Below are 72,089 nucleotides of genomic sequence, written 5' to 3' on the forward strand. Positions count from 1 at the left end.
TATATTATACCCCATCCCCTGCCTTCACTTTTAGAAAAGTTAAACATTTTTAGTTCGGGATTTTGATCCTCATATCTTCTCACTATTCTGGTTCTTGTACTCTAGACCTGCTCTGGTTTGTCAATGAACATCCTAAAATGTTCTGCCAAGAGCTGAACACAATAGGTAGGTCTACCCAGAACAGTACTTTTGTGACCACCTGTGAGAGTCACATAGTAAGTGTTTAATAAATGCACAGTGGCTGGCACATGCTTAATAAATGTTTGTTGACTGGCCATCTCTTTTCTTGTTCCTCACTTCACTTGAATGAAATGGGGTCCTCCTTTGGTAAGCTCTCATTGCACCAAGCAGGGATGTAAGTCAGGTAGCCAAAGAAGAGAGAAGATAGTGAAGGCCAATATAAAAATAATTATGAATCAAAGTGAATGCCTACATATTCCAGCTAATCATTTACAAAAGGATTTTAACCAGTTACAAGGATTTCATGAGAATAGGCTGGCCACTTGAAACCTTATTCCAATCGTTACAAGGAAAAGCAGTAGGAGAGAGGGATCTCAGGGTGCACAATTTACAGAACAAACTGAAAACAATTTCCTAGTCTTGTCTTGGACTAGACATTTCTCCCAAGCTACTGAAGATGAAATTCTTTCCTTTTAAAACTTTTCTTCTTCATGTAACCTCAGTACAAAGGCTGTGAGGAACAGATGTTCTATTGGTGAACTTAAGACTGGCAATTCACACAGGGTCTTGTGACGTGGCATAAATGAAGGCAGATATCTTGGCTTCCCATTCTGTCACATGGCTGGAAAATGGACTGTGTGGAAGTAAACAAAGACTCCGTGACACCATGTCTGGCTCAGGAGGGGTGTGTGTGTGTGTGTGTGTGTGTGTGTGTGTGTGTGTGTGTGTGAAGTTCTCTAGGGTGGGCCAACATTTTGGCGTTTATTGTCATCTCGTTGAGTCCTTTATTAATGACCTTGGGAGTGAGTAAACAGCTTGATAATGAAATTTGCAGATGATCCTAAATAGAGAGATGGGACAGACACCAACAAAATCAGAAGAATAACATAAAGGAGTTAGGGATGCAGGAAGAGAAGATGAAAGGCAGATATGAAGGGCGAATCATCTTGGAAAAATGCAAACTAATCCATCTGGGAAGAAGCAATCTGAAAACCAGATACCCATTGGGCTGCTCAATCCTGGATAGCAGTACCAGTTATGGCTTCTCTTTTGATTTTAATTTATGTTTGGATATGTCTCTTCTGTGAGTTCTAGTATAGAGCAAAGAACCAGGATTATGGAGGGGGAGAGAAAGATGTTGGTCCTTCTAGGGTGGTCCCATCATGGGTGTGTTTTGACTCTACTTAGAACACTCCTTTCCCAGCTTCCCTTTCCCCCAACCTGAATACAAGCACACAAATACCTCTACCTGCCCAAAGTTGCTTTAGGATGGCTGGAGAGACAGCCTGATGAAGAGGGTGGCGCACTGGATTTATAATCAGGAAAACCCAAGTTCAAATCCTACTTCAGATACCAGTTGTATGATCTATCCTAAGCAAATTAGTTAACCTACTCTATGCCTCAGTTTCCTTATCTGAAAAATGAAGTCGTTGGATTCAGATTCTAAGGTTCCTTCAAGCTCTAAACCTATGAATTTATGAGAATACAATTATAAGTGTTACTACAAGTGGCAAAAGCAATTGTCTAGTGTGATGCAGGTAACACTAATAAGAAACCACCTCAAAACCAAGATACCCGGAATTCATTTGGTCTTGTCTTTTAAACTAATGGGCTCTTGATGTGTCAAAGAATGCACATTCTATATTGTGTACAGGGGTCACAGGGAAGAAGGAGAGTTCTATAAATGACTAAAGCATGCACTGTTTATATGCTGTGAAATAACAAATTCTGTAAAAATTTGATATTTGTTATTTTATCCTATAAGCCTTATCATGGAAATACTTCCTTTTATGTCTCTTGTTAAATCTCTATAATTATGACCTGACAATGATCAGAGAGTCTAACATTTTCCAAAATGCTCTGGAAGATGACGTTTTTATAAGCTTGGAAAGTGTTCTATTTTGGAAATTGCTGTTTGAGACCCCATTGAAACATTCTTGATGTTATAATACCATTAACTTGCAACATTCTGAAGAAAAACAGACTTCTTTGGCTCCTATTATTCTGGAATAAAAAGCAAAAGGACACGTGCTGTAGTTTTCCTAAAAGTTCATCATTTTGTTCTGAGCTGCCTCTCCAATTAGAAAACCTAAGTCAGAAAGCAAGCTTTAAGTGTTCAGCGAATGAATGAGTTAACAAATGAAAAAAAAAAGTAAAAGCGCCTGCTATGTACCAAGCATGGGGAAAACAAATACAAAAGTGAAACAGTCCTTTACCTCAAGGTGCTTCTATTCTAAGGAAAGACAGTTCTAAAACATTTATGAAGTGGTTTATAAAGTAGCAAGTTTGGCTACTGGAAAGTCCCTTTTACTTTGGAATGGATTATTCATCTCTACCCATTTTTTTTTTGGCAAGGCAATTGGGGTTAAGTGACTTGCCCAGGGGGTCACACAGCTAGTAAGTGTCAAGTGTCTAAAGCCGGATTTGAACTCAGGTACTCCTGAATCCAGGGCCAGTGCTCTATTCACTGTGCCACCTAGCTGCCCCTCTACCCATTTCTAAACAAGAAAAAAAAATCACCTAAAATAACTTGGAATAAAGAGTTTAACCTTTTAAAATGCGGAAATATTGTCTTCCTCATTGGAATCTTCCAAATTGTCTTCTACCTAGCATGAATGAACATTTCTTGGGCTGTGGAAATCTATTGAGCAATTAGTCTTCCAACTTTCTTCTCACTGACCTTTGTCGGGTTACCAAAGAACCTGAGGTGCTGAAAGTGGGGGCAAATCTGTGAAGGTATTACAAATTCCAACACTGAAAGGTTAAAAAGACCACCCCAATCTAAGTGTGGTAACCTTCAAATCCCTTCCTAAATCCTTTCAGTGCTTATCACAGTACCTGACACAAAATGGGTGCTTAATAAATGCTTATTGACTTGACTTGAAGTTACTTGCTAACATCGACAGAGTGGAGAAAAAAAGATTTTGGTAGAAAAAATAAAAGCCAAAGGAGTAAACATTCTGGGTTAGTGAGTCTGAGTATGGAGGTAGTGTGGTCATTCAAGGACCCATAGAGAAGACCTACTCTCACATGTGAGGCTTCCCATGTAGGAGCTTTATTTTTTATGGCAAGTAATCAATTAATGAACCAATTGAGACTTGCTGGGGAGATTTATTGTGTACTACGAGGAAAGGGTGATGTCTAAAGAAATATATTAAGTGTTCCTAGACCTCCCAGAGCTTAAATCTCCTTTGGGAAGACAAAATTAACACACATGAAAGGATTAGAGTGTGCTATGTGCTGGGATCAACTGCTAATGGTTTAGATGATGAAATCTATGAGTCCATAATAATAGCAATACTTATTTAATCAATAGTTTTAAGACTTACAAAGCACTTTCCTCCCAACTTTTTAAGGTAAATGTTCAATTTATTTTTTCAGTTCTTCATTTCTTTTTTCCCTCATAGCAAGCTCAGTAGAGGAGATGTATTGGGGGAGGTGATAGCATATTCCCTTCTAACCCATTTGATTCAAATGCTACAATGTTCTCTTATCAAGAGATTTTCCTGTTCTCAAAGGACCATGGATTTAGTGCTTCAAGGGGACCTGAGAAGCGGTTGCGCCTCACCTCCCACCTCACTTCTTTCCTTTTACTATGGCCTAGAGATATTAAGTGACTTGTCCGTATTCACAAGGTTAGTAAGTATGTGAAGCAGGATTCAAACTCCATTCTTTTCTCACTTCTAGGGCAGTACTGTACCCATTATACCACCTCATTACCCCTTCTCCTTGTCTGTTGAAGGTCATAGGGTAAAAATTCTAATTAACTTCGGATACTAAAAATTAATCACTTTCAAAGGCTCCCAGCATCCCTAAAAACTTTTAGCTTGCTGTAGTATTATTAACATATTTTTGAATGGATTGTACTATAGTTTAGTTGGCATAAGGAACTCCTGATGAAAAAAATCCCTCTACTAATATAGATTGGAATCTATTCTTCAGATTTTAGACAGTTGCTTTGGATGCCAAGAGGCTAAGTGATTTTCCTAAAGTCAAACAGCTGGATTATTTAGTCAGGTTAATTAACAAAATAAATGGTTAGATGAATTGAGGTGTTATTTTCATAGTTACTATTTGTTATTTCTTGGTCATTTGTCCATTAGTTCCTTAAATCTCCAAAGGCCTTGGCAGATAGGAGCCAAATTCCAGAAATGATCACAGGGTCAAGTTTAATGTGTGGTTCAGTTAGCTATTTGGAAAGAGAATAGGAGGCAGGGTTCCATAATGGATAAGGAACTGTGTTCGGATCCTGTCACTGACATCTCTGTGTAACTGTGGACAAGCTAATTAACCTTTCTGAACCGTATTTTCCTAATCTATAAAACAGGAATGATAACATCACCTACCTCACATGATTTCTGTAAGAGTTTAACAAGCCAGGGTATGTAAAGTACTTTGCAAATATTAAATTGCTATATAAAGGGTACCATTTGACAGATAGGCAGGGGAGAGAATGTAGATAGCATAGTAGATGGAATATAGGACTGGGTTCAAATTCCAACTTTGACATTTACTAGCTATGTGACAATAGCCTACTTCCTTAATCTCCCTGATAATTTCTTCCTTCATCTGGAAATAAGGATGATAACGATAGTACTTACCCCAGTTGTGAGCCTCCAATGAAATGACCTGTGTAAAGGACTACATAAATGTTGCTTAGCTTTATTTTAAACTTATTTTATTAACACTTTTAATTTTTTGCCACCTTTGTTCTTTACAGTATCCATTCCCCTCTCCTACCCAGTGAGCTATCCCTTGTAACAAAACAGAAAGAAAAAAGTTAAAAAAATAATCAATATATCATTATGACAGAGAGTATACATAATATTCTACATCTATAGTCTTTCATCTCTGCAAAGTTGAGAAGAAGTAGCATTTTTTCAACTTTTCCCCAAAGCTAAACTTGGTCTTTATAGTTGTATAGTGTTCAGTTATCTTTTTTTATTCTTTTTATTTATATTATGGTAATCATTATTATGCACATTGTTTTCCTGGTTCTATTTGACTCATCAGTTCATGTAAGACTTCCAGATTTATATGAATTTATTGGAATTATCAGAATTATTCATATATAGCATAGTAATAATATATTACATTCATGCACCACAATTTCTCTGGCTATTTCCTAATTAAGGGGAATTAACTTTTTTTGTTTTTCTTTATTGGTTATTATTTCATAGCAGCTAGTAAAAGGATTCAAATAGGTTTCTCTTCTATAAGTTTTGGATGTGTTTCAGCTTTATTTGGTATATAGGTTTTATAAAGGTATGATCTGTAATTCACAGAACCACTGTAGAATTTTATTTATTAAAAATAGATTTTAAAGCTTTTCTTATTTGGGCTCTTGTTTGCGTATATGTGATTTCTCCCATTACCATCACTTCCTAAATTCAATTTTAGGAGTTTAAATAGTTTCCACGTTTGTAAGATGAGGGGGTTGGATTACATGATCACTGAGGTGCTTTTCAGTTCTAAATCTATGATCCAATGCTTTTTAAAAAAATCTTTCTTTCTTTCTTTGTTTATTTAATTTAATTTTTGATCTCATGATTTTAAAAAGTCAACAGAACAGGAGTTCAATAAACCAGTAAAAACATTTATGAAGCACTTAAATTGGATATAAAGAAATGTAATATGTAGCATACATATATTATAAGATACAGTCATTACTCTTCAAGTTTAGTGGACTGCTGCAGATAATAAGTTCTGTGGCTTGGATGTGGAAGAAATCATTGTAGGTTGGGGTAATTTGTAAGGTAGTGAGCCCACTGAGAACATAGTGCTTGGAGTAGACCTTGAAAGATAGATAGAATTTTATATTCTATAGGTAGAGGGAAAGTCACAAGGCATCCTGGGTAAGGAGGACAGTATAAGCATAGGCGCAGAGTTATGCTGAAGGCTAGTGATCAGATCAGCTTAACTGGAACAGAACATTTATATTGGAGTGAGTGACAAGATTGGAGTAAGAGGTTGGTGTCAGACTGAGGGGAGCACTGATTTGTCCTCTAAGACATCAGACATTTGAACTAACCATTTTATGTTTTTGGAGGGTTGGGTGGGGGAATGAATGATACACTGCTGGGAAGTTGGCATTAACCCTGGGAAGACTTTCCTGTTCGGTGAGTTTAAGAGAAAAACCTTATTTGGCACATAATAGAGCATTGTCTGATGTTCCTACATTCTGAGAACTTTCCTTGGAAAGGTTCTGTTGGATGATGGTAGTGTTTTAGTCAGAGTGTTTACTGCATGATGCTATTTTCACCACAAAGGATGCTCCTGATTACCAAATGAATCCACATCAATGCTGTGCATACACGTCTGTATGGATTTGTAATTCTTCACTACTGCTAGGCGTTCTGGCCCTTTGTCAAAATCACAGTCCTTAGCAGGTCACCAGTTCCAGAATGCTCATACAGACCAGCTTTGTACCCTTTCCATCATTCTGAATGGACTTTCTTGGCTAAATTTTTTGGCATTTCAAGACTCTTTTCATTGGAGATAGGTAACATGTGGCCACAGTTGTAAGGGGCCTCTCATTTTCCATCCTGATCCATATAGTAGAACCATTGGGAGTAAAAACAAATTGAATGAGGCTTCTGTATATGTGCATGTATGCATACACATTTTTCTCTAGCTAGAGACCCGCTGTTTGTTAAATAAAAATGACCATCCTTTAGCATTGGAAAATTCTTAATTTAAAAATTACCCATGAAAAATTGGCACTTGAAACAGAGGATAAGGAAATTAGTAATTTTCCCCTATTTTCTGCTCTCAGTTGCTTATAGTGTTGGCAGTGATGGGAAGAGGGCCATTTTAAAGCTATATTCTCCTGTAAAAAGTTCTGTTTGAGCCATAGAGGTGACTATTGGGCCAGTCTCCTGACCAGAATGTTGGGATTTCCATCAGAACATAAACCACTGTTCCAGTCAGGTCTTTCTCCACATAATTTTCCCAGTTCCTCAATACTGCTTTACATGCCACACTTGTTTCCCTTCCCATGCTTTTGCACAAGCTCCAGTTTGGGATGCCCTATTTACTTTTGCTCATTTTTCTAAGGCTTATAAATTTTTTTTTATTTTTACAGGGCAATGAGTGTTATGTGACTTGCCCAGGGTCACAGAGCTAATAAGTGTCGTGTCTGAGACTGGATTTGAACCCAGGTCCTTTGGAATCCAGAGCCGCTGCTTTATCCACTGTGCCACCTAGCTACCCCCACTTTTTAAAAATAATAGACATTTTTATTTAAAGTTTGGAGTTCCAAATTTTACCCCTCCTTTCCTCTCTCTCCTCACCCCTCCCTGAGGTGGCAAGCAATTAGATGTAGGTTATACATGTACAATCATGTAAAATATTACCATATTAGTAATTTTGTATAAGAAGACATGGATAAAAGAAAAAATGAAAGTGAAAAATAGCATGCTTCAGTCTGTGTTCAGTCAATATCAGTTCTTTCTTTGGAGGTGGATAGTATGCTTCATTATTAGTCCTTTGGGATTGTCTTGAATCATTGTATTGCTGAGAATAGTTAAGTTATTCACAGTTCTTCATCAAAGAATATTGCTGTCTCTGTGTACAACATTCTCGTGATTATGGTCACTTCACTATACATCAGTTCATACAAGTCTTTTTAGGCCATTCTGAAATCATCCTGCTTGTCACTTCTTATATAATATTCCATCACCATCATATACCACAGCTTGTTTATCTATTCCCTAATTGATGGGCATTCCTTTGATTTCCAATTCTTAGCCACCACCAAAAGAGCTGCCATAAATATTTTGTACAAATAGGTCTTTTTCTCTTTTTGGGGATGTCTTTGGGATACAAGCCTAGCAATGGTATTGCTGGGTCAAAGAGTATGCACAGTTCTATAGCCCTTTGGTCATAGTTTCAAATTGCTCTCCGGAATGATTGGATCTTTTCATAACTCTACCAACAGTGGATTAGTGTCCTAGTTTTCCCACACCCCCTCCAACATCCAATATTTTCCTTTCTTTGTTATATTTGCCACTCTGATAGGTATGAGGTGATACCTCAGAGTTGTTTTAATTTGCATTTCTCTGATCAATAGTGACCTAGAGCATTTTTTCATATGATTATAAATTGGTTTGATTTCTTTGTCTGAAAACTGCCTATTTGGCAGTCCTTTGACCATTTAACAATTGGGGAATGACTTGTATTTTTATAAATTTGATTCAGTTCTCTATATATTTGAGAAATGAGGCCTTTATCAGAGATACTTGTTTAAAAAATTCTTTCTCAGTTTTTTGCTTCCCTTTTTATCTCAGTTATATTAGTTTATTTGTGCAAACCTTTTTTAATTATATAAAATAAAAATTATTTATTTTACATTTTGTATTACTCTCTATATCTTCTTTGGTCCTAAATTCTTCCTCCTTCCATAAATCTGATAAACTATTCCATGCTCTCTTAATTTTCTTATGGTATCACCCTTTATGTGTCAATCATGTACCCATTTTGACCTTATTTTCGTATATGGTATGAGATGTTGGTTTATACCTAGTTTCTGCCATACTGTTTTCCAGTTTTCCCAGAAGTTTTTGTCAAATAATGAATTTTTGTTCCAAAAACTTGGATCTTTGGGTTTAGCTTGTATTAGATTACTATAGTCATTTGCTGTAGTTTAATTTGTACCTATTCTATTCCAATGATCCACTTCTCTATTTCTTAGCCAGTATCAGATTGTTTTGATTATAACTGCTTTATAATACAGTTTGAGATCAGGTACTACTAGGGCACCTTCTTTCATATTTTTTCATTGATTACCTTGATATCCTTGAGCTTTTTTTCTTGTAGAAGAATTTTGTTATTGTTTTGTATATATACAATATTTTTTGATAGGTTGGTGTAGCACTAAATAAATTAACTTAGGTAAAATTGTCATTTTTATTATATTGACTGGGTCTACCTATGCATAAGCAATTAATGTTTTTCCAATTGTTTAGATATGATTTTATTTGTGTGAAAAGTGTTTTATAATTCTGGTCATATAGTTCCTGGGTTTGTCCTGGCAGGTGGACTCCCAAGTATTTTATATTGTCCACAGTTATTTTAAAGGAAATTTCTCTTTTTATCTGTTGCTAGACTTTGTTGGTAATATATAGAAATGCTGTTTATTTATGTGGATTTATTTTGTATCTTGAAACTTTACTACAGTTGTTAATAATTTCAAGCTTTTAAAAATTTGATTCTCTAGGATTTTCTAAGTATAACATCATATTATCTGCAAAGAGTGATAGTTTTACCTCATTACCTAATCTAATTCCTTTAACTTCTTTTTCTTCTCTTATTGCTATAGCTAACATTTCCAGTACAATATTAAATAATAGATATGATAATGACCATCTTTGCTTCACCCCTGATTGTATTGGGAAAGCTTCTAGCTTATCCCCATTAAAGATAATGCTTACTAATGGTTTTAGATATTACTTATATTTTAAGGTAAGCTCCATTTATTCCTAAGCTCTCTAGTGTTTTTTTTAATAGGAATGGGTACTATATTTTGTCAAAGACCTTTGCTGCATCTGTTGAGATAACCATATGATTTCTGTTGGTTTTGTTATTGATATGGTCAGTTATGCCAATAGTTTTCCTAATACCGAACCAACCCTGCATTCCTTTTATAAATCCCACCTGGTCATAGTGCATGATCCTTGTAATGTATTGTTGTGATCTTTTTGCTACTATTTTATCTAATTTTTTGCATGATTATTCATTAGGTAAATTGGTCTATAATTTTCTTTCTCTCTTTTGTTTCTTACTGGTTTGAGTAACAGCACCAAATTTGTCTCATAAAAGGAATTTTGTAGGACTCCCTCTTCACTTATTTTGTCAAATAATTTATATAATATTGGGATTAATTGTTCTTTAAATGTTTGGTAAAATTCCCTTGTGAATCCATCTGGTCTGAGTATTTTTTTCTTAGGAAGTTCATTGATGGCGTGTTCAATTTATTTTTTAAAATTTGGGTTATTTAAATGTTTTATTTCTTCTGTTAATCTGAGTAATTTATATTTTTGTAGATATTAATTTCATTTAGATTGTCAAATTTATTGGCATATAATTGGGCAAAATAATTCCTAATAATTGTCTTAATTTCCTCTTCATTGGTGGTGAATTCATCCCTTTAATTTTTGATATTAGTAATTTGTTTTTCTTCTTTCTTTCTTTTTGATCAAATTAACCAATGATTTATCTATTTTATTATTTTATTATTTTTAATAAAACCAGCTCCTAGGTTTATTTATTAATTCAATGGTTTTCTTACTTTCAATTGAGTTAATCTCTCCTTTGACTTTCAGGATGTCCAATTTGGTATTTAGTTGGGGATTTTTAATTTGTTCATTTTTCATTTTTTATTTTTTAGTTGCATGCCCAATCCTTTGATCTGCTTTTCCTCTATATTACTGATGTGAATAGTTAGGGATATAAATTTTCCCCTAAGTAGTGCTTTGGCTGTATTCCATAAATTTAGATATGTTGTCTCATCACTGTCATTTTCTTTAATGAAAGCATCAATTATTTCTATGTTTTATTCTTTGACTCACTTGTTTTTTAGGATCAGATTATTTAATTTCCAATTGGTTTTTAATCTCTTCTTCAATTATTCATTATTGAATGTAGTTTTTATTGCTTTATGATCTGTAAAGGATGTGTTTACTGTTTTTGCTCTTCTGCATCTGTTTGTATGGTTTTTATGCCCTAATACATGGTCAATTTTTGTGTGGTTCCCACTGCTAAGAAGAAGGTATATTCCTTTCTCCAGAAATCTATCATACCTAACTTTTCCAGAATTGTATTCATTTCCTTAACTTCTTTCTTATTTATTTTTTGGCTAGATTTATCCAGTTCTGAGAGGGCAGGTTAAGGTGCCTCACTAATATAGTTTTATTATCTATTTTCTTCTGTAACTCGTTTAACTTCTTCAAAAATGTAGATGCTATACCATTTGGTGCATATATGTTAAGTATTGATATGACTTCATTGTCTATGGTACCTTTCAGCAAGATATAATTTCCTTCTTTATCTCTTTTAACTAGATCTATTTTTGCTTTTGCTTTGTCTAAAATCATGACTGTTACCCCTGTTTTCTTTGCTTCAGCTGAAGCATAATAGATTCTGTTCCAGTCCCTTATGTTTACCCTGTGTGTATCTCTCTGCTTCAAATGTGTTTCTTGTAAACAACCTATTGTAGGATTTTTGTTTTAATCCATTCTGCTATTCACTTCTGTTTAATGGGTGAGTTCATCCCATTCACTTTTAGAGTCATAACTGTTTATTTCCCTCCTTGCTATTTTCACCTGTTTATCCCCTCTCTACTCTTACCCCACATCCTTTTCTTCCTCACTAGTATTTTACTTCTGATCACCATCTTCCCCAATATCCCCTCCCTTGTATCACTCCCTTCTCCTCCATCAATTAATCCCCATCCTCTTTTTACTTCCTTATAGGGTAAGATAGATTTCTATACCCAACTGAGTGTGTATGCTATTCCCTCTTTGAACCAACTTTGATTAGATGTAAGGCTTAATCTTTACCCACCCCGCCCCCATCTTCCCCTTCATTATAATGATTCTTCTATGCCTGTTTTTTTTTTTTTGTGGGACAATTTACTCCATTCAACTTACCCCCATGTTCTTCTATGCAATTTGTTTTTTACCCCTTTATTTTGTTTTTTGGGGTGTCATCCCATCAATATCACATAACCACACCCTTTGTCTACATATGCTCCTTTTAATTGCTCTTATAATAAAGTTGTTAAAACTTACAAATATTATCTTGTCATATAGAAATATAAACAGTTTAACCTTATTGAATTTTTTACATTTTTTTCTTTCTTGTTTCTTTTTTACCTTTTTATGTTTTCCTTGAGTCTTGTATTTAGAGGTCAAATTTTTAATTCAACTCTGGCCTTTTAATCAGAAATGCTTGAAGGTCCTCTATTTCATTAAATGTTCAATTTTCCCCTGAAAGATTATATTCAATTTTTCTGGGTAGGTGATTCTTGATTGTAAACCTAACTCCTTTGCCTTCCACTATATTGTATTCCAAGCCCTGCAATTCTTTAATGTGAAATCTGCCAAATCCTGTGTAATCCTGACTGTAGCTCCACAATATTTGAATTGCTTCATTTTTGGATGCTGGCAATACTTTCTCCTTGATCTGTGAGCTTTGAAATTTGATTATGATGTTCCTGGAAGTTTTCATTTTGGGTTCTCTTTCAGGCTGTGATCAGTAGATTCTTTCAATTTCTATTTTGCCCTCTGGTTCTAATATACCAGGGCAATTTATTTTCTTTGATAATTTCTTGAAAGATGTTGTCCAGACTTTTTTTTTTTTTTTTTTTTTTTTTGGCCATGGCTTTCAGGTATTCCAGTAATTCTTATATTATCTTTCCTGGATCTATTGTCTGGGTCAGTTGTTTGTTCAATGAGAAATTTCACGTTTTCTTCTATTTTTTTAAAAACTTTTTTATTTTATTGTATCTTGATGTCTCATAGAATCATTAGTTTCCATTTGTTCAATTCTAATTTTAAAGAACTATTTTCTTCAGTGATCTTTTGTACTTCCTTTTCCATTTGGGTAATTCTGTTTTTTAGGGAGTTATTTTCCTCAGTAAATTTTTGTATATCTTTTCCCATGTTATTGACTCTTTTTTCCTGGTTCTCTTGCATTACTCTCATTTCTTTCCCCAACTTTTCTTCTACTTATCTAATTTGCTTTTTTGTTTGTTTGTTTGTTTTTTTGTGGGGCAATGAGGGTTAAGTGACTTGCCCAAGGTCACACAACTAGTAAGTGCCAAGTGTCTGAGGCCGGATTTGAACTCAGGTACTCCTGAATCCAGGGCCGGTGCTCTATCCACTGTGCCACCTAGCTGCCCCATCTAATTTGCTTTTTAAAGTCCTTTTAAACCTCTTCCAAGAATTTTTCTTTGGGCCTGAGGCCAATTTAAAATTTTCTTTGAAGCTTCACCTGTAGCCATTTAGTTACTATTATCCTCCTCTATGTTGGTACCTTGATCTTCCCTATCACTGCAGTAACTTTCAATAGTCAAGCTTTTTTTTTTTGTGCTCATTTTTATGCTTTTTTTTGTGACTTGCTGTTTGTTTTTTTTTTAAATCAGAGAGTTGTACTCTATTCCTACACTCTTCCAAATTTTTGTGCTGAGGCTCTGGGTCTTACTGGTGACTTTCACTGGGCTTCAGGGCTTAGCCTCTTGCTTTTTCTGTAGAGTAAGCTTCCCTTCTGACTGGTACTGGGGGGTTGGTTCTCCCTTTTGGCATTCTTTCCATGTAGGCTGGCCTTTTCCAGGGGTGGTATTCTACTTCTGGGTTGCCAAAATTAACAGTAGTTCTGCTGACTGGTCCTAGAGGAAGGGTCTTGTTGCTGCTCTGCCCCAGGTCTTGCTGCTGGGTTGCTCTGTTAACAGGGTTTCTCTGTTAGCAGGCCCTGGAGGAGTAATTTTTTTGCAGATCTGGCAAAGGGTTGGAGCACCTTACTGCTGGTTTTCTATGGAAAAAGAGTCTCTCTACTGGTAGGCCCCAGGCATGGGAACTTGCTGTTGCTCAGCTTTGGGAGGGGCTTCACTACCGGTCATCAGTGGAGTCAAGGACTCCCTGTTAGTCTGTTCTGGGGGTGGGGTGCCTAGTGAGGGTCCCTACCATGCTGCCCACTGGGCAAGTGAGATTCTGGTTTTCAGGAGGGTGGAGCCTCACTGATGATTTGCCCTAGGCTCAGAGCCCTGCTTCAGGCTCTCTTCTGTGAGCCCAGAAAGTGTTTCTGCTACTGTTCTTGGATATCACTTCCCTTCCACCCAGGTAAGACACATCTTTCCTGCTGGGATGGTAAGGGATGATTAAAAGGCAGTTTTCTACTGGTTTGGAGGGGAAATTTGGGAGAGTTCCAGAGGGTTCCTTCCTCACTCTGCCATCTTGGCACTGGAAGTCCAAGGCTTATCAGTCTTAAAAGCTCCAACTCCAATCCCAACTTTCCTTGAAGGTTTCCTCTGCTACCACATTCATCCTTCCTCTCTCTGATCTTAACCATAAAATTCAGTGCTTAATCCTATACTAAACTGAGTTTGAATTCTTCCTTCTATAGTATCTATGTATACATGTATACATATATACAAAATATAGCCTCTTTGAGGCATTCTTAACTTTTAGAATAATAATAATAATAATAATAACAATAGTCATTTATCTAGTGTTTGAAATTTGCAAAACATTTTCCAAATTATCTCATTTGATTCTCACAACAACTCTGGAAGGTAGATCCTATTATTATCTCCATTTTACAGATGAAGAAATTGGGGCTGAGACAAGTTAAATGACTTGTCCAAGGTCATGCAGCTTGGAAGTATGGTCTCAAATCAGAGACTAAATTTGAACTCAGGTCTTCTTAGTCCAAGTTCAGTTCTTTCTTTCCCCACTCAGATCAAATGCTCCTTGATGATGGGATCCATGTATTATACTATTTTTACACACCCCATTTGACAGAAGTCATAGAATCTAAGAATGTTATAACTGGAAAGCACCTCAGCAGTCATCTAGTCCAACCTATACGTGAGCAAAAGGCCCACTATAACATGCTCAGCAAGTGACTATCTAATCTCATCTTGAAGATCTCCAGGGAGGGGAAATTTACCACCTCTCCAGGTAGCTCACTCCAATTTTGGACATGTCAAATTTTTTTTAAACTTGTTTGGGTTTTTAAATTTAATGCTGCATTTAAACACCATAAAGATAATTCCCAAACATAAATCAAAACAAGCGAAAAATGAGGACCATATCTGAAATTAGGACATCTCAAATTGTTGGGAAGGTTTTCCTAATATCAAACTTGTTGACCTATGTGCAAACTCCACTCATTGCTGTGGTTCTGCCCTCTAGGGCCAAACACAACACTTCTAAGCCCTCCTTTGTGACAGTCTTTAAATATTTGAAGACAAGTTATTGTGTCTTGCCCCTGTGTCTTTTCTTTTCCAGGCTAAACATCCTGAGGACAATGCTGAACATGCAAATGCTCAATAAACACCTGATGTATTAACAAAGAATCAAAGAGTTAGACCCAGAGGGTCTTGCTTTGATACCAAGCTATATTGATTTCCTAACTCCTAGCAGAGAAAGAAAAAGAGAGGAAAAGAGGTTGGCTTTTTTTTTTTTTGGTGGAGCAATGAGGGTTAAATGACTTGCCCAGGATCACACAACTAATAAGTGTCAAGTGTCTGAAGCCGGATTTGAACTCAGGTACTTCTGAATCCAGGGCCGGTGCTTTATCCACTGAGGCACCTTGCCCCCTGGAAAGGAGGTTTTTAAAAAAGGCTGCTAGTTACTCCTCTCCCTGGAAGAATAGCTTTTTCTCATCTGGTGCCTAAGAGAAAGGAAAGCATAGAGTCTAGGGGAAGAGGGACTAAAATTGGAGTCAGAAGGACCTGACTTTGAATCCTGCATCATACACTTACTAGATGTGTGACACTTAAATGACTAAATCACTCTGAGCCTCAGTTTCTTTATCTGTAAAATGGGAATAATAGTTTCTCATGGGGTCATTGTAAAGCCCAAATAAGATGATGTAGGTAAAGTGCTTTGCAAGTCTTTTAAAGTGCTATATAAATGTGAGCCAATAGTAATCATCCTAATAATAATAACAACAATAATAATAACCCAACCAAAATGAGAGAACAAGAGAAAAGCTATGGCCATTTAATTAATGCACATATGTGACTTTTAAAATTTTTCTTTCCCAGTTTAGCTTCTAGAAATGAAATCCAAATGTCTGTTTTGTTTTTTAGATTTCTTTTTGTTATTTTTTGAAAAAGGTCTGGCTTAAATCATTACCATTCTTGAGAAGGTGACATACTGGCCTTGGAATAAGGCTATTTGTCACTGTTGTTTTTAGTACCTCTCCATAAAGACTCTTGGAGAGTCAGGAGTCTCTTTTGGCACTTCCACTGGGTCATTTAGTGATTCATGAAATACTCTTGCCTGTTCCTGACAGGAACTTAATGATATGCTTGGTCTCTGGAACATGGTAGGCATCAAGGTTATGTTGTCTTAGATTGGACCAGCCCAGCATCCTGTGGGCAAATATGTTTGTTTTGTTTCCTCAGCTTACTGCTCTGACATCTGAAGAATTTCCTCAGCCTTCTTTGTTGAGGCTGTTCTACCTGAGTGAGAACTTCAACACTTCTTGTTGTCCAGTGATAACACTGGGAAATCTTTCTTATGAAAGGTTATAGGTAAATGTCAAATAAAGGGAAAAGATACTGCTTGCAAAATCTTTGAGTAGTCATGTGAGAAGGGTGTGCCCATGAGCTATGAGGGTAGAATAGTTTGAAGCTACCACCAGGGATGTAGCATCATAGAGGGGGAAAAAAGAATGGACTTGAAGTCCCAAAAGAGATGTATTTGAATCTTGATTCTGGTACTTACCACTCATGCAATCAAGTGTAAATAATTTAACCTGAGGAAGTTATAAGGGTCTAGTGAGATAATTAATATCAGGCACTTTGTAAATCTTAACATCATAGATTTAATGTTGGAAAGGACCTTATAAGTCATCTAATTCATCACCCTAATTAAAAAATATTTTTTCAATGAATTTTTTCTTCCTCCCCATTAAAACCCCACAAAACCTTGTAATAGATAATTATAATAAAATAAAACACCCCCCCTACTTTGACCATGCCCCCAAATATGTCTCATTTCTCAGTTTGCATCTTGGGACCATAATCTGTCTGTCAGGAGGCAGATAGAATGGGGTTAAGTTTGGATCATTGGAATAATGCTTGGTCCTTGAGTTGATCAGGGTTCTCTGTTTTTTTAAACTTGTTAGTTTTAAAAATATTAATTGTATTAATTTTTCTCTTGGTTCTATTCATTATGCATGATTCAGGCAATAAGCATTTATTAAGTGCCTACTATGTCACAGACAGTGCTACAAGTCTTGCTCATACAAATAGAGGCAAAAGACAGTTTCTGTCTTCAAGGAGCTCATAGTCTGATGGGGCAGACAAAAAGCAAACAAATCTATACAAACAAACTATATACAAGACACTTAGGAAATAATTAAGAAAGATAAGGCAATAGAGTTAAGAAGGGTTGAAAAAACCTTCCTGAAGAAGATGAGATTTTAGCTGACTTAAAGGAAGTCAGGGAAGATATTAGGGAAAGATGAGGAAGGGAAGCATTCCAGCTATGATGGGCAGTTAGAGAAGATGCCTGGAGTCAAGAGATGGAGTATCTTGTTCTTGGCATAGCAAGGAGGTTGGTGTTACTGGATCAAAAAATATATGGGGTGGGGCAGCTAGGTGGTGCAGTGGATAAAGCACTGACCCTGGAGTCAGGAGGACCTGAGTTCAAATCTGGCCTCAGACACTTGACACTTACTAGCTGTGTGACCCTGGGCAAGTCACTTAACCCTTATTGCCCTGCCAAAAAACCCACAAAACAAAACAAAACAAAACAAGAAATATATGGGGGGGGGGAGCAGCTAGGTGGCACAGTGGATAAAGCACCAGCGCTGGATTCAGGAAGACCTGAGTTCAAATCTGGGCTCAGACACTTGACACTTCCTAGCTGTGTGACCCAGGGCAAGTCACTTAATCCCTGTTGCCCTGCAAAAAAAGAAAGAAAGGAAGGAAGGAAGGAAGGAAGGAAGAAAGAAAGAAAGAGAAATAAATAAATAAATAAATAAATATATGGGAGGGAGTAAGGTGTAAAAAGACTGGAAAGGCAGGCTAAACAGAAGATTTTATATTTGAACTTGGAGGTGATAGGGAGCCACTGGACTTTATTGAGTACAGGGGTGACATGGTCAGATCTGTGCTTTAGGAAAATCACTTTGTGGCTAAATGGAGGATAGATTGGAGTGGGGAGACACTCAAGGCAAGAATACCCACCAGGAGGCTATTATAATAGTCCAGATGTGATGTGATGAGGGCCTACCCCAGAGTGGTGGCAGTGTCAGAGGAGAGAAGGGGGGGTCTATTTGAGATATGTTGCAAAGGTGAAATCAACAGGCTTTGGGAACAGATTAGATATGAGTGGTGTGTAATGGTGAGGAGTTGGGGATGCCATCTAGGTTGTAAACCTTAGGGAGTGGGAGTTTGGTATTACCCTCTGTAGTGATAGGAAAGGAAAAAGGTAGAGAGGGAAAGATAATAATTTCAGGTTTGGACAAATTGACTGAGTTTTAGATGTTACTAAGGGACATCCAGTTGAAGATATCAGAAAGGCAATTACAGATGCCAGATTGGAGGTCAGCAGAGAAATCTGAGTAGGATAAGTAGATCACCTTCATACATATCTTTTCATGTTTCCCTGAAATGATCACTTTTGTAATTTCTTATGGCACAATAGTAATCCATCACATTTATATGTGAAAATTTATTTAGCCATCTGTTCATTGTTGTCCTTCATAAAGAGGACAAAAATGACATGATCATTTGGGAGTCAATGTATGGTGTGTCAACTGTGACTGATCAAGCTAATATGAGTTCAGAAAGCTTTACCACAGGTTAGGCACAAATAGGATGAATATTTGGGAAGGAGATGTTTCTAAATTTGCAAATCACACCCTTTTTTTGAGCTACTGCAATTATGCTTTATTCATAGAGGACAGTACTCATAGAGCATATTCAGCCATTACCCAACTGAAGGATGCTCCATTATATTCCAGTTCTTTGCTGATATCAAAAGTGTTGCTCTAAATATTTTTGTATATATGGGTTATTTTCTTCCTTATTTGATCTCTTTGGTGTATAGTAATGATATTGCTTGATCAAATGGCACAAAGAGTTTAATAACTTTTGGGGCATTTGTCCAAATTGCTTTCCAGAATGGCTGGGCTAGTTCACAGCTCCACCAACAATGCATCAGTGTGCCCATTTTCCTTCAATCCTTTCTTATCCCTCTTCTTTTATAGATGAGAAAACTGAGGTCCAGAGATATTAACTGACTAGGCTGCTCAGGTAATGAGTGGCAGAGATGGTATTTGAACTCTGGACCATTGGAGTTCCCTGGAGTTCTAATGCTTTCCATTAGAAGTGGTGTGTAAATGGCAGCTATTGTCTTGTCCTCCATTCTCAATGTAAATAGTTATGGGAATGGAGGCATGGGAATGACTTCTAGATTGAGTAACCCCCTAGTGTTCTTTCTCCTTTGATGTAGAGTGATTCTGTTCCTGGAAGAGGGAGAGGTGGCATAGTGAAAACATCAATTTCCTTATAGTTGGAAGTCCTGGGTTTGAATCCTATCTCTCATGTTTACTATCTGGGTGAACCATGAGAGAAAGTCCCTTAACCAATTTGCTCCTTGATTTCCTCCTCTATGAAACTGGAATAATAATACTTGTACTACCTACAGAGCTGTTTTGCTAAAGCGCTTTGTAAACTTTAAGTATAAAATACATATTATTATCATCAAATAAATATGTTGCTGTCATTTTTTCCCCAGAAGGCAGAAAATGAAGGGACCAAATTCTTTTGGAAGTTCAGAGGACCATGAGGGCCTAGGCTTAGAGATGGAAAGAGCTTTAGAGGCTATTTAGTCTAACCTCCTCCGCATCCCCCAGTTCACAGTTGAGTAACTGAGTCCCAGAGAAGATAAACACAAAGCCCCACAAATAAAGGGTCAGAGATGAGATCCAGACTTTCCGATCCCAAATTCCATGTTCTCTCTACTGTATCATGCCTGAATAGTCCTGAATAGCCTTTCCTAAGGTTGGCATCTCTAGCCATTCTGAATAGTGTATATAGCTTCAAAGATCTTCTGGGCTTATGAGAACACAGAAAATGTACAAATTTCTTTCTCTAAGGGTTTGATCATGGCTGAAGTTGTTAGATGACTAAATTCTACCTACTTATTTAGGGATTTAAGGACTTTTCAAAATGTCTATGTGTTCAGTCAGGTGAGTAGGAAACACCTTAACACATCTCCCATTTTTATAGTGACTCTTCATTTGTGCCCATTTTCTGATGTGGATTTGAACAGTTTTCCTTCTTTCTCTCTGCTGCTCTCCCACCCACCACTCTCAGTCTAGAATTCTGAGCTACATAACTCAGAGTATCTCTGGGGAGTGATGCCAAAATGTTGATCTTACTCAGATTTCCCGGCTACAAGAAGTGGTGAGAATGAAATTGGTTCTGGGTCCAAGCCATGAACCCTATTTGAATGGTATACCTCCATGGGGACTTTTCTCTACCAGAGACACCTCTGGCCCCAGCTACATTTTGCAGACATCCTTTTCCTTTTGAATTAGTGTTTTCTTTACCCTCTTGCATCAAAATTTATCTCCAGGATGGGGCAACCGAGCTCACGACTTTGAAAGGGACCAGGGGAGTGAGTAGCTGTGAATGGCTACAAGAGTTTCATTTGTTCAATGGCTTCCATTTTGGAAAACTCTGGGGGCTATTAGACTCCCATTTCTAAGGGCAGGAGCAGACAGTCATGTCAAAGGGGCCTTTGGCAGGATTCCATTCACACCCCTTAGTGCCCTGGTAGCAAGGGAACGTTAGGGAAGTAATGATTTGTCCTACTCTGCCAGAGAGAAGGAATTAGTTTGACTATCCCAGAGAAAGTTCTGGAAATCTGCAGTGAGCAGAATCCAAACCCAACGCAAACCATGTGATGCTATAAAATCTTAAACAAATTACTAACATATGCTCCTTCTCATCTTCCTCTTGCCTTTGGACCAGGGGTTCTTTTTAACTTTTTGTGTGTCATGGACCCCTTTGGAAGCCTGATGAAGCTTATGGATAGATTCATTTTCAGATAATGCCTATTGCTTACATTCACAATTGAAGTAATGTTAAATTCCCTAATTAGAGGTTAGTGAGGGCAAGGATGTGATTTTTCCCACCATTCAAGTTTGTAGATGCCCCTGAAATCTCTCTACAGACACATTTTGGGTCCATGGATCCCAGGTTAAGATCTTAACCTGTTTCATTTAGATATTTTATCTCCAAACTATTGAGATTAATGTCTTTGTTCACATAGCCATCTCTTGAGTATGACTCTTAGTAGCCTAGTGCCTCCCTCTGATTATTCTTGTCATGTGGAGGTGGTTGATAGCATTACTTGTAGTTGCTGCTTGTATTAATCCTGACAGATCTTATTGGCTGCTGCTCATGGTTTTTGGTTGTTCTTTAATAACCATTGCCTGTAATAAATTCTATTTGGTTTCTGCCCAGCAGGGCTTCATTTGCTTTTAGAGATGATGGACAGAGTCACCCAGAGCTTCAGATAATTCACCCGAATTCACCCCAAAAGAGTGGCAGGGCTGAGAATATGATCATCCTTGGGTCATAATGTAATCTAATTTGCAATTCCAAGAAAAAAGCATATGGTGGTGTGCCCATGGAAGAGAAAACCTCTTCAAATTTGTATGATCAGATGACCCTGACAGTAACTGGGCAGCTGACTTTGAAATTGTTGTCAGTATGTCCTTTCTTCCTCTTCACTCTAGCCAAGAGTTTTCATTTTCTTTCACCAATAGACTCCAAAATAGCAATTCTTGGGGAGGGGCTACTTCCCTAGAAGGAAGAATATCAAACTTGCCTAGCTGACGCAGCACTTTGCTTTAGTTATTCAAAGGTCTTTTTTTCTTATTGGTGCTTCATCTATTTTCCTGTCTTTTCTTTGTCTCCAATACCTGCAGATCTCATAATTCCTGTGTACCTGGTTGTTGGGCTCTGCCTTTGCTCACCTCTTTAGTCTCAATGTCCATCTGATTCTTATCGATCTGGAGATGTTTGCCATGCCTCTGGCTCTTTTGTGTGTACTAATTCCAGCTTTATCCACCTGGTTCAAATCCATGGACTTATAGAATCAACAATCTTGATCTGGAAAGAACTTGAGAAATCATTTAGTGTGATATTCTCATTTTACAAATAAGGAAACTGAGATACATGGAAATAAATTAACTTGTTCTAGGTTCCCAATGGACAGCCAGGTGGTATGGTAGAACACCAGTCCTGGAGTCAGAAACTGAGTTCTGAGTTAAAATCTGACCTCAGATACTTCCTAGCTATATGACCCTGAGCAAATCACTTAACCCTCTTTGCCTCACTTTGCTCATCTATAAAATGAGCTGGAGAATGGAATGGCAAACCCCTTTAGTATCTTTGTCAAGAAAATCCTAAATGGAGTCATGAAGAGTCAGACATGACTGACTAAACAACAAGGTCCCCACTGTCCTCACAGTTAATTACTTTATATGACCTACTATTTTAGGTAGCAAACACCAGAGGCAGAATTTAATCCCAAGGTCTCTGACTCTTGAGCCAGTACTATTTCAACTATATTCTGATCTACTTTGGCCTCTGACATCCATCTAATTTTTAGGCTTTGCTTTGGTTTCCTTACTTGTGCCTTGCTTTAACTATATTGCATCATCCATTCCTGCCTATTTCTTGGTGAGATATAAGCTATGGTAGGACCAAAGGTTCAAAACAAGTACAGATTAAGTACTTAGCAAATGCTTATTGATTTTCCAAATTATATTTGATTTAATGCCAAAACCATTGACTTTCCAAAGTGAAACTAATCAGGGATAGTTTTATCCATGGCATAGTGGTTTGGGTACTGGATCTGGAACCAGGAAGATCTGAGTTCGAATATGACCTTTCACACTAGTTGTATTACCCTGGACAAGTCATTTAACACATGCCTGTTTCATTTTTCTAAACTGCAAAATGAGGATCATAACAGCAATTACCTGACAGGGTTGTGACAGGTTGTGAGGATGCAATGAGATAATATTTGTAATGTGTTTTGAAAACTCTCAAGCACCATATAGATGTCATCATCATCATTATTAATGCCTCTGATGAAGAAACTTACAATGACTTAATTAAATACAAAGATATATTACATTTTTTTTCATTTTATAATTCCTTTTCCTTCTTCCAGTTCTAATTCCCTCCATGGGATGGACCAATAGCAAGGTCCTGTAACTCCCAAAGCCCCATCCCTACCCCGTCATTTTCCATTGTTTTCCATTTGGGATTCCATCTCATGCTTTTAGAAGTGACTTCTGTCCCAAAGTTCTATAGAATGCCTATATCATTTTTTTATATGAGTCTCTCTTAGCTCTGATTCCAATAAGCTACTGAATCCTTTTGTTTTTCCTGTGCAATATTTCTCTGATTCTCTTTTCTTTCAGTTTCTACTACTGCCACTATAGTTTAGTTTATTGTCACTGAAAAAGCTTCTAAACTAGTCTCCTTGCCTCCAATATATTGCCACTAAACTTGTTATTCACCTTACAGGAGGATTCATTCCTTTAATATTCCTAAAAATTCTCTGTCATGCTATTCAGCTTCTTGACAGCCTCAACAGCTGCCAGTTGGACAAGAAACTACACCCTGGATGTCTTAACCATTTCATATCTGGCATTTCTTTCCTGGAGCAATGATGTTCTGATTGATGATTTTCTCACCTGGTCCATTATTTTGGACAGGCCATGGCCACAGTTTGGGTAGGTAGGTGGCACAGTGGATAAAGTGTTGGGTCTGGAGTCAGGAAGATTCATCTTTCTGAGTTTAAATCTGGCTTCTGACACATCTTTTTTTTTTTGGTGAGGCAATTGGGGTTAAGTGACTTGCCCAGCGTCACACAGCTAGTATGTGTCAAGTGTCTGAGGTCGGATTTGAACTCAGGTCCTCCTGACTCCAGGGCCAGTACTCTATCCACTGTGCCACCTAGCTGCCCCTCTGACACATCTTAGCTGTGTGTAGCCCTAGGCAAATAATTTCACCCTATTTGCCTCAGTGCTAGAGAAGGAAATGTCAAACCGCTCCAATATCTTTGCTAAGAAAATCCCAAATGGGGTCATGAAGAGTCAAACATAACTGAAAAATGACTGCATAGCAACTGGACACAATTTACTTCACTCCTTACCTTCCCCCATCCCCACCCTAGCCATTGCTTTTTTCAACAACCTCAATAGAAGCTTTGCCACCATACCAATTCTATCCCAGAAGCCTTTTCCAACTCTTCTTAATTCCAGTGTCTTCCCCCATTAATCGTTTCCTATTTATCCCGTATATACTTTGCTTTGCATACATTTATTTTCATACTGTCTTCCCCATTAGATTGTAAACTCATTGAGGGCAGGGCCTTTATTTTGCCTCTTTTTGTATCTCCAGCACATAGCATGGGGGTTGCCACATAGTAAGTTCTTAATAAATGTTTATTGATTGATTGAAATCATAATTAAATTAACCTTGTCATTGTTCCTAGAAGAAGAGATATCAGTTTACTCTTCTATGGCTCCACTCATAGCCCCTATAACTTTCTTGATCAAAGTGCCCTCCCTCCTTTCCTCCCTCCCTCCCTCCCTCCCTTTCTTCATTCCTTCCTTCCTTCCTCCCTTTCTTCCTTTCTTCCTTCCTTCCTCCCTCCCTCCCTCCCTCCCTTCCTTCCTTCCTTCCTTCCTTCCTTCCTTCCTTCCTTCCTTCCTTCCTTCCTTCCTTCCTTCCTTCCTTCCTTCCTTCCTTCCTTCTTTCTTTTATTCTTCCCTCCCTCCCTTCTTTCATTGCCCATGCTAAACATTCTCCAATGTCTCTTTGTAGGGATTCAAGTTTCTTGGTACCAGGAACCAGAATTGGGCATAGATCCTAACATTTGCAGTATGGAGGGAAAGTTCCCTCTCCCATTATTTCTTGGCGCAATAAGAATGACCCATATGAGAGGCACAGTTCATTACATTGGCATTTTTGCCACAACATTTAGGGGTGTGCTGGTATAGGGAGGCAGCAGTTATATGAGTGGTTTAATGTATTCAGAGACCAGGATGCATGTCAAGAGAGTGAGGTGGTGATAAATTTTTTTTGAGAGTCAATGGACATTGTGGTGAGAATAAGAAAAAATGATTTTTAGAAGAGATTGGTAGAGGCTGGGAGATAAAAGGCAGTGACAATCATGAGGTCTGGCCTCTCATCTCCTTTCAATGTTTTATCATTGTGATGTTCTTGGAGAGTTCATATGTCTTTGTATTGGTGCAGGCTCATGGTTTGTAGTATAGAATTACTTCCTGCAAGTGTATGTCAGTATGAATGATGAAGCCTATGAAGTCAAATGAGGCTGTAAATGCCTATTGGAATTTTATCAGTGGAAGATTTCTTCTAGTTTCTTGTCCCTAGAGATTTGTTTTCAGAATCACTGGGCAATACAGCAAGTTCCAAATTACCCACCATTTATTCAACAAGCATTCATTGAATATCCACTATATTCAGGTTAATAATAACATCTACAGGGGCGGCTAGGTGGCGCAGTGGATAGAGCACCAGCCCTGGAGTCAGGAGTACCTGAGTTCAAATCTGGCCTCAGACACTTAACACTTACTAGCCGTGTGACCTTGGGCAAGTCACTTAACCCCAATTGCCTCACTAAAAAAAAATGATAACATCTACAACCTCAGAGGATTGTTATGAAGATCAAATAAAATCATACGTATAAAGTATTATGTAAATTTTAAAGCTTCTAAATCATCATCATCATCCTTGTGCCTACAGAATAAAATCTAAATTTTTCATCTTGGTATTGCAGGTCTTATATAATCTGTTCACGAACTTTTTGTCAGTAACGAGGAAGCCGGACCAAGAGAATAAGGAATATGCTGGGCCTGGAGCCTGGACTAAGTATGGTGAAGAACAAAATGAGTCATCAGGGACACAGAAAGGTTCATAAGTTGGAGATCAGAGAAAAACTGCCAATCAGTTATTAGGGAAGAAAGCAGAAACCAGGATTTTCACATTACTCTTGTTTTGAACTGGGAAACAAATGCTGAGACAATAGGCTTGAAGACTGGAAACAGATGACATAATAGACAATGTGAGGCAGGTCCATGAATTTCTGAATTGTAGTTGGGAATCAGGCAATGAGCAAAGACAGAAAAGTTGAGTTGGCAAGGTACAAGACAGTATGTGGGTGGCAGACATTTGTCTAAGCCAAATTTGGTTAATAAGGTTCAGTGCAGAAATAGACAATTGACAAGAGACAAATCAGGCCAGAGCCATAATGGTTAGTGAGCTCAAGCTGTGGCAACAACAGCACCATGGATAGCTCCATGCTACTACTGTTCTGATAGCAGCTACTGGAATTCTATCTCTACATGTTCAAAATATCCTGTTGTTCTGATCCTTTAGGTGGAGTTCTTTGTTTGGACATTCAAGTCTTTGATGTCTGCATCTTGAGGTTAGGGATTTTCTTTATTCATTCAGAAGCCTGGGTTAGATAATCAAATCATGTTGGATTGAGTCCAAGTATTGAGTATATTTAGATCTATTTGTATTGTACAGTTATTTCAAACTTACCCACTTAGGGAATTTCTGGATTTGTTTAACTTATGCTCTGATTCTCCTGATCCTAGAATCATACAAGTGTTCTTGATTTGTGAGATGATAAGATGATATATATGGCTCTTGATTAAAAACTGGAAGGGACCTTAGAGGTCACTTATTCCAACGTTTTCATTTTATAGATAGAGAAATAGAGACCCAGAAGTTAAATGATTTTCCCAAGGTAATAATAAATGACAAATGGTAGAGTCAGGTCTTGAGCTCAGGGTCTTTGACCTTATATCCAATGTTCTTTTCACTGAACTATGGTGTCTTATAACCCGATTGCTTACTGTTCTTCTTTCTGCTTTTGTCTGTCAGTTGTCCAAGTGATCTGTGTTGATGAGGATCTTGGTCTCACTTCTATTCAGTTCAGATCAGTGCACTGTGCTTCAGTGTGATTAATTTAATCTAAGTTGGATTCATTGATATAAATTATACATGCACTAAGGATACCATCCTTGGCATAGGAATTATCAACAAGAATATAAGTTTCAACTCCCAAGGAATTTACAGTCTAGTTTAGGAAGTAAAAATGAGAGCTTCTATTTATACAAGACTTGAAGGTTTACAGAGTGTTTTGAATATATCGTTTATTTTTTCCTCACACTGGCCCTGTGACATAGGTACAAAAGGTATTAGCCTCATTTTCTATAGGAGGAAATCAAGGATCAGCATAATCAAGTGATTTGCTTATAATCACACAACTAATACATGTCAGAGGTGGGATTTGAACTCACATCTCTCTACTCCAAGTCCAACAATTTCACCATGCCACACATATACCAAATACATAAAGCAAGTGCTAGAAAAAGGAGAGGCAAGTTTTAGTAATCAATTACACGAGGGCAGAGGTAGTTCAAAGAAGACTTTTCAGAAGAGATGGCTTCAGAGTTAGCATGTGAACAGTAGCTAGAAACTCAATAAACAATTATTGGGGAAAAGGAGAGAGATGGCATTCTAAGCAAAGAGAGTATCATGACCAAAGGCATAGTCTTAGTGTCAGAAATATGGAAGAGTATATTAAGCAAATTGCTAACCATCCAACTGGAATGTAGAACATGTGAAAAAAACAGTGAGAAGTAGGACTATGCAGATCTTTTTGTAGTGGCTAAGAATTGGAAATCAAAGGAATGCCCATCAATTGGGGAATGGCTAAACGATCTGTGGTATATGATAGTGATGGAATATTATTATGCTATAAGAAATGACAAGCAGTATGACTTTAGAAAAACTTGAAAAGACTTGCATGAACTGACATATAGTTAAGTAAATAGCACCAGGAGAATGTTTTATACAGTAACAGCAATATAGTTAGATGAAGAGCTGTGAATGACTTCACTATTCTTAGAAATACAATGATCCAAGACAATCCCAAAGGACTCATGATGAAACATACTATCCACCTGTAGAGAAAACAGTGATATTATAAAATAGGAATGAGAAAATCCAGGACCTCATAACTCAGCAGATACTGAGGCATGCCATTTTTTACTTTCTTTCATTTTAAAATTTTGTTTGAGTCTTATACAAAATGACAAATATGGAAATATTTTATATAAATGCCCACGTATAACCTATATCTGATTGCTTTCTGTCTCAGGGAGAAGAGAGGAAAGGGATGGAGGGAGGGAGAGATAGAATTTGGAACTCAAAACTTTAAATAAAATTTTTTTTAATTAAAAAAAAATAATGCTAGGAAATTTGTAGGTTAAAGTCTTATTTTCTGATCTATCCCATATTTTCTGGCTTACTTGCCAAAGTTCTACAACTGCAAATTTACTGCAAAATCTACTCTCTAAGTATTTCCTACTCGACTGAAATCAGAGTATCATGGTTCTAGAACTAGAAGAGATGCCAAAGGTCATCTAACCCAACTCCTCCTGATATGATATATTCTTTTTTTAAATGATTTGATATATTCTGAAATGGAGGCCTGTGAAGTTTAAACAACTTACCCCTGGACACATAGCTAATAAGTATTTGGCAGAGGTGGGATTTAAACCTAGGTCATTTGCCTCAAGGGTAATTGCTCTTCCATTGAATTATGCCATTCAAATCAGGATAACTGCCATCATCTGTTGGCTTGACCAGAGGTTCCACCTAATCCAACTCAGGAAAATGTGCCATTTTGGACTGTAAGTTCCTTGAGAGTTGGGCATGCTTCATTTATGGATTGGTCCCTTTGGTACTTAACACAGTTCCTGGCACATATGAGTATTTTACAAATGCTTATCATTTGATTAATTGGTTTTAGGTTGTTGTTGTTGTTTGTGCTTCATTTTTGAAGAGGACCAATGACATCATGAAGGTGATGTTTTGACTTGAGCATGAATTAGATTTGTCAGGCAGAGTCACACAAAGTTATCAGCCTCACTCTCTTTTCCAGAGTTATCAAGCTCCAGTGGAGAGACAAAAATCAAGATGACTGGTGATGGCCCAGGATGCAGTGAATGACCTTGGTGTCCTTGATATCTGACTAAAGTCCAAGATCTCCACAGTGCCTGCTTTAGCCTCCTTCGTGACCTTTGGAACAAATTTTGCTCATCTGCTCATTCCTCCATGGAAAACCTTCACTTGCTTTGTTTTAGATAGTGTAAGGGATGGGTAAAGGACATTTAGTAGATTGGGTCAAGCCCTGCTTAAATATTATAAAATAGGAATGAGGAAATCCAGGACCTCATAACTCAAAAGATACTTCATATATTCCATGAATGCTTATAATCTTTTATATTCAAAGCATTGTGTTTGGATTTGAAGATTAAAATGATATAGTGACTGTTTAAGGAACTGACATTTTACTGGGGGACACAATGTGTATACAGTCAAATAAATATAAAATATATGCAAAATAGTGCCAAGAATTTGCAGAAAACATTAACAGATTGGGTAATCAGGAAGGCCTGCAGTCAGAGGTGGTGCTTAAGCTGTGTATTGAAAAAAACCAAACCAATGATTCCAAGAAGCAGGAGTGAGGGGAGAGTAGAGTCCATTTTAGCAACCATGTGTGCAAACCCACAGACTTGCTGGATAGAATGTTGAATTCAACCTAGAGGAACCAGCTAATAGGCTAGTTTGACTAATGTCTCATTAAGATATGTTAGATGTGGGGCAGCTAGGTGGTGCAGTGGATAAAGCACCAGCCCTGGATTCAGGAGGACCTGAGTTAAAATCTGGCCTCAGACACTTAACACTTACTAGCTGTGTGACCCTGGGCAAGTCACTTAACCCTTGTTAGCTGCAGATCTCTATATTTCTTCTCCTTTACTATGACATTAGAAGAGGACATCCATGGTTAGAATATATTAATTAAGCTATTAAGTGACCCCACCCTTATCCAAGTACTGAGGAAAAGGACATAGCATGGGAGATATGGATTCTCATCTTTACCTCTCCGCATTCTGGTTCTGTCAATGAGAAGGATGAAGATTTCAAGGACAAAAGATGCTGACAGAAAAGAAACCTCAACTCAAGAAAGGTGGACTCTGGTCAAGTCTATTTACTATTAGAAGGAATGTGGAAATGATTGAAACGATCTAGAAACACAAGTGCACTTGTGAAAAGTCAATCTTTTCAAAGGTTCATTAAATCAAGCATGCTTCCTTATGTGGTGGTCTGCTGCCTGATCCAGATTTTCTTTTCTTCCAGATCAAGAGGCAGAAGAGTTGAGAGACAAAGTGTAAGGCCACCCAGGTGGTTAATGGGAGATCCACCATTAGCATGCACTGCCCCCCAAATCTCCTCCCCTTTATGGGCTCAACTTGGTGGGCCTCAATTATGAGAACTCCTGATATCTGATTTCATCTGGTGGTGGTTTGCAGGTTTTCTTTTTGTTGGAATCATCTAGGGCTAAAACAACAAAGACCATGTGCAATTGCAAACCTATGTAACTGATCTGAATGGAACGCAAAAGGCTGGGAAATCCAAGGGTTTTGGCACAAATGTTGTTTTGTTACGTCCCTGGACAAGGCTGGGTAATTCAGAGGGTTATGAACAGCGAGCAATATTGAGTACTATGTGTTCTGCAATTAGCTTGGTGGAGTTGGGTTGAGGTCATTGTGAGGCAAGATCCCACCCTGCCCACAACTCTTAGGCAGTTATTTTGTGGCTTCGTCACATTCATTGGAGGCGGGGGGGGGGGCACCCGAGGATGCTTTACTATGCTGCTTTTGAATCAATATCAATCCTTCACCAGCACATGTTTTTGCGTTTTCTTGTCTGATCTTCTGTCTGTTCTAAGTCACACACACTGGGATAAACAGATCTTAACTCTGGCTGGCTATTTCTTGCACCACCCTGTATCACTTTGTTGAGTGGCCTCCCTTCTCAGGTGAACCCAGTGAATCATCCAGTTCCATTTGGAATATTCCATGAAGGAGGCAGGGATGATCTATCAAGGTTCCAACTGTGGCTCATTTCCAATATCTCACCTTCATGTCCTAAACAAAGCCCACTCCTCTGACTTCCTTCTTTCTGTTAATATTTCTCCCAGTCACTTAGATGCAAAACCTTTGAGTATCTTTGACTCTTCTATTTTCTCTAATATTCATTCAATAAAGATCTATGAAGTGCTTATTATGTGGAAGGCACTGTGCTAAGCTTTGGGGATGCAAAAAAGGGGCTGAAGACAGCCACTTGAACTCAAGGAAGAGGAACTAGTGGAGGAGACAAGTAAACATACATGTCCAAACAAGTTACATACAGGAAAAACAGTATTAACCTCTCTCACATTTCTTTCTTTTCTTTTCTTTCTTTCTTTCTTTCTTTCTTTCTTTCTTTCTTTCTTTCTTTCTTTCTTTCTTTCTTTCTTTCTTTCTTTCTCTCTCTCTCTCTCTCTCTCTCTCTCTTTCTTTTGTTCTTTCTTTCCGTATTTATTTTTTAATTTTTTTCTGTATTTTTTTTTGCAGGGCAATGAAGGTTAAGTGACCTGCCCAGGGTCACACAGCTAGTAAGTGTCAAGTGTCTGAGGTGGGATTTGAACTCAGATCTTCCTGAATCCAGGGCCGGTGCTTTATCCACTGTGCCACCTAGCTGCCCCCACATTTCTTTCTTTCTTGATTCTTCTACTGCCACCACCTAGAGTCAGGTCCTTAACTCTTTCTCACCTTATTTTTCTCTTGATTCCTTGAGCAGTTCACAGTAATAAATCCCTTACCTGCAAGTCTGTGTTGAGTTGTTTCAGTCACGTCTGGTTCTTTGTGACCCCACTTGGGGATTTCTTGGAACAGATACTGGAATGCTTTGTCAGTCCTTTATCCAGCTCATTTTGCATATGAGGAAACTGAGGCAAATAGGGTTAAGTGGCTTGCCCAGGGTCACACAGCTGGTAAGTGTCTGAGGCTGGATTTGGATTCAGGGAGATGAGTATTCCTGACTCCAGGCTTGGCACTCTATTCACTGCATCACCTAGCTGCCTTGCTGCATTATCCTCAATTTCATGCATAATACTTATACTGTATCATACCGTTATTGAACTTGCAACATACTTATTTACAAGAAGATCGTAAGCTACTTGATAGTAGGCCCTGAATACAAATCTTATGGAAAAAGTAGATTAATAATACAACACTCACAAATTTTTGTCAGTGATGCAAAAGATAGGAACCTAATAAAATGGTATCATGGTTTCATACATGTTAAATGGTTAAGAAATATATAAGGGGGCAGCTAGGTAGCAAGTGGATAAAGCACTGGCCCTGGATTCAGGAGGACCTGAGTTCAAATCCGGCTTCAGACACTTGACACTTACTAGCTGTGTGACCTTGGGCAAGTCACTTAACCCTCCTTGCCCCTAAAAAAAGGAAATATATAAATACCTTCATAAAAGATGGATGTGCCTGTAGTTAGGCTGCTGCTCAGCCTGCACCTCAGTTCCTGAGATGTTTGGGATAGAAAAAATTTTGGCTATAGGTGAGAGGCCTCAGGAGGCCTCAATGGATGAAAATGGGGGATTGGATGAAGCCAGGGCCAAGAACATGGTTGACCATGGAGAGAGTGGAGTGTGTGTGTGTGCAAACCAGCCATTCTTTGCTCAAAGCTCCTACTGCATCAGAAGATATACAATAAATATTGCATTTTACCTTGACAAAGACCTGAAGTTTGCTTGCAGAAGTGGATGTTGGAAGGGTTGCAGCTTGTGAGTAGTGAAATGGTGTTGTTTCCTGCATCCTTTACATTTCTGGAGGATGAATTTGTGCATAAATAGATCCCCAATTCGCACTATGCTCAAATTGTTCCCTGATATTTCAACAGTGTCGGAACAAATTTCTGCTTTCAAAATCAGCACTATAGCAGGACTATTATACTCTCTTGTATCAATAGTCCCTACTATGGTATAGCTTTTTGGTTACATGGTGGTAGCAATTCAATTTAATAAACAATTATTAAGTGCCTATTATTTTCATGGCACTCTGTTAGTCATTGGGAATATGAAGGTAAAAATGGAAGGGCCCTTGCCCTTAAGAAGTTTATGTTTTACTGAGGGAATACATGTCCTGGATTGGGCCTGTGATTTCATTGGTGTAGGGAATGCTAGAATGTCTGTTGTTGTTGAGTTGTTTTAGTTGTATCCAGTTTGTGCGTCCATTTGGGGTTTTCCTGGTCAAGATACTGGAGTAGTTTGCTATTTCCTTCTCTAGACCATTTTACAGATGACAAAACTGAGGCAAACAGGGTTGAGTGACTTGTCCAAAGACACATAGCTAGTGTCTGAAGCTAGATTTGAACTCATGAAGATGAGTCTTCCTGATTCCAAACCTAATCCCTTGAGCCACCTAATTGTTTGCACTTTATGAGGAAACGATTCCTTTGATCCAATCAGTTTGGCACCTTCTCTGTGACTGAAAATGTTAGAGAGTTGCCTGGAAAAAGTGAGAGGTTAAGAAACTACCCCAGGGTGACACAGTCAGTCTCTGTCAGAGCAGGGACCTGAACCCAGCTTTTTGTGGCTTGAAAGCTAACCCTCTATCACACCCCTGCCTCTCTACAACAACATCCTTACACGTAAGAAATAACAATGCATGTACAAAAATGAATATAAAATAATTATAGGAAATAGGAAATGCTAACCATAAGGGAGTTGAGGAAAGTTTTTTGAAGAACCTAGTTCTTGAACTGAGTCTTGAAGGAATCTAAGCTTGGGATTCCAAGAGACAGAGATGAGGAGGGATTGTATTACAGGCATGGAGGACAGTCTGTGAAAAGGTATGTAGTAAGAAGATGAAATATCACGTAAGGGAAGCAGCAAAAAGCCAATCTGACTACAACAGTGAGTGAATGAAAGGGAATAATGTGAAATACCATTAGAAAATAAAAAAGAGGCATATTATGTAGTATTTCAAAGGTCAGGCTGAGGATAACATATTTTATCCTGGAAAAAATTGGGAGACACTAAAGATTTTTGAGTTATCTACATTTTTATCTTACTACCTTATTATAGGGTCCATCAATGCAGGGACCATGCTTTCTCTATTTTTAAACAAATTTTCCCCACCTACCATAGGACCTACCATAGTGATCTGCACACAGGACATTAAGAATCTCCAGTGTGAAGAGATGTCAGAGGTCATCTTGTCCAACACTCTCATTATACACATGAGAATATAGGTACATGGACAAAGAATTATATTAAAAACATCTCGATGGGTACGTTAAGTGACTTGGCCAAGGTGACATAGTAAGTACCAGAGATAGGATTTAAACCCAGATCTTCTGACTCCAAAAATAACATTCTTTGCACTGTAGTGTGCTGCTCAATAACGTTTGAATAAATGCATGAATCACCTCAACTTGACTGGGCACTGGCCTAGGCAGGTGAGGAGAAAAGATGGAAAGAAGGGAAAAGTTTAGGAACATGGAGTGTTGAAGACTGCCCTAGAACCTGCCAGGATGCTCCAGAATGGGTTGAATAGGTTTTGAACTTCCAGGGAATCTTTTTCCTGGCAATCATGCAGCTGAAATACAGCTACCTTAGCTGTAAAGAGATTGTAGCACTTGAAATAGTACTTGACTTGGAGTCAGGTGACCTGGATTCGAATCCCTACCTTTGTTGCTTATTACCCAGATGATATTGAGTAAATCACTTAACTTTCTTGGAGTTCGATTTTCTCATTTATAGAAAGAGGACTGTATGGCCTCTGAAGTTTTTTAAATTCTAAACTTAGGAGCCTATTATGCTTCAGGTATACCTTATGCCAAGACAGCCCTAAAAATATTGGGCTGGGGAATTAGTGTGGGAGATGAAGGTAGAAAGGAAGTTCTCACCTGGGTGGTTTGAGATAGTATTTGAGATAGTCATTGAGTTCTATCATGATGGTAAGGGAAGATTGAACTACATACATATTTATGAGGATTAAAGGCATTATGGGCCTGAATAAAGTCATTGGGTCTTTGGAAAATCTCTAATCCATCAAGAAACATTATTAAATATTTATTATACAAGAGGCAACATGGAATAGTGGATAGAGAAAGTAAGAGGAAAACTTAAAAGTAGGAAAACACAGGTTCAAATATTACCTCAAACAGACTGTGTGACCCCATGCAAGTCCCTTAACTTGAGTGTTCTAGGCAACTCTCTGAAAGTTGTAGAAAAGGTGCCTACTTGCATTAGGTAGTAGGAGTTCCCTGTAAAACCCAAATCACCTTATACGCCTTATAGCTGCCAGGTAAAGTGCTAGGAGCCAATGATATAAATACCAAAAAGAAAAAAAGAAATCCTTTCTCTCAAGGAGTTTATGTTTTATCAAGGCCAAAGAACAGCTCTGGACACTGTTTATCAGTGTCTAAGGCTTTTCTCAGAAGGTGAGGCATAATCAAGGATCTTGAAATTTGGTTTAGTCAGTTTTCAGCATCAAATTTAAGACTCTTCTTTGACATTCCATGCTTCACTGAACTCTTCCCAAACTAAACTCAGGTTTTACCAAATTGCATCAGACATTAAACACTCATCTCAGGGTTTTCCAATGGAGACTTAGGCAGTCCAAGGACCCTGCCCTGCCATTAGCAAATGGTGTCAACACTCAACTTCCTTTTATAAATTGAACTAGGCTGCAAAATCAATTAAGGTGGTTTTTTTCCCCTGGGGAAGCCAAAGGAAATGATAGAATCCTAATATGGAATTCTTTAGGGTCTTATCATTCTTTCTTTGTCATTGATTAATCAAAAAGCATTTATTAAGCACCTACCATGTACAAAGATTAAAAGTCTCTGCCCTCAAGGAACTTATACTCTTGGGGGGAAACAACATGTACATAAACAACTCTATATAAACCATATACAAAATAAATACAAGTTCCTTTTGGGGGTGAAGGCACTACTAGTTGTTGGGTGGGTGGGAAGATCAGGAAGGGCTTCTTGTAGAAAGGAGGCATTCTTGGATGAGTTTAGAAGGAAGTAAGAGATTCTAAGAGTTAGAAGGCAAGAAGGAAGTGAATTCCAGGCACAGGGGTCATTTCCTAGAGTGGTTGGGCAGATACATTTTACCAGTAAGATACAAATTTTCTTTTCCTAAAGAGAGTCTTATGGGATATGGAAGAAAAAAGTTAAGAAGACATTACAATCTCTTACCTTATCTATCCTTTCCTTATATGCTCTGTGTGCTTCATACCCCAATAATAACCATTCATTTTTTCAAAGTGCTTTGAGATTTGCGAAGTACTTTCCCTATGATAACCCAGTGAGATAGGTAGCCCCATTTTACACATAGGGAAATGGATTCAAAAAGGTAGGATGATTGGCTTAGGATCACATAGGGAGCAAATGTTAAAGCCAGGATTTAAGCCAGGTCTCTTGATTTTAGATCTAGTACTCTTTCACCCATACTCTCACTTCATATTCAGTCTATCCTATTTTATCCCCTAGTCTTGGGACTTAATGAGGAAGAGAAATAGGGAGGAAGAAGGACAAGGATGACTGTACTAAGAGCAGAGCTGAGCAGAGTCAAGGGTCAAGTTGCCTCCTATTAGATTTTAGCCCATTGTTCTAGCTTGTCAAGATATTTTCAGGTGTTAATTTTGTCATCTGATCTTTTATTTATCCCTCCTAGATTTCTGGCAAATGAAAATTGATACTCATGCCATTTACAAATTCAAAATCAATTTTTTGCAATAGAATAGAGCCAACAATTAGAGCCAACAACCTCATGAGATGGGTAGTATGGATATTATTTTCCTCATTTTAGAGATCAATTTATCTTGAGTCTTCTAAATTTCTGCAACAACAGAGTAAGGTGGTATAAGCCCTAGGCAATTTTGGCAAATAGCTTTGACATCTTTCTATATCTCCCTTCATTGTCCCTTCCTCTTTGCCAGAGTAAGATTGGAATATATCAATCTCCCTCCTAGTTTAATTTTTTTTGATCTATCAATTACCTCTTTCTCAGCCAGCTGTTCAATCAGTTTTGAATCTATCTAATTTTATTGTCATTATCTAGGCCAAATCTTTCCATCTTGCCCATTAGACCTTCGACTTCTTGAGAGTAGGTCTTCCTGACTCCAAGTCCAGCACTCTAGTCATTGTATGACCTAGCTGACTGCTAGCTTGAAGTGATATGAAAACATCAGTTTTTATTATCAGTCTAGTAATCTCACAAAAAATAAATATCAAGTTAGTTTATTGTGACTTTTCTTAAAAAACATTTTGAATGTATACCTTTTGTTTTTTACTTCACATTAGTGTCTTCTTATTACAAATCCTTTGCTACCTTCTTTGTACTCTCCTTTGTAACAAAGAAAAATGTTTAAATAGAACTGACTGACAAAGCTTCTGATGATATGTGCAAAATTCTCTTCCCATCAGCTCCTCTACAAAGAGGAGCAGGGTATGTTTCATCTCTTTTCTAGGACCAAGATTGATCATGACTTTAAAAAAGATATATTTATTTATTTATTTTTGAGTATGACTTGTTTTTGAAGAAATCCTTTTAGTTTATCATTCACAATGTCCACTGCCTCATTTCCTAAATGCTCATAAACCATGCCTTTAAATAATAAAATTTTAGAATTTTTTATTTAAAAAATTCACTTCTTTATTTGCTTATTTATCTGCCTCCAACAACCCTCTCCCCACTCCCACCACTGAGCAAATTTTTAGAAAGATAAAACCAGACCCAATAAATAAACCTGTCAGGACATGACCTTATAACCTGACAAAACAAATTCTTACATTAGCCACACTGGAAAATGTATTTCTCTACATTTTAAATTCATCAGCTCTTTGGCTAGAGGTGTGTGACATGGTTTTCCTTCAGTCTTATGGATTTAAGTTTTGATTTTATATATTGCTCAGAATTCCAAAGTCTTTCACAGTTATTTTTCTCTATGATGTTATCATTGTATAAATTGTTCTCCAAGTTCTGCTCACTATTCTGTTTTGGCTCATAGAAATTTTCCTAGTTTCCTCTGATACTATCCCATCATTTCTTATGATAAGATAATAATCCATGTCATTCTTACACCATAATTTGTTTAACCGTTCCTAAGAAGGAGGAAAACCCCTTAGTTTTTGATTTTGGGCTACCACAAAAAGAGTTGCTATAAATATTTTTATACATATAGAGCCTTTTCCTCTTTCTTTGATTTTTTTTTTGAGTATAGGTCTAGCAGTGGTGAAAACTGTATCAAAGAGTATGCAAATTTCTGTAGCTTTTTGGACATAGTTCCAAATTATTTTCCAGAATAACTGGATCAAATTTTAGAATATTACTAGGAAAGATTGATGGCAAAAAGAAAAGTGGACTGCAGAGGATGAAATGGATAGATAGTGTCATGGAAATAATGAACACGAACTTAGACAGACTTCAAGAGACAATGGAGGCGCAGGTAGGTGGCACAGTGGATAAAGCACTGGCTCTGGATTCAGAAGAACCCGAGTTCAAATCTGGCCTCAGACTCTTGACACTTACTAGCTGTGTGACCTTGGGAAAATCACTTAACCCTCATTGTCCAGACCAAAAAAAAAAAAAAAGCCAAGAGACAATGGAGGATAGAAGGGATTGGCATGCTATGGTCTATGGGGCCATGAAGAGTTGGACATGATTAAAAGACTGAAAAACAAGAACAACAACTGGGAACTCAAGGCAAGTTCATTGGCTTGTAGTAGGAAGAATCTTCCTTCTACTTTTTCACAAATTAGGACTTATTTTTTTCCCTGAAATAGATTGTAAACTCTTTTAGGGTAGTGGTTATCTTTTATTTTCTTTATTTTCCCACAGTTCTTAGTGTAGTGTTTTCTACACAGCAAGTGCTGAGAAAATGCTTATTAAGCAATTGAATTTTTTTCTACAGCATACCCATCCATCAATTATATGGAGACACAAAGACTCATGGGAGACACATCATCTTTAAAAAAAATTTTTTTTATTGTTTACCATTTTACCTTTTTGGGTTGAGCCTTCTGGAACTTCAGTTATCTTGGGCAACTTGTAGTTCTCTGTCTGGACCTCTTTTGCTGGGCCCTGAAAGATAGCAGGTATTTTCTCACTTCTAGAAGAGTCCAAAAAGGGAAGTAAGTTCCATAGGCAAAGGCTTTCCAGTCATTCCTGTGGGGAAGAATATTGTACCCTGCTAAATACCACTTAAAAACATGGGTATAAAGAAGAGAACATTCCAGGAGGGGAAAGAAGCAAAATAAGGCAAGAGCCAGCTGGGAGGATTTGGATTTATTTGGATCCTAGATGTTTAGTATTTCTACCCAATGAGCTTGAGCCAGTTGTGGGCTTTGTGGCTTGGAGAAGGGTGTGCTCTTTGGCTCTGCAGTGATGCTGGTCTCTTGCTATGTGGGTATTGGTGTCTGCAGCTGGATGGAGTGAGGGTATGGAATTTCACTTGGCACTGCAGGTGGGTACCTCCCTGGGTTGTTAGTTCCCATATAGGCAGTTGCTCTAGGTGAAGGCAGAAAGGGCTCCCTCCAGCATCCTGGTATAGAAGGATGATGGATATATTTGGACCCAAGTAGTCAGCTTACTCATAACATAAAATAGGAATCAGACCTATCAGTCAGGTTCTAAGATGGTATAAGTCTTTCCCATTTCAGTAACAAAACATCCCATCCTTATGCCTTTGCCCTTCAGAAATCTTCCACTTTCCCCAATCAATGACCCCAAGGAAAACAGGGAGGTAGGGGGGTCTGTATTTTTAATTAATTCTTTTTATTCTGATGTGTAATTTAAAATTCTAAATGTGGGTTCTAATCTATCCCCCCCAGTTTTGGGGGAAACTGACTAAAATCACTGATAAACGAGTTAAGGTTTTTTAAGGGTTTATTGAAAGATAGTAAAAGAAAAAGAAAGATTGAGAATGGATTTCTTATAGCCTGGAAATCCTTGCCTTCCTAAACTCCCACTTCTGAAGTCCTCTGCCACCATGCCAAAGTCTCGCATCAAAAGAGGAAGAAGACTCTCCCCAGTGTCCACTTCCTGCTTCATGTTCCCCTCCCAGAAATGGGAGGTTCTTCAAGCTGATTGGCTAGTGTCATTCAAATTCATTGGTTCACTGTACCTGAAGGTGGTCTCAATGTAAAGTTCAAAGTTTTAAGCTTCTGAGAACAATTACTTTCTTAAGTACCCTCTTAAGTACTAGCCAGATGTACTTAAAATATAGTTAACTGGAAGTAAGCCAGTAAGCCAGTCAATCCAATTCAATCAGTTTAAATCTGTCTCCAGGTGGGCTCTTGAGTATCTGCTAAATCTCATCTATCACATTCCATTATCTTGACACACTGAACTTGAGAAATGCTAAAGAAAATGGACTTTTCCATATACATAGTAGAACAGGAAAAAAAAAAGGATTGTACATATAACTGGGGCTCTCTATTATATGTAGCTTTTAAAAATGTATATATAATATAGTAAATTCATTATGTAGCTTTCAAAGTTATAGGAGTTCTTTCTTTGATCTTGTTATTTTAATGCAAATTCAAGGACAATAAAGGCTTCTTAAGGAACTGATAGGTGAAAGGTTTTCTGTTAGGTGCCAGGGATACAATGATAGATATAACACAGGACCTTATAATGGAATGGGGTGGAAGACAGGTGCACAAATACAAAGGACAGAAGGGAAAGGGAGATAAACATGGAAAAATCCAATCAAAGTGCTTGAGGAAATGAAGACTTGCTCAGGGTTGAGAGTCAGTTAGAGAAGCTTCAAAAATCATGTGACATCTGAGTTAGGTTTTGAACGAAGAGATGGACTTCCAAAGATGGAGATGGCAGGGACCAAAAGCCATTACTGATTTATGAAACAGTATAAGCAAAGGCCTCTGAAAGTGGGGAGGGGAAGCTTGAAATGTAGGATGTGGAATAACTCGATGTAGCTAAGATGCAGGCCATGCGTAAGGGAATCTTGTAAGGTATGAGGCAACTAGGAGGTTTGAGCCAAACTGGGGAGAGTCTTGAATGCCAGTCAGGAGATAATACTTTATTTGGAATGTAATGGGGAGCCTTTGAATGTTTTTGAGTAGAGTTGGTGACATGGTAGTCCATAGGAAGATTACTTGAGTGGCAGTGAATGGGTAAGAGAAAGTATGAAGGTAGGAAGACCAAGTAAGAAATGATTGACACTCTAGGAAAGAAGAAGAAAGAGTTGAAGGATTTTCTTAATCATTTAAAAGCCAAAACATGGAAGAGTATGTATTTTTCAGGAGGTAGAGTGGTTTGGCAGTAAAGAGATTAGGGTTTGAAATTTAGCTCTACTATGCCTATAGAACACTTGACGAGCCACTTTGGGTCTTGGTTTGCTTGTCTGTACAATGGGAGGATTGGATTAGCTGGCTTCTGAGTTCTCTTCCAACTCCAAGTCTAAATGGATCCATATGTCCCATTTCATGAGCTGTACAGGCCATACCCACATCATTCTTACTCCACCTCACCCTTCAAACTTCTTCACTCCCTTGCTAGGAGCCTTTTGAACCTGCACATGACTACCACGAGGCCTGCTCTAGACTCGTTAAGGCCTAACCTTCACCAGTGTTTCATTAGGCACTCTGAACTTTTCCCCCTACCCAATCTCCAGTTAGTCTGTCTTCTCTCCCTCTCCCATCTCCCTTCTCTTTGTCTTCCTCCATTAGAATGTCAATGCCTTGGGGGCAGCTAGATGGTGCAGTGGATAAAGCATGGGCCCTGGATTCAGGAGGACCTGTGTTCAAATCAGGCCTCAGACACTTAACACTTACTAGCTGTGTGACCCTGGGCAAGTCACTTAACCCTCATTGCCCTGCACAAAAAAAAAAAATGTCAATGCCTTGATGACTGGAGTGGAAAAGGCAGGGCAAGATGGGAGCAGACATGGGTGTTTCTGTTTAGAGATATAATTGTGTTTAGAGACCCTTTTCAAGTGAGTAATTTAACCTCCATATGCCTCAGTTTCCTCAAATAATAAATGGGGATAACAATAACACCTACATCTCAGAGTTGTGAGGACAATGAGACAAATGAGAAAATGTATCATGAGACATTGAGACAAATAAGACAATATTTGTAAAGCATTTTGAAAACCTTAAAGCTCTGTATAAGTGTTAGCCATTATTGTTATTATTTTCAAATGTGTATCCACAGGATTAATAATACAGAGTAGAGTTTGTAAGTGCATTATAAAGCCTGGGGACTTCAAAGAAAGCTACTGGGAGAGGGAGATATACTTTGCTTTTGCAGTTACCTGATAACTATCTTCTGGTTAAATGACCATTATTTCACTTGATTGGGTACAATTTTGGGAGTAGGGAAAGAGAAAAGCGGGCTACCAAACGTATCCAAATTCCCTTCTTTCGTCTCCATTTTTCAGACACATTGGCCAATAAGGACTAACCTTTGCATGCTACCATGCCAGGGGCTATAGGGGTGTCCTTACAATTCATGGAGGTGGGGGATAGGTTCTTGGGATCCTTGCACACTGGAAAATCTACAAGTACTGAGATGTATCAACTATGAAAACACTCCCCATTCCCTCCCTTTTAGCTTCTTATTCACTAATTAAACTTTTACTGCAAAGATGGTTTTATGAAGCAGAAAGTACATTGAGTTTAGGAAAGTAGAATTTAAGCTGAGAAGACTAGAGAACAAGTTACAAGCTATTTGACTTCTTAGTGGGTTTGGAGAGCTGGGACACCTCACATGCAAAGACCACATGGGAGCTATGACTAACATTCCTTTCCCTTCCCCCTTTATATCAACAAGCAGGGCTTGTGAGCAGCCTTAGAGCTGGTCCCACATAGAGGAGGCAGACACTGAAATGATGTGATTTGAAGGGCATGCAAGGCCTACCTTTCCTTAAACATCAGTGCCCTGGTACCTTAGGACTGGTAACAGAATGAACTATAACCAAAATGAGGAGAAGGGGGCTTTGTTTGAATGTGCTTATAACTGAGGGGGGCACTCTTCCTGCAGGAATTGCTATTCCTATATCCAGACTCACAGATCTCTGTTGGCCCCCACCACTAAACATTTCCACCATCCAAGGGCCATCCTCCAGGATCCTTTACTGAGCTTACCTTCCCTGGGTCACACCTTCCCCTCCAACCCCTTTGTGGACTCTTTGGGGGGATGGGCTTTCTTTTAAGTGTCACAGGACCTGAGTTCAAATCTCACTTTTGCCAGTTATTCCCTATGTACCCTTAGGCAAGCTCCTTAGCCTTTAGGCTTCACTTTCCTCTTCAGTAAAAAGAGGTGGCTGATCTGGATGACATCCAAAGTCCTTTCCAGAGAAATTCTACGACCTGGGGTCAGACTGTAATCTCCACTATATCTCTTTCTCCACCCCCACCCCCAAACTGTTTCTGCTACAGTGAAGAAAATTCCCAATTATGGATCAAACAGCAGGCCATGCTGCTTTCTGTGATCTTGTCATCAGATTCAGAGACAGGAGAGAACCAAACCTAATATCATTCTGCCACAGTAAGTGAAAGTCACTGACTCCACCAACTGTTGACCCAAGACCCATATAAGCAGAGGCTCAAGACATTTATAAGTGGTGAACTGCTTTTTACATCGAGCCTACAAGCCCTTGGAAGAGTTCCTAGATACCAGCTCTGAGATAGCTCGGACATTTCAGAGGCGGGCAAAAAAGAGAAGAGAAAAGCCAGGGTAAAGCTCATAGGTAACAATAAAAATTAGACATGACTTTTGGAAAAGATTCCTGCTCATATAGTGCCATGTAGATAGCAGTCCTTCCCCTAATCCCACTTTACAGGTGACCCCAAGAGAAGAGTAGGGTTAAGTGAAATAGACTGAAATCAGGAAGCTTCAAAAATCATGCTCTACCACCTAAGCTGTCCCCATAATATAACTGGCCTATTTAGACCTCATAGTCTCTCATTGAAAGATGATAACTTGTATCTGCATGGGGCAAATGGTATCCACTCAAACAATGATGATACCAGATAATAGCAGCTGCATTTGAAAGTTGATAACTGATGACATCAGATATCAGATGCTTACATTGGAGGCTGGATTAGAAATAGTACCTCTGCCATCTATTAAAATCACATATATATGCATATTTTATTGTGGGACAATGAGGGTTAAGTGATTTGTCTAGTGTTACTCAGCTAGTGAGTATCAAGTGTCTGAAGCCAGACTTGAACTCAGGTCCTCCTGAACCCAGGGCTGGTGCTTTATCCACTGAGTCACCTAGCTGCCCAAGATCAGATCTTAAAGACTTATCTCTCTAGCCAGGAGGAGAATGAGCAGTGGTAGCAGGGATCAAGAATGAGCTTCCCATGTTCAGAATCAAAGCCATGGTGAGGAAAGCTCGAGTTAATATTTCCTGAAATAAAAGAACAAAACCACAGAACATTTTAACACTCACCCAAACCCCCAAATCTAATACTAACCAAACAGAAATTTGACTGGTATTTAAATTCATGCATGTGTATATATAGAAACAGAACAAGTGCCAGAAAGATGGTGTTGGTTGGATTATGAATGCATTTACAAACTATTTCCCAAAAGAAAGAAGAAAAAAGAAAAAAAAACCGACAAAGGCATGTATGTACGTGACAGAAGCATTTACCAATCAAAAAGGAAAATGTATTTGTCTGCTTTGTCTCAATTCAGCTTAAAGTACCCTTGAAAATATCTCCTTGTCTGTATTCAGGAGGCCTATAAGAATGAAATTTTTCCCTTTTCGTTTAATCTCTCTGGATCATTTTGCAATCACTTTACTCCTTTGGCCTTAGTTTCTTCATCTGTAGAATGGTAATGATGGAGGAAGCATTATGGTTTACTGGATAACATGCTCCACTTGGAATGAAGACCTAAGTTCAAATATCACCTTTCGAACTTACTGTTTTATGACTATGCGTAAAGTTCTGACCCTCAGTTTTCACATCTCTAAAACAAGGATAATAATAGCCACCACTAGGGGTGTGCTGGTAAATGTTCAACAACTGGCTCTGTAAAAATGCACTGCATCCTTTTAAGTTTAAGCTGCATTATTATCATTTTATCTATCACTTTCTAAGTACAGACAATCAACAAAATAATAAATCAAGCTCTGATCTGTAGCATTTTGCTGATTTCCAGAGGCACAAATGTTCACACTGAAAATTTAGTGATTGGCTCTCAAGAGCCCATACAGCTAGCTCTAGAACAATCCTGCTAACCCCAGAATTGTTGTAAGGCTCAGGGAGATCATGTAGACAAATATACACACTTCATAAACTATATTAAAAGCTATATAAACATTATTTATTATCTCTATTGTGTTTCCTGAGAGGCCGTGTATCATAATCAATTCACATTTGTCTGACATATAGACAGCTGTGTGGTCCTGGGTAAGTAACTTAACCTCTTAATGCCCCTGTCAATTCTGTATGTTGTGGAGCTTGCAGGGCTCTTGTAGATGGTTCCAGGGCAGCAATCAGTTGCAAAGTAGTCAATTGCTGAACTGTCTTGGTAACTGTGAGTTTACTGTATTAGTATCTATATCATAGGTCTGGATAAAAGAGATTCTTTCTGATTCTAAAATATTATTGTCCTGAAAACCACAGACTCTCAGAGATCCAATCAATCCTATACTTAAACAGGAATTATCTCCAAAATATCTTGGGTGAATGCTCATTTGGGAGTAACTACTAACCAGGGCAACCTATTTTATCCTTTGCCAGATCTAAAATTAGGAAGTTGTTCATTTGACTGAGTCAAAATTGACCTTTCTATAACTTCTACTCATTGTTCCTAGTTCTACCTTCTGGAACCAATTGATATCTTCCCTTCCCCTCCTCCCTAATCAATTGTTAAAATTTCAGTGTGAACATTTATGCCTTAGAAATCTAAACCAATCCCCCCAAAATCATTTATCAAGCACCTACTATGTGCCAGGCACTGTGCTTAGTGTTGGGGATACAATTAATAAAAAGAAAAATGGTGCCGATCCTCAAGGAGCTTACATTCTCAAGGGTTGGGTTTGGGTGGGGAGACAACACAAAAGGAAGCAGGAAAGAAGGGGATAGAACAAGAGGGGATCCAGGCAGGGCAGCAGATGCAGAATGAAGTGAGCCCCAAAGCCCTGTTTCTGTCTTTATAAAGGAAGGCACTGGGAGGAGTTTGGTACTCCACCCTCTAAGCCCTTTTTCTCCCATTTATTTAGAATTTTATTTTTTCCACAATTACATGTAAAAACAATTTTAATGTCCATTTTTAAAACTTTGTGCTCCAAATTCTCTTCCTCCCTCTCTCCCCACCCCCCTTAAGCATGCAAATAATTCAATATAAGTTGTACACGTATAATCATAAAACATTTCTATATTTGTCAGGTTGTGAAAGAAAACAGACAAAAAACTCAAGAAAAATTAACTAAAAATGATGCTTCCATCTATATTCAGACACCATAAGTTCTTTTTCTGGAGATGGATTGCATTTTTCATCATAAGTCTTTCAGAGTTGTCTTGGATCATTGTTTTGCTGAGATGAGCTAAGTCATTCACAGCTGATCATCTTACAATATTCCTGTTATTTTGTATTCACTTTGTATCAGCTCATGTAAGTCTTTCCAGGTTTTTTTGAGAGTATCCTGCTCATCACTTCTATTAGCACAATAGAGTTCCATCATAATTTCATCCCACAATTTGTTCAGCTATTCCCCAATTGATGGGCATCTCCTCAATTTCAATTTCTTTGCACCAGAAAAAGGCCACCATAAACATTTTTTGTATTCATAGTTCCTTCAACTTTTAAAAAAAATCTCTTTTTGGATATTGACCTAGTAGTGGTATTACCAGGTCAAAGAGTACGCATGGTTTTATAGCCCTTTGACCATAGTTACAAATTGCTCTACAGAATGTTTGAATCAATTTACAACTCCACCAACAGTGCATTAATGTCTCATTTTCCCCATATCCCCTGCAGCCTTTGTCATTTTCCTGTGCTGTCCTATTATCCAATCCAATAAGTATGAGGTAGTACCCCGGATTTGTTTTGACTTGCATCTTTCTAATCAATAGTGAACTATAGCATTTTTTCATATGGCTATAGATAGCTTGGATTATCTCATCTGAAAACTGTTCATATCTTTTGATCATTTATTAGTTGGGGAATGGCTCTTATTTTAATAAATTTGACTCAGTTCTCTATGTGTTTGAGAAATGAGGCCTTTATTGGACAAACTGGAATCAATTTTTTTTCATAGTTACTATTACTATTCCCTCCATCTGACTCCCTCCCCGTGTCATTTACTCTATTCTCTATCTCCTTTCACTCAGTCCCTCCTCAAAGGTGTTTTGCTTCTGACTGTCCCCTTCCCTAATCTTCCCTCCCTTGTATCACACCTTCCCCTTTCTCTTTCCTCTTCTACTTTTCTGCAGGGTAAGATAGATTACTATACCCAATTGAGAATGTACGATATTCCCTCTTTGAGCCAATTCTGATGAGAGTAAGGTTCCCTCACTACCCAGCACCTTCTCCATCTTCCTCTCCACTGTATAACCTCTAGCTCTTTAATCTGAGGGGAGGGGAGGCTAAATGAAGGAGGGGGCATCAATCAAGACTTGAATTAACATCCTGTTGAATCAGCAAATGCTAAAAATCAGCGTTTGATTTCTTGTTTTGTTTTTTTGTGTAGACTTAAGAAAGTATTAATAATGCAGATTATTATAACTTAAAAGGGTGTTGTGTGTACATTTTTTTTTCAGACTGAAGATTATTGAACATTTCCCAGATCATACCTCATCTCATCCCAGTTCTGTGTGATAGACTGAGGAATACTTGAAATCAGTGAATGTGTCTCCCCTCATTATTCTCTTCTCCAGGTCTAGCAGCCTCAGTTTCTTCTACTTATCCTTTTATGGTATGGTTCTGAATCCCTTCACCATCTTGGTGGTTCTGCCCTAGTGGTATAGTGGAGAGAATGTCAGATTTTGTAACAGAAGGCTTGAGTACAAATCCTTTCCCTAAAGTCCCTTCCAGCTTCAAATATATGATCCTATCACATGTCAATGTCTCTTCTAAAATGTGTTGGCCAGCTGAATACAGTCTGAATGTCAGACAAGAGAATTTGAATTTTATTCTGTAAGCAATAGGGAGCCAGTGATGCCTAAAGTCGGGGGAATGTTGGGATGAGATCTTTGCATAAGGGATATTGGTTTAGTTGTAGCATAAGGGATGAGTAAAGGTTGGTGGCAGGTCTAATGAGGCAGGAGGTAGGGAGGAAACAACTAGGTGGCACAGGGTCAGGAAGACCTGAGTTCAAATCCAGCCTCAGACACTATATATGTGACCCTGATTAAGTCACTTAACCCTTTTTTTCTTTTTCTTTTCTTTTCTTTTTTTTTTTTTTTTTGGTGAGGCAATTGGGGTTAAGTGACTTGCCCAGGGTCACACAGTGTCAAGTGTCGGGAGGCCGGATTTGAACTCAGGTCCTCCTGAATCCAGGGCCAGTGCTTTATCCACTTCGCTACCTAGCTGCCCCAACTTAACCCTTTTTGCCTCAGTTTCCTCATCTGTAAAATGAGCTGAAGAAGGAAATGGCAAAGCACTCTAGTATCTTAGCCAAGAAAACCCCAAATCGGGTCACAAAGAGTGGGACAACTGAACAACAAAAACAAAGAATCAAGGCAAATGGGATGGAAGTCCTAGTCTGGAACCTTCAAATAGAGTTGTTTCTGGTGCTGCTGTTTTTTTTTTTTAAAGAGTTTTCCATGAGGTGTCCAGTAGCTGTTCCCCAGGAGCTGGCCAGGGAGCCAGCTGGAGGCACTTACTGGAAAAGAGATGACTCGAATCTTAACAATGCAATTAAAACCATCATGTTGTGACAGCAAAAACACGAGGAGGGACAGGAGGCAAAGCTGTTCTTTGCTTTAATGATAGGATATTCCAGTTTCCCTGCTGAAAATGAACCTTCAGTGATGGCAAACAACTTTCTTCTCAGGGGCTGATCGTTTCAGAAGAATGTGGCCATCAGCCATATACCAAACAGTCTTTGAGAGCAAACTGTTAATCTGTCAGAATAAAATGTTTGCAGTATTCTTTGGGGATTAAGTTTGGAGATGAGTCAGATGAATAGTGTGGGTCATTACTGGCTAATCACTACTGTCTCCTTGCTTTCAGTGGCAGAGGTGAGACATTCTAATAGACCCCGACCTAGAGATTCATCAGGGAGCTCAGGATAGCTTTCATCAGATCACATCTGAAAATTCCCTTTGTTTATTTAACATATGAAATGAAAAAATGCCCACCAAACAGGAAAAATTGGAAGGAAAGGCACACTATAAGCTTCTTGGTAAATTGGGAGATTGGCAAAATTTGACTTGTCTGCCTACCTTTTGTGAGATCCCCTTTACTAATTTCATTATCTCTCCTTTCACTTTCAGCCCCTTATGCTTCTGCTTGGTTAATTAAGAAGCCCTTCTGTGATGGTCAGTCTTGTCTAGGCATTCTCTTAAGTCAGTGCCTCATGTTGAAGCCTTTTTTGACTCCCTTCCTCACATCAAAACTTATCTGTATGGTGTTCCCTTTTCATGGTACTGTGCTTTGTGTTTGGTGTCAGCTTCTTTGTCTAATAAAAGTCTCCATGATGGTTTGATTGTGGGTCCACTACATAGAAAGAATATAACAATTGGGTCTTCTCTATGCTCTATAACCTATGTACTTCTGTGTACTCCTAGGAATTATGTCAGTGAAAACAGTTTCAATATTAATTCAACATAAAATTAAAATAACCACTTTGGGTTCTATGTTAACAATGTGGGTTTCTAATCTCTTTCCTTTTTCTTCCTTCCCTCCCTCTTTCCCTCCCTCCTCCCTCCCTCTCTCCCTTCCTCAAAGGAATGCCTACATCAGGCTGGCCATCAAAAAGGGGCTTCGGGGTAGCTAGGTGGAGCAATGGATGGAGCACCAGCCCTGGAGTCAGGAGGACCTGAGTTCAAATCTGGCCTCAGACACTTAACACTTGGCTGTGTGACCCTGGGCAAGTCACTTAACCCCAATTGCCTTACCAAAAAAGAAAAAAAAGGAAAAAAGAAAAGAGGGCTTCTTAATTAACCAGGCAGAAAGAAGAGACAGTGAAATTAGTAAAGGGGACACCAAAAAAAAGGGAGGCAGACCAGTCAGATTTTGTCTGCTTTCCAATTTACCAAGAAGCTTACACAGTGTACCTTTCCTATCATTTTGTTTTTACTGTTTGAAGGAGTTTTTACATTGGAAATGTTAAATGAACTGAGAAAATTTTCAGACCTCTTCTGATGAAAGTCATCCCGAGAGAAATGGAATTTACAGATAATTAAACAATAACAGCAAGAAGAACAAAACTTAATTTCCACCCACAGTTATGGTTCTATAAATGTCCCCAGTTAGAATTACAAAACCATTGACTATTAGAACAGCATGGGGGTCATAGGATTAGGACTACGAGGGATTGTGGAGATAACTGAGTCTAACTAATCCTCTCAACTTTAGGAAAGTGAAGAAATTGCAGAGATCAATTGACTTCCCTATAATTACAGTTACTAGTGGTCTTCTTGTCTCCTAAGTCGAACATTTTATCCACTCTGCCACAGTGTTTTAGAGGCCATCTAGTCTTGAAACCATTATTTCCAAATGAAGGTGAAGAAAGAAAGGTACAGTGAGCAGAGCCAGCACCAGAACCCAGATTTCCCCATGCCCTACCAGCCAGTCCTCACTAGGAGTTGATTAGTAGGTAAGGAATGTCTCCTTAGGTGTTTTATGTCTGTCCCTTGCTCATTTGCCTTCTTGCAGAGGTGCTAACATGAAGAAATAGCTAGCCTAAAGGAGGAGAAATAGCAACAAGAGGGACAACAAACTACAAATGGAATTATCAGCTTCTTATCCACTATATCCCTTCTAGCAGGGGAGATATATTATCTTTTTCCAACTCAGGAGTATAGTTAGCAAGTCTATCTAGATATATAGTTGGCACCTGTTACAACACTATCTTGGGCCAGCACAAGGTTGGAGATTGTGTAAATTCCTATACTGGGAAAAATCACATCATGCCAGGGGCAGTGGACCACTGTTTTTCCCTCCCCTAAGAAAAAGTGTAAGTAGTTAGGTGGCACAGTGTATAGAATGCTCTGCCTGGAGCCACAAAAACTCATCTTCATGGGTTTAAATCCAGCATCAGACACTTACCAGCTGTGTGACCCTCCGTAAGTCACTTAACAGAGTTTACCTCAGGTTGTTCATCTGTAAATTGAGCTGGAGAAGGAAATGGCAAACCACTCTGGTATCTTGGCCAAGAAAACTGCAAATGGGATCATGAAGAATCAGACATGACTGAAAAATGACTAAACAACAAGGGAAAGTGCCAAATCTTCAAGTTGTTCTCTTTCAGGCTGATCAACTATACTTTGGTTATGTGTAATTTATCTTCCAGCGACTCTGAAAAGACTCTCAAAGGCTCTAATAATAATGGCTAACATGGATATAGTGTTTTAAGGCTTACCCATATTTTATCTCATTTAATTCTCATAACAACTCTGGGAGATAGGTGGTACTTTATGCCTGTTTTATAGATGAGAAAAATGAAGTGCAGAGAGGTTAGGTGACTTGCTCTGAGTCATTCATTTGGTGAATGTCTGAGGTAGTATTTGAACTCAGGTCTTCTTGACTACAAGTCCAGAGTTCTATCTACTGTAGTAACCTCCCTCTAATAGACCAGAGGTGATCCCGAGGGACACACAAGGGTCAGTGTCTCTCTCTGATTCTTTATCTTCATCAAGAGTTAATCCAAGAAAATTTCCAAATTAAGGTTTGGGTAGAGTTCCTATTTAGGTTTGCCCCACTTTGTCTAATAAGGTCCCAAACTCCCACACTTAGTGTACAAAATGGATACTGGATATTGGTAGTTTTTAGGCATATGATGCTAAAAGCTCACACAGATCCCCAGGAACAAATATGGAAACATAAAACAAACAGCTTATTGGCTTCTGCTGAAAGAGAACTGAACTCAGGATAATGGTGGGATGCCCTTTGTCATGCCAGTAAGTATCCTCATCATAACCCCATAAGATAAGCACTATTTTATAGCTGAGGAAACTCAGGCTGAGAGAGGTTACTGACTTGCTGAGGGTAACACATCTGTTAAGTGTCTAGCATTTGAACACAGATCTTCCTCACTCTGAGTACATTTTCCTGTATCACTTCGCAGTTTGAACTTAATGGTTTTGCTCTCCAAGTATCACAATCTGCAGGGACCATGAAGCTTGTCCTCTTCTTTACCCAAAAAGCATCACAAATCTTCAACTTTTTTTGGAAGTCTGCTGCCCAAACTCAGGAACCCAGGAACTCTTGAACCTGGCTTTACTCACAAGGCAACTTCCAAAATGGATTCTGCAGTGGAATCTCCCATCTCTGATTAGAATGTTAAATTCTGAAGGGATGCCCTTCAAGTGGGGAATGACTGAACTGTGGTAAATGATTTTTTTCCTGTTTAGAATTTTATTTTCCAAATTACATGCAAAAACAAATTTTGACATCAATTTTTAAAAACTTTGTGTTCCAACTTCTCTTCCTTCCTCCCTTTCTACCCCTCTCCCCCAAGAAACTTAAGCAATTCAATATAAGTTATACATGAGTAGTCATGGAAAACATCTCCACATTAGCCAGGTTGTGAGAGAGAAAAGACAAAAACAAAATTTCAGATTAAGGAACTATCAAAAAATATGCTTCAATCTGTTTTCAGACACCATCACTCTGCAGATGGATTGTAATTTTCATAAGTCCTTCAGAGTTATATTGGATCACTGCATTGATGAAAATAACCATGTGCTTCCCAGCAGACCATCTTACACTATTGCTGTTCTTTTGTATACAGTACATTTCACTCTGATTCAGTTCATATAGGTCTTTCCAGGTTTTTCTGATAGCATCGTGTTCAACAGAACCTTTATATAGCATCTTAAACTTGACAAAGAATTTTCTTCACAATAGCCCAGCAAAGTAGGTACCATACATTTTGCCATTATAATCAATCATCATAATTATTTCTTTCCATCCTATTCCCTTCCCATGATATTTACTCTCTTTTCTATCTTCTTTTACCCTATTCCTCCTCAAAAGTGTTTTGCTTCTGACTGCCCCCTCCCCCGCTCTGTCCTCCCTTCTTTCATCCTTCCCTCCTTATCCTCTTCTCCTCCTACTTTCCTGCAGAGTTAGATAGATTACTCCTCCCAATTGGGTGTTTATGTTATTCCCTCCTTGAGCCAACTCTGATGAGATTAAGGTTTTTGAGCTAATTCTGTGTTCTAAATTTTCTTCCTCTCTCCCTCCTCAACCCTCCCTATGAAATAAAGCAATTCAATATAAGTCATACATGTGGAGTTATGCAGAACATCTTCATCTTTCTTGAAAGTGTTTTGCTAGGGCAGCTAGATGGCGCAGTGGTTAAAGCACCGGCCCTGGATTCAGGAGTACCTGAGTTCAAATCTGGCCTCAGACACTTGACACTTACTAGCTGTGTGACCCTGGGCAAGTCACTTAACCCCCATTGCCTAAAAAAAAAAAAAGTGTTTTGCTTTTTACTGCTCCCTCCCCCAATATGCCCTTCCTTCCCCTCCCCCCCATCTCTTTCCCTCCTACTTTCCCTCAGGGCAAAATATATTACTATACCCACGTGAGTATGTATGTTATTCCCTCTTTGAGCCAATTCTGATGATAGTAAGGTTCATTCACTCCCCCACTCCTTCCTCCCCTCCCCTCCCCTCCCCTCCCCTCCCCTCCCCTCCCCTCCCCTCCATAAGATTTTTCTTGTTTCCCTCATGGGAGCTACCTCTCCCCAGTATACCTCTTCTTTCCCCTTTCTTCCAGTGCATTCCTCTTACTCCTTAACTTTATTTTAAAGATGTCATCATGGGTTAGCTAGGTGGCACAGTAGACAAAGCACCAGCCCTGGACCAGGAGGCCCCCCAAGCCCAAATCTGGCCCCAGACATAAGCCACCCCACCCTGCCTACCCCACAAAAAACAAGGATAGACAAAAAATAAATGCTTTACAGATATCATCCCTTCATATTCAGTTCAGACCTGTGTCCTCTGTCTAAGTGTATTCCTTTCAGCTTTCCTAATACTGAGAAAGTTCTTATGAGTTAGAAGTATTATCTTCCCATGTAGGAATGTAAACAGTTTAATCTTTTAACATCCCTCATGATTTCTTTTTTCCTATTTACCTTTTTATGTTTCTCTAGGATCTTATATTTGAAAGTCAAATTTTCTATTCAGTTCAGGTCTTTTCACCATGAATGCCTGAAAGTCCTCTTTTCATTGAAATTCCATTTCTCCCCCTGAAAGATTATACTCAGTTTTGCTGGGCACATGATTTTTGTCTGTAGTCCCAGTTCCTTTGCCCTCTGGAATATCATATTCCATGCCCTCTGTGATGTTTAAAATCTAAATTGTGGTCGCCTTAAATCAGAAGCTTCAGCTCCAGTCTAGCCTAGAGTTCCATCCTGGTTGGGTTCTTCCTGAAGTCCTCCTCCAGGATCCTGCTTTAATCAGGAACACACTAGCAAGCTGTTTGTGGAAGCTTTTTATAGATCTGGAACAGAGGCGGTCCTTACACACTGCTTCAAGGTGATTAGTTGGCGTTATCCAAATCCATTGGTGTTCTCAAGTTGCGTTCACAGTCTAGTTTCTGAGAACAATACCTTCTTAAGGGATAGCCAGGTGTGATTACAATCCAATTAACTTGAAGTAGGCTTAATCAGCAGTCAATCACTCTCACTTGATTCAATCAGTATAGATTAATCTCCAGGTGGGTCTTTGAGTATCTGCTAAATCCCATTATTTCATCACACCTCTGGCCCTTTAATGTAGATGCTGCTAGATCCTTACTATAGTTCCACAATATTTGAATGCCTTTTTTCTAGCTGCTTGCAATATTTTCTCCTTGACCTGTGAACTCTGGAATTTGGCTATAATATTCCTGGAGGTTTTCATTTTGGAATCTCTTTTGGGAGGTGATGGGTAGATTCTTTCAATTTATATTTTACCTTCTGCTTCTAGAATATCAGGGCAACTTTCCCTGACAATTTCTTGTAAGTTTATGTCTGAACTCTTATTTTGTTTATGGTTTTCAAGTAGTCCAATCATTTTCAAATTATCTATCCTGGATCTATTTTCCAGACCAGCTGTTATTCCAAGGAGCTATTTCATATTGCACTCTATTTTTTATTCATTTGGATTTGCTTTACTGTGTCTTGGTTTCTTATAAAGTCACTAGCTTCCATTTGTTCAATCCTAATTCTTAGGCAATTATTTTCTTCTGAGAGCTTTTGTACCTCCTTTTCCATTTGGCTTTTCAAGCTATTGATTTTTTTCTCATGAATCTCCTGCATTGCTCTTATTTCTCTTTCCATTCTTACTTCCACCTCTCTAAATCTTTCTTTTATCTCTCCTACTTTCTCTTCAAAGTCCCTTTTGAGTGCTTCCATGGCCTGAGACCAATTTATATTTTTCTTGGAAGCTTTGGGTATAGGGTCCCTGAGGTTATTATCCTCTTCTGAGGGTGCACCATGATCTTCCTTTTTGCTCAAGAAACTTTCTATAATTCTCAACTTTCTTTCCTTGCTCATATTGCCATCTTTTACTTGAATTTTAACTCCCTCTTACAGTGGGGCCCTACTTCCAAGCTACACTGTTTCAAGCTTCAGAGAGTCCCAGGTGTTTTGGTTTCAGGAAGGGCAGGTTTTACTCTCAACTGGCCTGTTCTCTGGTTAGAAGATAGCCTCAAGCCAACTTGCTAATTAACCAGCCAGCAGAACTTTGTGTGCTGTGGTGGTTCTTAGCTCTGATGAGCCTTTACCCCTCCTCCACCTAGGGGCTCCCACAGCTCAAGATTTCTTCCTGGTTTCCTTCTGGACTGAGATAGCTGAATTCCTCCTTAGGTCCCACAGATACACCTGTATTTCCCTTCCTCCCCCAGCCAGCCATTCAGCCTTCTCACCTGACAGTAAGCTTAGTTCCTGAAGACCCTGGTGCTGTAGCTGATTCAGAGGCTTTAGGTAAGTTTCTCTGGTGTAGCCTGCCTGCGGACTGTGTAGGTGCAATTGTGGGTTTGGATTCTTCTAGTAGCCCATAACAGTCCCCTCTAAGCTGTCTTTGGCTGGAAAATAATCTCAGCCCATCTTTTTGTGGGTTTTGCTGTTCCAGGGGTTGTTTTATGGCTGTTTTTTGGGATAATTGTGTCAGGAGCCCTGTGCATTTAAAGTCTTTCCTCTACCATCTTGGCTCCATCTCTGATAAATGATTGTGATGGAAAGAAATGACAAACAGGATGATTTCAGAAAAAATCTGGAAAGACTTAAATGGATTGATGCAATATGAAGTGAGCAGGACAATGTTGTACACAGTAACAGTAATATTGTATATAAAGAATTGTAAATGATTTAGCTCTTCTCAACAATACAATGATCTGGTATAATTCCAAAGGAATCCCCAAAGCAGACACTTAAAACGTATTTGTGGAATTACTTCCCTGACCACTGGTCCACTGGGCAAATGCTCAGTATTCCTTGGATGCATTGCCTAACCACAAGGAGTTGCATCTATAGGAATTTGATTCTATATGACCAGAGTTTTAGTTCAGTTCAGTTCCATTGCATTCAATTCAACAGATTGCCACCCCCATCCCCACCCCCACCCCCACCATGAAAAGCAATAACAACAATAACTACAGCAACGGCAACAACTACAAGCATTTATTTAGTGCCTTAAGGTTTGCGAAGTGCTTGACATATGTTCTCCTTTTATCATTACAACAACCCTGGGAGGTAGGTGTTATTATTATCTCCATTTTACAGATGAGGTAACTGAAGTAGAGGTTCAGTGACTTCCTTAAATGAAAACTACTAAAAGTGTCTGAGTCTGGATTTGAATTCAGGTTGTCCTGATTTCAGGTCTAGTGTGGTATTGTTAAGCACCTACTGTTTATAAGGTACTTATGAACTCAAATACCGTAAGGTTAGGAGGCTAGAGTCCAAAAAGGAAAGGGAAAGGTGGAGAGAAATTAGAGCTCTCACAACCAAATACCAAATGTAATGAATACAAGGTCAATTGCCCCTCAAATGAATTTTGGTTGAACACTAGATTAAGCCTCCTTTGGCCTCCAGTAACTGATTCCATACACTTCCTTCCATCTCGTGTGCTCTGAACTAAAGTCTGACACATTCTTTCCATTCAGCATCATGCTTGGCATTTTCACTGTCAGAGCATGTGAAATTGGGCATCATCACTGGGCATCATTTCCAAGGATGTTCCTTCAGTGAATGGTTTAGTGGTGAACTTAGGCAATGCTTTTGACAGCTGTAGGAGGTTGTTCTGGGGTGAAATTGGAAATAAATGTCTGATAAATACACTATCTGAATAGAATGTCAGTGTTAACAAAGAGGGACCTTGGAAATCCTCTGTCTTAACCTTTCATTGTACAGATGGAGAAACAGAGACCTAGAGAGCTGAAATGGCTTGTCCACATGCCCCAGATGTATCTCTTAGGATTCTCAACTTTTTTTCAAGGCTCAGCTCCATTGATACCTCCTATTCAAAGCCTTTTCTGATGCCCTTGGTTAGAGTTCTCTGCCCCTTTAAATGATATCTTCTTTATTTATCTGTTTACATTTCCCACCTCTGATATATACAAATTGTGTGACCCTGGAAAAGTCACTTACTCTCACTCCTCTGGGGAAATCACTCAGACTCTAAGTTGAAGAAAGGATGATGGCTGAATTTTAGAAGTAACTTTTTCACCAGGGAGTTCCCCTAAAGTAGAGAAATCACAAGTCTGGTTCTTACCCCCATCCCCTTACATGCTGGATAGCCCTAGTAGAATGAGAGCATTAGGAGGTAAGGGATTGTTTTGTTGTTGCTCTTGCTGTAACTGTTGTTTTGATAATCTCAGTGCTTCACATATAGTAGGTACTTAAAATGTTTATCTAATTCACTTGAATATCTCACAGTGAGTGTCTGAGAGAGAGAGAGAGAGAGAGAGAGAGAGAGAGAGAGAGAGAGAGAGAGAGAGAGAGAGAGAGAGAGACCTTGACCTTACTTCTTTGAGACCTAAGTCCAATGTTTTTCCATATTAATTTGAGGGCTACAGAAATTTCAGGGTGGAGGATTTTGGGAAATATAGAGCTAGGTAAATAAAAACTGAGTCAACTGGAACAGTGGGGAAAAAAAAGCTTTCATAGCCTTGTTTTCTGGTCATCCGAAGTCTTGAGGCTATATTTTCCTAAGAGAATTTGTTGATTCTCTCATCAGGGAGTGTTTCTCTTCCTACTCTCTTCTCTAGCCTTATATTCATGTTAATACTAACAACACTTATATAACATGGTGTACTTTTAATGTACTTTATGTATATTATCTCATTTAACCCTTGCATCCTTTTAATTAGTTCTTTGAGTTCTCAGAAAAAAAGTAAAGATGTAGGATAAGGGTGGGACCACTTCCGCAAATCAGGCCAGGAAAATTCCCATGATGTCAGGTCATTAAACAGATTTTCCAAGAAATCAGGCTCCTCAGCTGTTCCCTCCCTGCTCCAGAAAGGTGTAAAAATTGCTGCATACCCTATAATCCAGACAAGTGGTTGATTGTAGCAGGACAGGGCTAGGATTCAGTAAATCTGGGCTTTAGCCCTCTTGCTCTGCTGCTGGCTAGCTAAGGGATCTTGGGGAAACAATTTCACCTCAGAGCCTTAATTTCTTCACTTATCAAACTAGGGAGTTGAAACTAGATCATCTCTCAGATCTATCTTTAATGTTTTTTGCTTCTATGGCTCTCTATATGTCAGAGACAACTGGGATTTGTTTTAGGGCACCAGTAATTAGAGAATTAAAAAAAATTCAAAGGAATGACTATATAATCAGGAAATTTTTAAATTAGCTGTATTTCCACTTTGGTAATACTTCTGTGACTTCATGAATGGAGAAGGCAGGTGGGTGGTACAGCATACAGAAGGCTGGATTTAGATTCAGAAAGTCCTGGGCTCAAATGCTGCCAGACATTTCCTAGCTATGTGACCCTTCTCAAGTCACTTAGTCTCTCTCAGCCTCAGTTCCCTAATTTTTCCCCCTCTGGCAATGAGGATTAAGTGACTTGCCCAGGGTCACACAGCTAGAAAGTGTCAAGTGTCTGAGGCTGGATTTGAACTCAGGTCCTCTTGAATCCAGGGTCAGTGATTTATCCACTGTGCCACCTAACTTCCTCCAGCTGCCTAATTTTTAAAAATGGGGACAATAAGAGTATGTATCTCACTGGGGCACTGTAAGAACCAAGCATCCTTGTAGCATCTCCAAGGCTAAATCTCAACCTGTATTTAATTAAGAATAGCCAGGGGCAGCTAGGTGGCACAGTGGATAGAGCACCAGCCCTGGAATCAGGAGTACCTGAGTTCAAATCTGGCCTCAGACACTTAACACTTACTAGCTGTGTGACCCTGGGCAAGTCACTTAACCTCAATTGCCTCACCAAAAAAAAAATAGCTAGCATTTATAGAGCAACTCAGGGTTTTCAAAGTACTCTATATGTATTTTCTAACCTTATTTTCATCATAAAGTAGGTGCAAAGTAGGGGGAGTAGACACAATTTTTTATCCTCATTTTATTGATGAGGAAATTGAGGTGTATACAGGTTAAGTGACTTGTCTGGGACTACAAAATTAGTAAGTATATGAGACTGGATGTGAGCTCAGATCTTCCTGAATCTAGGTCCAGTACTGCTCTATCCACTTCCTCCTCTTCTCACAGTCTACTCTAAACCTTGAAGGGATGAGGCTTTCCTAGTATTGTTCATTGGACCCCATCCAGTGTATTCTCCAATATCCATTAGCCAGTTGATACTAACTAGTCATCGTTTAGGAATAAAATTGCACTTTATTTTGCACTTTTTTTAGTGTCATGAAGGAAAACAGATATATCGGATTCTCCTAATTTCATGGCATCATGAAAATCTGCTTAACCTATTGGCTGAAGGTTGCCATACCCTACATGAAAAATTACAGTGGATGATGGAAGGCTCAGTGTGGATTCCACTCAGATCCTCTAAAAGTCACTTCTCTGGGAACAATATCTTTTTGTTTGTTTGTTTGGTGAGGCAATTGGGGTCAAGTGACTTGCCCAGGGTCACACAGCTAGTAAGTGTTAAGTGTCTGAAGCCAGATTTGAACTCAGGTCCTCCTTACTCCAGGGCTCATGCTCTATCCACTGTGCCACCTAGCTGCCCCTGGGAACAATATATATTTTTATTTAATTTAATTTTTATTAATAAAGTATTTTATTTTTTCCTGTTACATGTAAAGATAGTTCTCAATTTTTGTTTATACAAGCTTTCCAATTCAGATTTTTCTCCCTCCCTCCCCTCCCTCCCCCCTCCCCTAGACAGCAAGTAATCTGATATAGTGTTTTATATATATATATATATATATACACATAATAACATTAAACATATTTCTGCATTAGTCATGTTGTAAGAGAAAAATCAGAGCAATAATGAAAAACCTCAAAATAGAAAAACAACAGCACCCAAAACAAAGAAATAGTATGGTTCATTCAGCATCTATACTCCACAGTTCTTTTATTTCCCTGGATTTGGAGATCCTCTTCTATCATGAGTTCCCTGGAACTCTTCTGTACCATTGCATTGGTGAGAAGAATATAGTCCATCACAGTAGGTCAACACACAATGTTGATGATTACTGTGTACAATGTTCTTCCTGTTTCAGCTCATCTCACTCATCATTAGCCCATGCAAGACCCTCCAGGTTTCTCTGAACTCCTTCTCCTCATTGTTTCTTACAGCACAATAGTATTCCATTACATTCATATTCCAAAACTTGTCCAGCCATTCTCCAATTGATGGGCATCCTCTCAACTTCCAATTCCTTTGCCACCACGTACAGAGCAGCTATAAATATTTTTGTACATGTGGATCCCTCTCCACTTTCCATGATCTCTTTGGGAAAAAGACCCAAAAGTGTTATTGCTGGGTGAAAGGGTATGCACAGCTTTATAGCCCTTTGGGCATAATTCCAAATTGCTCTCCAGAATGGCTGGATCAGTTCACAGCTCCACCAACAATGCATTAGTGTTCCAATTTTTCCACAGCTTCTCCAACATTTATTTTTTTCCTTTTTTGTAATTTTAGCCAATCTGATAGGTGTCAGGTGGTACTTCAGAGTTGTTTTAATTTGCATCTCTCTAATCATTAGAGATTTAGAGCATTTTTTCATATGGGAATAGATAGCTTTGGTTTCTTCATCAGAAAACTGCCTGTTCATATCCTTTGACCATTTCTCAATTGGGGAATGACTTGGGTTCTTATAAATTTGATTTAGTTCCCTATATATTTTAGAGATGAGGCCTTTAGCAGAAGTACTGGCCTCAAAAATTGTGTCCCAGCTTTCTGCCTCCCTTCTAATTTTGGATGCATTGCTTCTGTTTGTACAAAAATTTGTTAATTTAATGTAATCAAAATCATCCATTTTGCATTTTATAATATACTCTATCTCTTGTTTGGTCATAAACTGTTTTCCTTTCCAAAGATCTGATAGTAAGACTATTCCTTTCTCTCCTAATTTACCTATGGTATCACCTCTTATGTCTAAATCGTGTATCCATTTTGACCTTATTTTAGTATAAGGTGTAAGATGTTGGTCTATGCCTAATTTCTGCCATACTATCTTCCAGTTTTCCCAGCAGTTTTTGTCAAATAATGAGTTCCTATCCAAGAAGCTGGAGTCTTTGGGTTTATCAAACACTACATTACTAGTGTCATTTACTACTGCATTTCCTGTGCATAGCCTATTCCATTGATCCTCCACTCTATTTCTTAGCCAGTACCAGATAGTTTTGATGACTGCCGCTTTATAGTAGAGCTCCAGGTTTGGTACCACTATCCCACCTTCCTGTGAATTTTTTTTCATTATTTCCCTGGATATTCTTGTTTTTTCTGTTTTTCCAGATGAATTTTGTTATTATTTTTTTAGTGCTATAAAATAATTTTTAGGTAGTCTGGTATGACACTGAATAAGTAAATTAATTTAGGTAGTATTGTCATTTTTACTATATTAGCTCTGCCTATCCATGAGCAATTGATATCTTTCCAATTATTTAGATCTGATTTGATTTGTGCGAAGAGTGTTTGGTAGTTGTGTTCATAGAGTTCCTGGGTTTGTCTTGGCAAGTAGACTCCCAATTATTTTATATTATCTACCGTTACTTTAAATGGAATTTCTCTTTCTATCTCTTGCTGCTGGACTTTGTTGGTCATGTATAGAAATGCTGATGATTTATGTGGATTTATTTTATATCCTGCTACTTTGCTAAAGTTGTTAATTGTTTTAAGTAATTTTTGAGTTGATTCTCTAGGATTCTTTAAGTATACCATCATATCATCTGCAAAGAGTGATAGTTTTGTTTCCTTCTTGCCTATTCTAATTCCTTTAATTCCTTTTTCTTCTCTGATTGCTAAAGCATTTCTAGTATAATATTAAATAATAGGGGTGATAATGGACATCCCTATTTCACCCCTGATCTTATTGGGAAGGCCTCTAATTTATCTCCATTGCATATAATACTTGCTGATGGTTTTAGGTAGATACTGTTTATTATTTTAAGGAAAGCTCCACCTATTCCTAAACTCTCTAGTGTTTTTTATTAGGAATGGGTGCTGTATTTTGTCAAAACTTTTCTCTGCATCTATTGAGATAATCATATGATTTTGGTTGGTTTTCTTATTGATGTGGTTGATTAAGTTGATAGTTTTCCTAATGTTGAACCAGCCCTGCATTCCTGGTATAAATCCCACCTGGTCATAGTGTATTATCCTGGTGATCACTTGCTATAATCTCCTTGCTAATATCTTATTGAAGATTTTAGCATCAATATTCATTAGGGAAATTGTCTATAATTTTCTTTCTCTGTTTTTGCTTTGCCTGGTTTTGGTATCATCATTATATTTGTGTCATAAAACGAATTTGGTAGATCCCCTTCTTCACCTATTTTCCCAAATAATTTGTATAATATTGGAATTAATTGTTTTTAAATGTTTGGTAAAATTCACTTGTAAACCCATCTGGCCCTGGGGATTTTTTCTTAGGGAGTTCATTAATGGCTTGTTTAATTTCTTTTTCTAATATGGGTTTATTTAAGGATTTTATTTCCTCTTCAGTTAACCTGGGCAGTTTGTATTTTTGTAAGTATTCATCCATTCCATTTAGATTGTCAAATTTATTGGCATACAGTTGGGCAAAATAATTCCTAATTATTGATTTAATTTCCGCTTTCAGGAGGTGATCAGTGGATTCTTTCAATAATGATTTTATCCTCTGATTCTATGATATCAGGGCAGTTCTCCTTAATAATTTCCTGGAACATGGTGTCTAGATTCTTTTTCTGGTCATAGCTTTCAGGCAGTCCAATGTTTTCCAGATCAGTTGTCTTTCCAATGAGGTATTTCACATTTTCTTCTATTTTTTCATTGTTTTGATTCTGCTTGACTGATTCCTGGTGTCTCATGGATTCCTTATTTTCCAAGTGTCCAATTTAAATTTTTAAGGCATTGTTTTCTTCAGTGAGATTATATACCTTTTTTTCCATTTGGCCAGATGAATGGTTTTTTCCCCCAGGGCTAATGAGCGTTAAGTGACTTGCTCAGGGTCACACAGCTAGTCAAGTGTCTGAGGCTGGATTTGAACTCAGGTCCTCCTGAATCCAAGGCCAGTGCTTTATCCACTGCACCACCTAGCTGCCCCTGGCCAGATGAATTTTTTAAGGAATTGTTTTCTTCAGTGAAATTATGCACCTTTTTTTCCATTTGGCCAGATGAATTTTTTAAGGAATTGTTTTTCTGCAGTCAATCTTGTGCTTCCTTTTCCAAGCTGCTGATTCTTTTTTCATAGTTTTCTTGTTTTGCTTTCATTTCTCTCCCCACTTTTTCTTCTACCTCTCTCAATTGATTTTTTTTTTTTAGTGAGGTAATTAGGCTTAAGTGAATTGCCCAGGGTCACACAGCTAATAAGTACTAAGTGTCTGAGGTCGGATTTGAACTCAGGTACTCCTGACTTCAGGGCCGGTGATCTATCCACTGCGCCACCTAGCTGCCCTCCTCAACTGATTTTTAAAATCCTTTTTGAGCTCTTCCAGGAAGGCTTTTTGTTCTTGAGACCAATTCATCTTCCCTCGGGAGACTTCACGTGTAGGCAATTTGAGGGTATTGTTCTCATCTGAGTTTGTATTTGCTTCTTCCCTATTGATACAGAAGCTCTCAATGGAGAGGGCTCTTTTTTGCTTCTTACTCATTATTGCAGCTTTTTTATTTATTTTTAAAGTTGAGGTCTGCTCTGGGGGCACCAGGGTCTCTGTTTTGGTCTTCTTGTACAGGGGTATAGGTGCTGTGTGACCGGCTTTTTACTCTGAGACCTTTATAGTGTGTGCAGGTCGCCCCCCTGCACTTCCTGTCTGAGCACGCTAGGTCAGTGGGCCTGGTCATGTCTGTCCTGTTCGTGGCCCTACCGCTGGCAACTTGCCCTCTCGGCTGGTGCAGGCAGGTTTTTCCACTGTCCTACTAGGCCACGAGAATTTTGAGTCAGGTTTCACGGGCCTCAGTTATTTGACTGTGGCCTGCAGCTTCCTGCTGACTTGCCCCGCCCCACTTGTCACTGGGCTGCTGCCCTGTGCTGCGCTTCCCTTTTGCCCAAGTCAGACCGACCTTTTCCTGAAGTCTTCTAAATTATCTCTGGTTGGAAGATTGTGTCTCTCTGTCTCTTTGCAGGTTCTGTAGTTTCAGAATCTGTGCAGAGGCTTGATTTAATGTTCTTTTTGAGGGAACAGAAGGAGAGCTCAGGCAGCTTGCTTGTTCCTCTCCGCCATCTTGGCTCCGCCCCCCCCAGGAACAGTATTATAAGCTCCTTAAGGGTAGGAACTATGTCATGTACATTCTGTAATTCTCTACATAGGATTATAGATCTAGAATCGGAAGCCATCTAGTACAACCTCATTGTTTTATAGATGAAGAAAACAAAGTTCAAGGAGATTAAATGGTGTGCCTCAGGTCACAGAGACATCAGAGATGAGACTGAGCTTGGGCCCTCTGGTTCTAGAGAAAGGGCTTTCCCTGCTGCCATGTACTGCCTCTTTCATCAAGTCACATTAATAAATATTTACTATGAGCTTACTATAGGCCTAGGATAGCCCAGAGAGGGCGAGGATTTGATATTGACAATTGATTCATTGGTTTTTACTCCTGTGGTCTTGAGAGAGACTCAAAATATCTCTTTTTTCAGCCATCCTTTATTCCTTCCCTCTCGTTGCTTAGGAAAGAATCTCTCCTCCTTGGTAAGGTTGGTTCCTCCATATGTAATCTTTCCACTGGTAACTTCCTCTCTCACCTGTTCAGGGTTCTTTCTTCATTAGCCTTAACTAGGTACTTTTTATCTTGTAATTTCATTCCCTTTCTCTTCACTGGCTCCTTTCCTTTTTGTTTATGAACATGCCCAAATGTTTCTAACCTCCCTCCTCCCCAACCCCAAATACCCTAAACAACTCCTTGTGACCTTGTTATTCTACTTTTCTACACCTTTACTTGAAAAAAAAGAATTTACTTTTTCTTTCTTGAAAACCACCCTTAAACCCAGCTTCTTAAGCAGGTGCCCATGGGCCCGTCCCTGAGGACAAATTTCAGAGGATTCATGAACTTTGATAGAAAAAAAATACATCTTTATTTTCACTAATTTTTAAATTGAGATTTAGCATTTCCTCCTTAAAAAAAAGGTTCTGAGGTGTCCATAGGTTTCTCCAGTCTACCAAAGAGGTTATAAGAAAAGATTAAGAACCCCAGGTTTAACATCATGAAAACTGGCTTCCTCTCCAACTACCCTACCTAAAATAAGAGCCAGACATGGCAATTTTTGTGCCCAGAGTAAGCAGCACTGAGCACACACTCAAATCAACCAGGGTAGGGGAGGGAGAGATGGCAACACCGGACTCATGGAACATACCTCAAGGCACTACCGTGAGGGAGAAAGACCGAGGTCTCAGGATACTGAAAGACCAGTGACAGTCTGTGCAGGAAAGGAAAGAGGAATTTAGCTTTAGGAGTAGCTTGACTGATATATGGTCATGGGAAGATGGAAGGAGACAAGAAGCACATTATTTAATAGCTTCTTAGTTGAACTAGTTGCTAAGTAATTTAGTAATAATGACAACAACTAGGATTTATATATCACTTTAAAGTTTATAAGTCTGATCATCTCTGGTCTTTTCATCAAGAATATTTGAAAGTCTCCTATTTTATTAAAGCTCTATTTTTTCCTCTTTAGGGTTCTGATCAGTTTTGCTGATTATTGTTGTTGGTTGTGATCCTTTATCTTTTACCTTTTGGAACATTGTATTTTAGGATCTTCTTTCCTTTTGAGTAGTAGCTATCAAGTCATGTGTGATCCTGTCTGTGGTTATTTTGTACTTTTCCTTTTGAATTCTTTCTTTCTGGCTTCTGGCAGTATTTTTTTCTTTGACCTAGAAGCTCTGGATTTTGACTCTAACATTCCTGGGAGTTTTAAATTTTTTTGGAGGTGAACAGTACATTCTTTCTATTGATTTCTTAAAATATAGTAACCAGTAATTTTTTTTCCTATTGCTCTTGTCATGATTTTCAGGTAGTGTGCTGATCATTAAATTATTTCTCCTTGAGCTGTTTTCCAGAGCAATTAAAAAAATAGTATATGCATTCTATTTTCTTTTTTTAGTCTTTTTATTTTCTTTTTTAATTTTAATTTTAATATTTTTTGATCTAATGGAATCTTTGCTTTCTGTTTGTTTTATTCTAATTTTCAGGGAGTCTAATTCTTGGGTAATATTTGCTGTTCTTAGCTATTAATTTTTCTTCCTATATTTTCCTCCCTTGTTCTCACTTTATTTTATATCTCTTGCTTAATTTCTTCCAGATGTTCTTGTAGTCCTTATGGCCTTTAATGTAAAATATGAGGTCCTACTTAGAATTGCTGTGGAGTGACTATCTTCTTCTTGGTTTACCTTCGCAATCTCTTTCTTCATTGTTGTATAGTTTTTTCTTCAGTTTGCTTATGCAGATGATTTCTCTACATAGACCAGGCTCTGCTCCCTCCCATATTCTTAGATAATGTGGAAAGGCACTGTTTGGCTCACAGAGATGATAATCAAGACCAGGCCCCACCTTCTTCAGGAATTCCTGTGTTTTGTTCAGTCACCTGGTGGCTCCACTTAGGGTTTTGCCTGGGATTCTTCCCTATCTCCTACTTGCATAATATTAATCTTGGAGTTAGTTCCTCTCCTTGTTACGACTCTACGAATCTCATCCAGATATTGGTCATTGACTGTGCTGGTAGCAGGCCTCCTAGAAGGGGGGAGCATGGCTTCCCAGATGCTGGCCTGGCTTTTTCTCCCAATGTGACTCATGATAGTCTGCACAGGAGCTGAGTTGACTGAGTGCTGGTCTGGCCCTCTCTCATGTTGTGGTTCTTCTGTGGGCTATCTGAGCTCTGGATTGGGTTGCCTGGGTTCTGGTTTGACTGTCCCATGCTGTGGTTTAGGCATGGGGTGCCTGGGTGGTATGTTGTGTGGTTGGTCTGCATCATGGGGGGTGGTCTGGTCCTTTATCATCCCTGACTCCTGTTGTGGTTTGGGTGGGCTGCCTGATACCTGTATTGAGTACTCGACTAGTCCTATCTCTTACTGTGGTTCTGGGCTGTTTGTGCACTTTGACTTCCACCTACCCTGAATTGGTCTCCATTCTGAACCTCCTGAGGTTCCTGGGAGCCTTCCCATGCATTCCTGCTCTGGAGGGATAAACTTAGGGCCATTTTTCTTTATTATTATTGCTTATGGTCCTTTTAAAAAATGCAACTGGAGTGTTTTTTGGGGGAATCTGGGCTCCTCTAGGTCCTAAAATGGTGCCATCTTAGCTAGAAGCCCCAATACTGAAAATGATGGCTCGTCCAAATATTTAGATAATAGCTTCCATTTGTTTGTGTAGTATACTGTGGATTTCCAAGAATGCATTTGGTGGAAGAGGGGAGAGCAGGATTTAATAGAGCAATTGTAGGAAATAAACTTGTAAGGCAGAGAAATATGATCTTGGCACTTTTAACAAAACACACTTAGGGTCATACGAAACTATAAATATCTTCGGGAGCATGTGGATTTCATTAGGCTTGGGGCTCACTCAGTGCACCTTTTGGAAGGCAACTGAGAGAGCAGCATACATACTTCCATCTGTGCCCTTCTGCTCAAAGACTACAAAGATGCAAAGGGTTTCCAAGGGCGGGGGTCTGTCTGTCTGCCTGATGATGGAAGTGGTGCCACACCTCACCTTCCCTTTTGCCAGGTTCATGGTGACTGTTCCTTGGAGAAAAAAGTTGCATGTGTAAATTCTTCTAGCAGAGGGAGGTAGGGTGGATGGCTATATCTTTCCGGACTACTCTATGTTCCCCCTTTTTATTGGAGTCCAAAGCTGCTTATTAGAGAAGAATTAAAGCTTGGTGTAGATCCAGTGGACACCTGGGTTCAAGTCCCATCTCTGATTGGTTGTGTAATACTGGGCAAGTCACTTAAACCTTTGGAAATCTTAAACATATTCTAACAATCTAAGTGCAGAAAAATCTATATGAGTAGCATAAGGAAGCCAGTTAAAACATAGAACTGTTTTCTAACTCTTCCCATTTTAAGATGTTTATAGGACATGCTTTTTTTTTTTTTTGCAGGGCAGTGAGGGTTAAATGACTTGACCAGGGTCACACAGCTAGTAAATGTCAAGTGTCAGGTCAGATCTGAACTCAGGTCCTCCTGAATCCAGGGCCAGTGCTTTATCCACTGTGCCACCTAGCTGCCCCTAACTCTTCCCATTTTAAAAGCCAGATTAGCTCATTTGGGAATAGGCTTTGTGGTCCATGGACCAACCTTTTGTCATAGCATTAAAATTGAGGAGATAGGTGGAAAAGAAGAAGAAAGAAGGAAGGAAGCACAATGAATTGCTCTCCTTTGAGTTTACCATTTATCTAAATGTGAGATGAATTGAATTGAATTCTCAGGTGCCTAGTACTGAGCCATATAATTTTTTTGAGGAGGTAGGGAAGTGTGGGAGATTGGTCTTGTCCAGATCTCTGATTTCATGGGTGTGGAGTCTTCTTAGTATGGGAATTTTTTCCAATGATATGGATCAGAAATTATATCTCTATCTCTATCTATCCATCCATCCATCCATCCATCCATCCATCCATCCATCCATCCATCCATCCATCCATCCATCCATCCATCCATCCATCTATCTATCTATCTATCTATCTATCTATCTATCTATCTATCTATCTATCTATCTATCTATCTATCTATCTATCTATCTATCTATCTATCTATCGATATATCTTATATAGCCTTAGAGAGTTGCCTGGGATTATTTGGAGGTTAAGTAACTTATTCCAGGTCAAAAGGATAGCATGCTGTAGAGTCAAACTTGCTCTTAGGTCTTGGTTCTTTATTCATGACAACTTGCTACCTCTCACTTAGCACATAGTGGGGCATTCATCAGCAGATTTTTTTTTTCAGGGCTATCGGGGTTAAGTGACTCGCCCAGGGTCACACAGCTAGCAAGTGTCAAGTGTCTAAGGCCAGATTTGAACTCAGGTCCTCCTGAATCCAGGGCTGGTGTTTTATCCACTGTGCTACCTAGCTGTCCCCTATCAACAGAATTATTGATGCACAAAAGAGACAAAAATTTCCACCAAATGGTTTTTGAAATTCTACACAAATAAATGGGGCAGCTAGGTGGCACAGTAGATAGAGTGCCAAGCCTGGAGTAAGGAAGACATATCTCTCTGAGTTCAAATCTACCCTTAGAAACTAGCTGTGTGACCTTGGGCAAGTCACTTAACCCTGTTTCTCTCAGTTTCCTCATCTGTAAAATGAGCTGGAGAAGGAAATGGCAAACCACCCCAGTATCTTTGCCATGAAAACCCCAAATGGGGTCACAAAGGGTCAGACATGATTGAAATGACTGAACAACACAAACGAATGGAAGCTATTATCAAAATATTAAAATAAACCAGCATATCCTTCCTGTGTTCTTTTTGTTTTTAATTACCATTGCTCTGTATTTCTATAGCATCTTCCTCCTTAGAAAAATTCAAGTTCTGCTAGGGTGTTATTTTGGTGTATGAACTTTATTCTAGTTTTCTTACACCAGTCTCTTCAAACACTGTGTGTTGAATGAATGAATGAATAAAAAAGCATTTATTGGGGTCACAAAGAATTGTCATGAGTGAAGGACTGAACAACAACAATAAAAGATGTGCTAAATCCTATGCTGAGCACTGGAGATGGAAATAGAAAAAATGACTCAGTTCCTGATCTCAGAGAAAGAGGTCATAAAAAGAAAATTTTCTTTGAAGATATTAAAGAGAGAAATTTTTATGTGTGCGTGTCCTAAGTTTCCAAATAGGACTTAAGCTCTCTGAGGGGAAGGGCCTATCTAATACTCCTTTGAATCCCTATTTCCTAGCTCAATTCTTTGGACACAGGAGGCAATTAACTAATTACTTATTGAGAATGATGATGTCTCCCTCCTACCCATAGTTGTACCTTCTTTTTATTTCAAAATCAACTTGGCCAGTTACCACTGAGTGCCACTCTTGAAAGTTTCTTCTTGGAGCCTAACCTCATGGTAATTTGTCCATCCTGCCAATTCAGTTGAAGAAAATTTCATTAACCACCTATTAAACTGTCAGAAAGGAGCAATAGAATAACTTGCAACTAGCTTCCCAAGATCAAAGTTTTCTTAGCAACTGAAATGTCTCCAGTCTAGGAAATTGCTAAGTCTAGGAAACAACTGAACAATTTTCCAAACTAGCTGGAATATTTCCTTTTAAAGGTTTATTGAACCTTGTTCTTCCTTTTATCTGCTTAAATATTTTTTAAATTGATAATAAAATAGATCAGAGGCAGCAGGCATGGAGACGGGTGGGTAAGATATCGTTTGTTACATTACATTATGGTTTGGAGGATCATGAAAGAAGGGGAGTTGTGACTGGTACTAGTGTGTGTGTGTGTGTGTGTGTGTGTGTGTATGCACATGCACACTCAATGTAGAAGTGATCTAAACCTTGTTAATTACTAGCTGTATGACCCTGGGTATTTAACTCTTCAGTCCTCTAAGCAACTCTTCAAGGCTCTAAGTGGCAGACAAGGTGCCCAGATGCATTGGTAGAGAGAATTTCCTCATTTAGGTGTTCCTATGCTAAGAAATCACAGCTTTAGTCCTTCCTTCTAATTACTAAAACTTTGAAACATGTTAGTAGGATAGGAGGAAAGAGAAACTGGAGCTAAAAGTAGGAATGAAATCAACATTTCTAGTGAACAAATGGAATCGGCAGGGAAGTGGGTGATTTTTGATAAATTGGGGGTAGTTTATATAAATTGGTAGTGGTTTATAAGGGGGTATCTCTAAGGGGATGGATGAGAGAAGGTAATTTATCTTGACACCCAGGAAGTTATGGGTTCTGCAAAATACCTGTTACATATGCCTTTCCCAAGATGCTCATCAGTAATGGGCATTGCAAATGAGGAATGTCTCTCAGCTTTCCATTTTATTAAAGACAGCAAGGAATTCCCAGACAGAATAAAAAAAAATAATCCAGGAAAAAAAGAATAGGATTCTGAAAGGGCAGAGAGGGATTGAAATCTGTGCTGAGAGAGTTGTGAATGGAAGAATGAGAAAGGAGAGAGGGAAGAAGAAACAGTATCCAGGGGGTTACATTGGAGAAATGAGACTGAGCAGAGGGGCCCTCAGCTTTCTCCTCTGTAAAGTAAAGGGGATTGGATGAGAAAACTTAGATGTCTTTTCCAATTCTAAATCTAAGGTACTTATATTATTATGCTTTGTAATCTTAGGTTATACTCTATACAGCTGAATTGTGTTTGTTGGTGACTCCTTACTAAGGGCCATGGAAGAAACTTTATCTAGGCAGGACATGAGGAAGCAGGGAGGTGTGCTGTCCTGCTGAAACATGTGTCTGAGATATGACAGAAAACTGGAGTTGGCAGTATGGCTGATAAACATTGAATGTGGTAGCCACTGAACTAGCAGATACTGT

The sequence above is a fragment of the Dromiciops gliroides genome, chromosome 2 (assembly GCF_019393635.1).
Source record: "Dromiciops gliroides isolate mDroGli1 chromosome 2, mDroGli1.pri, whole genome shotgun sequence".
Taxonomy (NCBI): domain Eukaryota; kingdom Metazoa; phylum Chordata; class Mammalia; order Microbiotheria; family Microbiotheriidae; genus Dromiciops; species Dromiciops gliroides.